At 39.4% G+C, this 72089-nt stretch overlaps 1 long non-coding RNA gene and 3 pseudogenes across 1 annotated transcript; 1 reads left to right on the top strand and 3 right to left on the bottom strand.

Annotated features, from left to right (window-relative positions):
• Positions 1-13113: 13113 nt before the first annotated feature.
• On the bottom strand, positions 13114-16071 carry LOC112674627 (uncharacterized). Its single transcript, XR_004803126.2, has 3 exons — positions 15942-16071; positions 14199-15823; positions 13114-13786 (listed from the first exon to the last, which is right to left on the bottom strand). It is a non-coding gene; the product is annotated as an uncharacterized LOC112674627 (long non-coding RNA).
• Positions 16072-30040: 13969 nt separating this feature from the next.
• On the bottom strand, positions 30041-30365 carry LOC112674628 (60S ribosomal protein L36a-like; annotated as a pseudogene).
• A 13494-nt stretch (positions 30366-43859) lies between these two features.
• On the bottom strand, positions 43860-49903 carry LOC112674629 (cytoskeleton-associated protein 2-like; annotated as a pseudogene).
• Positions 49904-68861: 18958 nt separating this feature from the next.
• Positions 68862-69719, top strand: LOC112674646 (40S ribosomal protein S2-like; annotated as a pseudogene).
• The last annotated feature ends 2370 nt before the right edge of the window (positions 69720-72089 follow it).

Genomic DNA, 72089 nt, shown 5'->3' with positions numbered 1-72089 from the left:
ACTGAGGGCTTGTAACCTGGGCTGAGTTCTGTGAGACCTGGGGCTGAGTAATGGAGAAGCTAGAACTGGCCCTTGATTACAGCAGTTTTGCAAAGAGAAATAGAAGTTTGGGTCACTTCAAGGAAAAAAGTAAGAATGACGTTTAACTATACATGGATCTTCAAAGGTGTGCAAAAATAATTAGGTAAAGCCGAAAGAGTGGATTTAGGACCTGGAGCCTGATGGTACTTCTTTTTTTTTTTTAATTTAATATTTTTTCTGATGGTACTTCTTAATACCACACACACACACACACACACACAAACAAACAGAGCAGAAGATTTTATATGGTACTTGCAAAAAATATATGGGTTGTGGTAAGCTGCTTCTAGGGTCAAGCCATTTACACACTTAAAGGTATGTTACATTCCTTTTATGCTTTTATTGTGTGTGATTAAAGACCTTGCCACTGACAAGTTTACTGGAAGATTCCTTCCGGTTCTTACAGGTCCACTCCTGCTAACAAATCAAAATGATCAAATGCCAATCTTGCAAAGAGCAAACGCATAGGACCAACAGTAGTACATCCTTGACAATAGTGTTCTCTCATGTTCCCTAAGAGATTTCCTCTTAGGGAAATCTTGCCTCAACTCAAGTCTGTAAGGGATTTGTAATACCTCCCGGTTCTTATATCCCAACCTGGGACACAGAGGCACATATCAAGATAAGATATGAGAAAAAATCCAGAGTATCCCGCTGGTATCCAAGATGAATATGCAAACCACCCTAATAATCTTCCGAGAATACTGTCTATAAAGCCGTGATTAAGATTCTTCTCTCTAGCCCACAGAGAAAAACAATACACGTTGTGTTTCTGACATAGAAAATGCCAAAATCCCAGATACTACCTTCTTGGAATAAGATGTTTCCCTGTTGGATTTTTTTTTAACATACCTCAAATTAGGGAAAAGGGATGTTTTTACAAGATCTTTACTTTGTGCTGTTCCGAGGGAAACTATATTCTTTGTTGGTCCCAAACAAAAGCAGCGTTTTGTCATTTTTTTATTCAACATTATACAAACAAATTTCTATTAAAGTCACAATTGTCCTTGATTTCAGGTACCATTTAAAAATCTCATGAACGCAGATGGTTTTTGTCATTGAGAAAAGCACTGCGTAAGATTCAAATCCTCTTCCTTTCAGTTGTGCTAAATATGAGCTAAGAATGTGACATAACTTCTAATTACCACCTGTAAGTATTAGGAATCCAAACTTGTTTTTAAGACTTGTTTTCTTTACTTGAGAGAGAGAGAGAGAGCGCGCGAGAGAGCGAGAGTGTAAGCAGTGGGGAGGGGCAGAAGGAGAGGGAGAGAGAGAATCCCAAGCAGGCTCCATGAAGCCTGATGCAGGGCTTGAGCTCATGATGCTGAGATCGCAACCAGACCTGAAATCAAGAGTCTGACACTTAACTGACTGAACCACCCAGGTGCCCCTAGGAAACAAAACTTTTAATTAAGCATGGAAAGTGAGAATATAAACAGAAAAGTGGTGTAGGCACCTATAGAATTCATCACATCCCCAGAACTATACTGTCCTGTTCTGAAAACCTGCCAGCGAAGGCAGTTTTAAGTTATTTTAATAACTGGAGATAAAATTTAACTTTCTGACATGCTGCAAAGTTCTTCCTTCTAACTAGCGTAAATCCCTCTTGCTGCAAGTCGAGCTCATCTCCTGCAGTTTGATCCTTCGTGAGCAGGGAAAACAGCTGGTCTCCATCATCCTTATAATAACCATCCATATTCCCAAAGTTATATCCCCCTTGGGTTTCCTCTTCTCTAGACTAAAAAGCCCAGTTCCTTTAACTTTTCCTCAGAGGTCCTATTTTTCAACCATTTCATCATTTTTGTTGATTGCCTCTGGACTCTCTCCAAACTCTGTATCTCCTGTCAGTTGTGCTTCTCTCAGACTAGAACAGGACTTGATTGAAGACCTCGCCACTGCCACATACACTGGAAGGATCACTTCCTGCACTTGCAGATGGGCTTCTGCTAACAGGATGACCAGGATCAGGAGCCAGACCCTCACTAAACCCTGAGCTGCCATCTTATTCCTAAAACTACCCCCACCCTCTGCTCTCCCACAGTATCAGTAGAGGTGGAAGGCACTTGCTGTAGGAAAATTATGAAATGGGGCAAGTCAGGCTTCCGAGACATATTAGGTTCGCACTCAGCATCCTTCCCTTCTCACACCTCCTGTGCTGTCTCTGACGCTGCTGGGTTAGCTCTCTTGCCAGCCTTTGAACGTTTACAAATCTACATCAATAGCCTTTGTGGCAGCTCCCTGCCTCATGGCACCCTAACCAAAGTTCTGAAAGCCCTCCAGATATCTCTCTTCATCCCCTCTGTCTTCCCTCACACTCTCACCATGCTATTAGGGCTCCTTTCCGTGCAAGTAAAAGAAATTCAGCTCAAATTATTGATAATAAGAGAGATGCCTACAGTGTTCAGTTTTGGAATTTTGTGAACTTTACATAAATGGTCTAATATATCTATTTTTCTGCAGTTTTCTTGCACTTCCAATCACAGTATACTCATGAATATTGTCAATATAGATGTGTATAACTAAGGTTCATTTATTTTTACTTCTGTTTACTGTTACAATGTGTAATTATTGCTTTTGTTGAATTTACTTGTCAATGAACAATTAAATTATTTCCAGATTTTCTGTTATTTTAAACCAAGTTGTTATGAAAATTTTGTACATATTTCTGCATACATATGTGCAAGATTAGGATATATCACCCTGAATGGAATTTCTCAGTCAGTCATTAAGTATGTGGCTTTTTTCCCTTTTTTAAAAAGATTTATTTATTTATTTGAGAGGAGAAAGCATGCCAGCATAAGGGGGGAAGGGCCAGATGTTGAGGGAAAGAGACTCTCAAGCAGACTCCATGCTGAGTGCAGAGCCTATCCAGGGCTCAATCTCATGACTCAGATCATGACCTGAGCTGAAAACAAGAGTTGAACACTCAACCAACTGAGCCACCCAACCTTAAGAGATGTCCAATAATTTTCCTAAGGGGTTGGAACCATTTACATTTCTACCAGAAGTGTATGAGTTCTTCTTATTGCTCTACTTCCTCGCCAACATTTTTTTATGCTCTGATTTTTTTAATTATGTAAATCTGATGTGTACTAAATCATATTCCATTGTATGTTCTTTTTTATCCAAATCCCAACATGGGGCTTGAACTCATGACCCTGAGATCAAGAGTAGGAGACTTAACCAACTGAGCCACCAGATGCTACCCATTGTGGTTTTAATTTGCATATGTCTGGTGACTAATATAGAGAATCTTTACATGTGTTCATTAGGAATTGTGTGTTTAATTATTCACCTATTTTTTTCTCTGCTTGTTTATCTTTTCGTGTTGATTTACAGAAAGGTTATTTATATGTATAATTAATATATAATAGTATTATATATACAAATAATATATAACAGCACTATATATTATATAATATTATATACAATATTATATATAAATTCTGTATAAGTATGTGGGCATGCACATTATAGACATTATCCAATATCTGTGTTGCAAAATATCAAATGGCTTATCTTCTAATTTTATCTGCTTACTTTGATTAGTAAAAGTTCCAAATGTGACAGATTTTTTTCGCTTATGCATTATGCTTTTGGAGTCTTATTTTAAAAATCCTTCTGTAGCTCAATATTATAAGGATATTCAAATATAAAAATATATTTTAAGTTTTAAAGTTTCTATTTCATGTTTACATTTTTAATATTTCTGGCATTGATTCGCGCATGTATGAAATAAGAATTCAGTCTATTTTTATATACGGCTAAAAATTTTCACTGTATCATTTATTAACCCATTTATCTTCAATGCCAGCCCTGTCATACAGTAAGATTCCATATAAGATCCACATCTTATTTTAGACTTCTAGTCTATTCATTGATAATTTGTCTATTCAAATACAATTCCTCATTATTCTAACTACCTCAGCAAGTTTTCCACATTATACTATTCTTCTTTCAAAATGTCCTGATTCTTCTTGGCCTTTGCTCTTCCACTAAACTTTAAATTCAATTTGTCAATCTACATACACACATACACACACAGAACCCTATGTTTTGTCTGGAAATGCATTACATCTATAAATCAGTTTGTGGACTGTTGATGCATCTTTAAAATGATGAATCGCTTGATCCATGAATATGGTATATATTTTCATTTATTGGTTTACTTCCATATCTTTCACTACATTTTTATGTTTTTCATAATGTTTAGCATATCTTTTATTGTATTTGTTCCTAGATACTTTTCTATTTTGTATGCATAATAAATGTTTTAAATAATATTGCATTTATTAATTATTAATTAATGCATTTATTAATGTATTGAAATACAATATATAATATATTAAATTAATGTATTAAAAATATAATTGAGTTTTCATCTTGAATTCATTAAATTTGCTAAGCTCTTAATAATCCTAGTTATCTCTACATTCCTTTTGATTTTCTATTTCAACAACCATACATACCATCTACCTATAAGTTTTAATTTATGTTTCCTGGAAATCTTATTTCTTCTTATTACATTATACTGGCTAGAATATCCAGGAAAAAACTGAAAATAAATGGTGGTGTTAGGAAGCATTACTTTCCTCTTACTGTATTAAAGTTTTATTATCAATTATATTTGCTGTAAAGCTTTCTATAGGTACTGTAATATTTTAACATTCCTAATGTTCTAAAAATATTAATGTCACGAATCAGCATTAAATTTTATTAAATACTGGGCAGCCTGGGTGGCTCAGTGGCTTAGCGCCGCCTTCAGCCCAGGGCCTGATCCTGGGGACTTGGGATCGAGTCCTGCATCAGGCTCCCTGCGTACAGCTGGCTTCTCCCTCTGCCTGTGTCTCTGCCTCTCTCTCTCTGTCGCTCATGAATAAATAAATAAAATCTAAAATCAATAAATAATTAAACAAATTGTATTAAATACTATTTTTGCATCTAAGATAATAAGGTTGCTTGATTTATTTATATAATTTGGTTAATTACATCTATAGTTTTGCTAACATTCAATAAATCAAGTATTCCTGAGGAGACCTATTTGGCCATGATGTATTACATTTTTCATGGATTGCTGAATTTGTTTTGCTAATATTTTTTAACATAATATAATCTATGTTCATAAATTATATTGGCTAATTTTTCTTTTATTTTTCTTGTCTGGTTTTTGTGTCAAAATTATATTAGACTTGTAATGTGAATTTTGGAGTGGTTTTACTTTTTCTATTCTCTGGAGGATGTTTTGTTAGATTTTTATATCTGTTTCTTGAGTATGTATAGCAACTCAGTTATAAATTGTCTGGGATTTTTTGTATTCTTTTGGGAAAAAAATTGACTGTTGATCACTGAAAGTTGTAGAATTTATTGTATAAGTTTGTTTAATTCGTTTTTTGGAGACTTTGCCCATTTTATCTAAACCTTAAAATTTATTTGCACAAAGCTGATCAAAACATTCTCTTGTTATATTTTAATGCATTTTTAAAATCAACCTTGATCAGTATTTAATAATTTTATATTTTTCCCAAAGAACTTACTTTGGACTATATTGAACTTCTCTATTTTGCTGTTCTACTATAGCCTATTATTAGTATGATTTTCTTCTTTTATTTCACTTGTTCTTTTTTAAGGTTTTCTTTTACTAATTTTAAAGTTAGTTACTTAACTGTTTGATTTTCATCTTTCTTTTGTCCTTAAATAAGAACTTAAATCAATACATGGCCCATTAATCTTCCTTAATGGTACAAAATAAGTGATATCAGGGTTATCTTATTCAATTCTAATTATTTTCTAATTTCCATTACAGTTTCTTTTTGATCCACAATTATTTGGAAATAAAAAATGTAAAATCTTCATTTAGTTCTTATATGTTGATTTTTCACTATTATCTACAACTTATTTGCCCTGTGGTCATGAAGTTTGAGTGATAATAGTGTTTTAAAATATATTAAGATTTGTTTTATGACAAAGATGGTCAGTTGCTATTAATATTCAGTATGGCTTGAAAAGTATGTGCATCTTCCAACTGTTGAAATTTAGTGTTCTACATAGATTGAGCTTATTTGCTATGCTATTTGAATTCTCATTATCCTTACTAATTTTTGACTACTGAATATATCAATGATGGAGAAAGGAGATTTAAACATTTGCATTATGTCACTTCTTTCTTGTAGTTTACCATTTATTTCCTGGATATAGTTTGAGACCGTTACTAAATTCATATGTTATCTCCTTCTACTGAGTTAAGGTGTTTATCATTATAAAGCAATGCTATTTGCCTCTAGTAATGTTTTCTGCCTTAAATTTGAATTTGCCTAATAAGAATACACCATTACTATGTTACATCATTTGTTAATATTTTTGTGGTGTATCTTTTTCTAGGTATTTCTATGAAAACTATATTCTTTATTTTTTTAAGATTTTATTTATTTATTCATGAGAGACACATACAGAGAGAGAAAGACAGAGAAACAGAGGCAGAGGGAGAAGCAAGCCCCATGCAGGGAGCCCAACGCGGGACTCGATCCTGGGTCTCCAGGATCACGCCCTGGGCTGAAGGCGGTGCCAAACCGCTGAGCCACCCTGGCTGCCCGAGAACTATATTCTTATTTTCAGTTTGTAACTTATAATAGCACATATATGCTTATTTTGATATGTATAATACTTTAATATTAATTTAATTATATATATATGATTAAATCCATCCTGATGATAATCTTTTCTCTTAGCTTAAAAAATAATTAAAAAATTATTTTGCAAGCGAATGTGTTTAGCTTTATTTCTGATATCTTTTTCTGCTTTCTACTTTTTTCTGTTTCTTTCCTTGCCATTTTTTCCCTCCTTTGTTTCTTTCATTGAATTTTTGCTTGATTCCATTTTATTTCAGGGTGGGTCTGGATCTGTGCATTTCTTTGGGCATATATGTATTAAGACTTTTTTAATTGGACCAGAAACAGTGGATAAAACTCCACCAAGTATGTGGTATTCATGACTGCTGTTCACCAAATATTTCCAGCTCCCTTTCTTTCAGTAGTGGGGTAAAACTGTACATTTTTTTTTTTAAAGTTTTTAATTTTATTTTTTTCATGATAGTCACAGAGAGAGAGAGAGAGAGAGAGAGAGGAGAGAGAGGCAGAGACACAGGCAGAGGGAGAAGCAGGCTCCATGCACCGGGAGCCCGATGTGGGATTCGATCCCGGGTCTCCAGGATCGTGCCCTGGGCCAAAGGCAGGCGCTAAACCGCTGCGCCACCCAGGGATCCCAAAACTGTACATTTTAAAAACTGTTTCTTTGAACTTTAGGCTTCTCCAAGTGACTTCTTTTGACAAATGAATTGAACAAGGGAGTGATGGGTATTATTCTCAAGCAGAACTTTTAAGAGCCAATGCACCAGGGATCCTGAGTGTCTCAGCGGTTGAGCTTCTGCCTTCAGCCGAGGGTGTGATCCTGGGGCCTGGGAACTTGTCCCACATCGGGCTCCCTGCATGGAGCCTGCTTCTCCCTCTGCGGTGTCTCTGCCTCTCTCTCTCTCTGTCTCCCATAAATAAATAATTTTTTTTTTTTTAAAGAGCCAATGCACTATTCACATGTTCTTTTCCTTTGCATGGTATTTGCTGAAGGATATCTTAAGGATGAAACTGTCTGTCAGTCATTGAGCTGAGTCTCCCTGTCTACTACCAGTTATAGACAAAAAACTAAGGTATATAGTGTGATTGAAAAGTAAATCATTATTGTGTTAAGCCATTAAAAATTTGAGGCTGGGACACCTGGGTGACTCAGTAGTTGAGCATCTGCCTTTGGCTCAGGATGTGATCCCATGGTCCTGGGATCGAGTCCTGCATTGGGATCCCTGCAGGGAGTCTGCTTCTCCCTCTGCCTGTGTCTCTGGCTTTATCTGTGTATCTCTTGTGAATAAAGAAATAAAATCTTTAAAAAAAATTTTTTTGGTGCTACTGGTAAAGAAGCATTACCTAACCTTTTTTGCTAGTACACCAACTCTTATCTTTCTTCTCAGAAAAATTACCTTGGCTGATTCTCCTAAGTAAGCAGATTTTGGAAGCTTCTATTTATAGTGTCTTTGCTGAAAGTCAATATGTGTATATGTATGTATAATATATATATATTCAAATTAACATTTAAGCAATCCCAATAATAAACCTGGAGAGAGGGGTGTGTAGTACTTTAAATGTAGTACTTTATAAAAAAAAATCCATGTGAGTCATTAATTTTGAGAAGTGATGATTATCTACTTGGACATCCCAGATGACCAGATTTGCATTTTAAAGTATTAAACCTTCTATCAGGATGACCTTAGGCATCCCAAAGGTTAATCATCAGAAGGCCATATTCAGAGGGCCTGATGGCTGTCATTAGGATAAGATACTGTAGGCCATCTAAAGAAAAAAAAAATTAACTTACAAACTGAAATAATATAAATTTGACCAAAATGGAGAACAAAAACTTCATCCCCAGAAAAAAGACCCTTGAGCAAAAGTAATTTAGAGTTGAGTGCTAATTCCTACACACTTTTGATGTGACCAGTGCCTTTTTTTTAAGAATAGTATATCAAATAGACATGTTATCACAAAATGAAAGTAGTTCTTAAATATTTATAATTCAATAGCATGAGATGACTTGAGAGAAAAAATCAATAAGCATTGTTTGGCAATCAGAAGGAAAAGAAGCCCAACAGAATAAGTCAGAATATTATGTTTGTCAATAGCATAGGCGCTGGTGGCAGACTGCCTACTTTTAAATTAGGTACTTCCACTTGTTAGCTTTGTGACCCTGGAAAAATTACTTAACTTCTCTGAGCCTCAGTGTCTTCATCTCTAAAACAGGGACAATAAGATCAGTATCCACTTGATAGTGTTGTTGTATAAGTTCAACAAAATAATGCATCTGAAGTGCTTGGACTGATGACTGGGACGCAGTCATACTATTGCATTTCAATAAAACCTAGTTATCATTATTATTCTTTTGAATCTAAGCCTTCTAATCTTTTCTGAATATATTTCTTAAATTTTATGAAATTCTTTACTGATTTTCCCAAATCTGCAACTTGTCCAATCCATTATATTGTATCCTCATGCTGATGTAACCGTATTCATAGATTCCTAAGATATTATCAAGTCATATATATCATCTATTTCAATCATCTCCTTATGTCAAATAGGGAAGTGAGGCACTCTCAAAATAAATTTATCCATCTACATTTGTTTTACAAAGTATTAGCATATTTGCATACCTCTATCATATATACACAATTGCCCAGTTAATAAATATTTGTTTTACAAATACATGGATCAAAAAAAAAATCCACACAAATACTTGGCTCAATCAAATATACCAATATTTTATGGACACAAAGAAGATGACTTTAACCAAAGAAGCCCAGCAGTCTTTATTTGGCTGATTTTTAATTTTGACAACCTCTTGCATGAGTATGGCCATCTGGCATATCCTTGGGTGGATTTTACTGTGAGTTCACTTGTTTTTTCACATATTGTTTGTAGATTTCCATATCTAGACTAAAATATGAGACAGTACTTTTTGAGGCAGCAGTTGAAGCTCAGAAATCCTTTTCTAAAATGCATTACTATGAAAAATATGAAAAAACACCACCCACACATTTTCAGAGAGAAGGTTAGTGACACAGAGTGAACTGGGATTCTGACACTAGAATCCAGTGCAGACACTACTGCAGAAAAAAAACAAAATTAAGTAATATTCACCTGCTGTATTTCAATTAGTAGGAAAGCCAAGGTCTTGCCTAAGCCACACAACTTCTATCATCCCCGTTATTGTTTTTAGCGCTTCCAAATATTATGTATGATATTCAGATTCCAGATGAGGGAGTAAGATCTAAGTAGTAGTTTAATTCAATAAGCATTGATAAAAGTCTACTGCATGTCAGGCACTGCACTGAGTGCTAAGGATAGAAAGGTGAGAACACATGTGTCTGCCTTTGAGGAACTTTTCATCTTGAGTTTGAGGTTTGACAGCTCCCTAAAAAATAATCTGATGCAGTAATGTGTTAAGTGTCAAGAACTTTGAGGGCACAGAGGATGGTGGATGACTCACCCTGAGGATCAGAGATGCCTTCTGGAGAAAACGCAGCCCACACTCCATCCTGAGGATCACTACACGTTAGGTAGGTTCAGAAGAGGGAAGAGCATGTCAGGCAAATTCATATTTGCATAAGCCCCGTCACTGGGTGGAGAGAGGGGTGCAGAAGAGCATTAGGGAGAGAACTGTGGGTAACAGGCGGCATCCTGTAGATAATGGGAGACACCGAGGTATTGTAAGCAAGGAGAAAAATGACTAAAATGTATCAGTCAGGGTTTAGTCATGTTTGTGTATAAACCGTAAAGAGGGGAGAGATGAGTTCGGCTCCCGTGTTTCTGGTTTGAAAATTGGTTGGATGATTTAATGACGATTGAATGAGAGAAAACCTCAAATGTAAAAACTAGCTAATGAGTTTGGAAAGAAACAGAAGTGACGATACAGTGATGTGTAGACTCTGAAGTAGCTCTGTGTCATCCTGGTGGATGTGTTCAGCCAACACAGAGGTGCGTGAACCAGAAACCTCAATGGGTTGTCAGGGCTAAAAATATAGAGATTTCAGTGTTGTCTGTACGGTAGCTACACTTATGAGAATAAATAAGATCATCTAAAGAAGTTGTGAAGCAATTATCTCATGAATTTAGGCTAAGCAAATAATCCAAACCTCCAAAATTAATTTCATTGTCTGAATTGCCCAATTTGGCAAAACACATTTTTAATTTAAACAACAAAAAACTTTCATTGAGGGGTGCCATCTTATAACTAGCAGTAAATTATTTTCCTTAGCTTCAAATGAAAACTAAAACAAAAACTTAATGGAATTTTTGTATTACTGTAGTGCTAGCATGGGTTTTTTTTTCTGCCTCTTCTTAGATTTGGGGTACTTTCTTTGCATATCCAGATACCTCATATTTGTTTCTGACTCTGATATTTTTCCATCTTTCTGTGGGTCTAGAATCCTGATTATATCAAAATTCAATGCCATACATTCAGTAAAAAAAAATAAAAATAAAAAATGTTAGCTTAGGTGTGAGCCAAAATATTGGAAGCAGTCTTCTTTTTACAGGTTATCACCAAAAAAAGATGAACATAAAGATTATTGATGACTAAGAATGTTTCTCTCAAGCATGCCAACCTTGCTAGTAAACCACAGAAAATATGACTATCTTCTTTGTTTTTTAGTTACTTTTTTATCTTCTTTTCTTTCTCCTCCTCCACTCCCACTAAAATGTGAGCTCAGAGAAGAAGGGAGCTTGCCTGTCTTTTTCACCATTGTGTCCCCAGCACTGAACCTGGCACAGCATAGGTTTTCGATCAGCATCTTTTGAGTCTATTGAATAAAAGGATAACACATCATAACAAAATAATCATTTTCTCTCCTATATTAGTATGAGAATCTGATCAGTCTTTGTTATAAAAAAGAAATGTTTAGGAGTATTTAATCCTTCCTTTTCTCATTCCCATCTTTCATTCATATGAAGATCCAATTCTTTGGCAAATTCTATTTTTTGTGCTCTCAAAACACATCCCAAATTTGACGACTTCCCCAAGCTGTACCCCCCTTGTCCTAGCCCCTACCCTGCTCCTTTCTCCCCTGGATTACTACAGTAGCTTCCTTACTGGTCTCACTGCTTCTACCCTGCCTGCCCATCCTCCCCCTCCCACCCACACCAGGCTACCCTTCCTGCCCACCTTCCCCTTCCCACCCACCCCAGGCTACCCTTCCTACCCACCCTCCTCTTCCCACCCATGCCAGGCTAATCTTCCTGCCCACCCTCCCCTTCCCATCCATGCCAGGCTACCCTTCCTGCCCACCCTCCCCTTTCCATCCATGCCAGACTACCCTGCCTGCCCACCCTGCCTACCTATCCTCCCCTTTCCATACACCCCAGGCTACCCTTCCTGCCCACCCTGCCTGCCCACCTCCCTTCTCATCCACCCCAGGCCAATTTCAATGCAGAGCTCAGAGTGATAGTCCAAAAATGTAAATCAGATCCTGTCATTCCTCTGCTCAGAGGTTTCTCATCTCACTCAAAATAAAGGTCAACATTTTTACAAAGAATGTAGGCCACTGGCCAGTTGCCACCTTTTTGACCTTCTCTCCCATTGCTGTCATCCTTGCCCCCTCCTCTCCAGTGAAACCAAGCTTCTGGCTTTTCTTTAAAGGTGACATGCATGGCTCCACCTCAGGACATTTGCACTTGCTGTTTCTCTATTTCGAGTGCTTTGTTTCCAAATATCCATAGGACTGGCTTCCTCATATTTTTCAGGTCTTTGCTCCAGTTCCTTTTCTCTGTGAGGCATTGCCTAACTGCCCCATATAAAATCTCAGTACCCTCCTCTGCAGCACCCCTGCCACTTCCTCTCCCTCTAACACTGCTTCTTTGTCCTCATAGCATTATCACCATCCAACATATTATAAATTTACCTGTGTCGTATTTATTATCTTTCTCCCTGTGATAGAACATAAGCTCCACCAAGACAGAGTTTTTGCCTGTTTTGTACATGATGTATCACCCCAAATAGTGTGTGACACAGAAGAGACATAAAATATATGGTTTTTTGAGTGAATAAACTGTAACTCTAAACACCTAAGCTTTAGAAAGCTAATCAGTATCTCAGAAGCCCCATGGAGACAGGGCTGTGGGAAGCTGGGAGGTAATTTTCAATTCTAAGATAATTTTCAGTTCAGAATTCAGGGCTACGACAGGACATCTCAGTTCACAAGATCTTCCGTCTACTTTTACCTGTGTTAAGTCTTGTAAGAGAACATTTTTGACCCTACAGCTGGCCCTAAATCCTAAAAGCCTGACTGGGGCCCAGGAAACACCTGAAGTTTGAAAATTATTAGTGTTAAACAGTGTTTTCTCTCACCACCTCAAATAAGAGTGTAGTGGAATAAAGAAGTCCAATGACATGACTTTTTTTCTTTTAAGATTTTATTTATTTATTCATAGACATACAGAGAGAGAGAGGCAGAGACACAGGCAGAGGGAGAAGCAGGCTCCATGCAGGGAGCCCAATGCAGGACTGGATCCCGGGTCTCGACATGATGACTTTTTTGCTGCTTTTGCTATTACCTTTTTTTTTTTTTTTTTTTTTTTTTTTTAGTGGTGGCTTCAGTGTAGAATTCAGTGTATACATTGCTTTTAATAAAATTATTTTAGTATTGTTGATGTGAGAAAAATCAAGAAGATGAGTGCTTCAGTTAAATAATGATAAATAGTCTTACAAGGAAAATTGTGTTAGGTTCTAACAATCTAACTTGTATTTCTTAAATATTTTAAATGTAATTTATACATTTTAACTTCACAAAAAACTGCAAAGTTTGAACGCTATATAGGCTTTGAAATATATTTTATCTTCATTACATTGATGTTCTTATATTTACAGCTAACCATGGCATTTTCTATAAAAATATAAAACATGAAGAGGACATTTTCACAATTTTCAGTATTAGCTGATACAAGCTGCATTTCGGTGGCTAAGACAAGCAAAGGAAATGAGTTCACCAGGGGTGCCTGGGTGGCTCAGTCAGTTGAATGTCTGCTTGGGCTCAGGACTATGGGATGGAGCCCCACATAGGCCTCGTCGCTCAGAGGGAGTCTGCTTCCCCTTCTCCCTCTGCTGGTGTTCTCTTTATCTTAAATAAATAAATAAAATCTTTTTTAAAAAAAGAAAAAGAAATGATTTTACCAAAGTTTATACAAGCCCAATGCCCAAAAAACAAGACCATTAAAATAATAAAATACAAACTCAGCCCCCCTGGAAGGCAAGAATGCGACGAAGTTTATACAGAAATTTAAAATGAATAGATGTACACACAGAACTGTGTTATTTCTCTTCTAAGATACCATCAGTTCAATCTCAAACTCAAACTGAAAGTATTTGCGGTTAAAGCCATTCATCGGATGTCTATCAGAGAGTGTGATCTATTGCATTGAGTAGAAGATAGTCAAGAACAGAACCGTATTTACTCCACTAGTAGCTAAATCAATAGGTAGGAGAGGCAATTCAATTTTCTGTTCCATGATAGTTATTTGTACGTTACTCACTTTTTATGCACAGTTGTAAGTGGTCTTGGTTGCAGACCCACACTCTAGAGAGAAAATGCTTGAGGACCCCATAGAGCTCCAAACCTCAGCTCTTAACGGAATTGCAGGACTAACTTGCCCACAGAGAGCTCAGTGCTGGGCTTGGTCCTGCACTCATTATTCAGTAACCAAAAACACTTGAACAAATACCAAAGACAGATAATACTTGCAAATAATTAAGCTAAGAATTGGACCAGGACTTTAATCCAGGACTTAACGTTTTATAAGATCATACAACAACTCACCACCTCCATGTTTGGCTTTTCCTCTTGCATAAAACAAAGATTAAGAAAAGAGGATACTGGGGTGCACATCCCCTCTCCGTGGTATTTTCCTAATCTTATTCCTTTGAAATGAAATAATAAACCTCAGGATAATATTCATAGCTATTTTTTAAATTATCCACATGCACATTTCAACCCTTCCAACAACCCTACAGGATTAGTTATTTTCATCGCCACTTTCACTGAGGATTTTGCTTCTCGTGAAACTTCCCAAACTTGTCATATCCTTGGTAGGCAACTAAAGAGAAGGTTCATCTGACAGGAAGGCCCTGGTTTCTAGCCACCACCTTGCCCCTTCAGGGTGCCTGGGGATCTCCTTCCCAACCCCCTGCAGCACAAAGCCGCACTGCTCACCCTTCCCCAGGACCTGTGGCACCCTGTGGCACCCTGTGGCACCCTGGCTAGTCGAAAGAGCTGTCACTTCCCTGCCTTGGAAGGGCCTGTTTGAAGAACTCTGCTCGTTCGTTGCTGATTGGAAGGGCCTTGGGAAAGCCGAATCTTAGGTGACCTTTAGGAAAATCCCAACCTTCGAGCCAAAAGGCCCTGAAGCAGCCGCCAACCTGCTAAGCCCGCCTCCCGGCTGTCCTGACCTGAAGTTTTACAAGCGGCCCCTTGGCCTTGATGCCCTCCCTGGGCACCTGCCGACCCGGCGCTCGGCGCGGACACCGACGGGCCAGGCCAAAGGCAAGCGCGCAGAGGGGCTGCGAAGTGCCCTGCTCCTGGCTGGAAAGTTTGTAAAGAAAGTACTGAACACAGACTTCCCATAGTATCAAAAGGAAAATTTATGCATCGCCTTTGAGTTCAACTTCTCCATTAAAGCTTTTTCCCTATAATCTAGGGAGTTCTTATCTTGGTGACTTATGATGTTATGGAGAGGCTCATGCATGGAAAATGTCAATAGAAATAGTAACTCTGGAAGGGAAGGGCCTCCTAATTAGTCCCCATTTAGATTTTATGATGGCTTTGAGATCTGCTCATCCTGACAGTGCGCACTGTGGTTACATATTGTTCTAGCCTGAGGGAACCATAGGAAAATCCAGATTTATTGTACCTATCATACCAGCATATTTCATTTGCCATTATGAGCAGCCATCTCGCAATGATGCAGGAGTATTTATTACAGATTAAATTGTAGGACCTGGATGGTTTAGTGAGGTTCTTGAGGTATCATTTATGTCATTAACTGGCTCATTATCAGATCTGCAAATCTCCATTCTTCTCGGAGCCTGCTGCTGGAGCCCGGAGGCCCCAGGGCTCGGCCGCTTCCCCTCGGCCTTCGTGGTGGCGGCGGGTGGCCGAGAGCTGGAAATACAGACAAAGCAAATCGCTGGCATCCCCCCGCCCCATGCACACCCCCACGCACACCCATGCACACACGCACACGCGCTCCCGGCGCCCTCCTGGGGGGGGGGGGGGTTACCCGATTTCCCGGAAGGCGGCGGCCGGTGGCCCGGGCGCCTTCTGCAGGCGGTGGAGGTCGGGCCCGGGGCGCGGGGGCGGGGCGGGGCGGGGGCGGGGTTCAGGGCCTTGGCTTGCGGGGCGGCGGCCGCTGATTAGGTTAGGAGAGCCCGGCTGCCTCCGGAAGCCGCAGCCTCCAATTTTTCTTCTCTGATAAATAACCCCACGTCTGAAAACCAGGAAGGGAGAAGAGAGTGTGTGAAATTTAATTGTGGTTATTTAAGAAGTTAGCTGCTCTTCTGGGCTGATTATGTTCGGCGACAGGGTTCAGTGTTCATGTCCCGGTGCCTCTGGGACTGCGTTGTAATTCTGCCTGGGAAGCTGAGCGAGGAGGATTCACTGACGACGATTAGGATTTTTTTTTTTTTTTTTAAGGGAGCAGAATATTCTTGCCTCAAACTAGCCGGTGAGCATTTTCAGGAAGGAATACTGAGAGCCCCGGGGTTCACCCCCTAAGTCTCCCCTCTGCTGCGGTTCTTCTATTTGCATTTATTGTTTGACTCAAAGTAGGGGTTCTTTGTTGTTGATATTTGCCCTATTTCCTTTCCTATATTGCTTTTTCATAAAACCCAGGGAATGGCATTTAAGTTGCCGGTGTTCTTTGGTATTGAAATACTCGCCAGAGAGGCACAAAAGTACCCATAGAAATGCTGAACTCAAATTCATAGATTATCTGGGAGACAAATGCCTTGTGATTTAATTGTTGAGTATAATTAATTCCCTGCATAGACAATACTTGCTGGTAACGGCACATTTCCACAAAGGAAAATCACAGGTAGAAGCTATTAGGTGTTCTTTAAAGAGGACTGATGTGTCATGGGACTGAATTTGAGACCGTGGACTCGGTTGACCATTAATATTTGCACAGATTAATGGTTGTAAAATATTGCTTCCCTTTCTTATTTCTACAGCCACACAATACAATTTTATTATTGACTGATAATTCGGGACAAGGCATACAAACTGTTTTACAGCCACTGCTATCCCTCTAGATCAAAAAAAGGGACACGATGCAAATGCCCTGGTTGAACGGAGATGAATATTAGTGAATGCATAGCAAGCGTTTCTCGCCACACACTGAATTTACCCTCATTTAGCACGTGAGCCGTAGCCAGAGTCTCCTGAGCAGATGCTGAGCAGCTACTTTTAATCAGTTATATCAGAGGCGGCTGCAGAAAGCTTCTCGTTTTTACTTGTTGCTTGCAAGTTAGACTTAATGAAGCAATGTAGAAAGGTCAGAAGGAATCATTTCTACTTTTTGCCACTAAGCAGGATAATTTAGAGGCATGATAACGATGCTATTGCCTCTATGTTGTTAGAGCCAGAATGAACGGCTCGGCTCTGAGAAGAACCTGTCACTTGTACTATGCGAGATTTGATAATAAGGATTATACAATTTCTGGTTTTTGCCCCTCTTTATATTCTGTGTTTCCCCCACGTACTGTTTTGAGATGTAATGGATCTTTTAGGACACATAATGTGCACTAATTATGAGCCACCCATCCACAATGTGCAAAATAAAGTTAGTTTGACTCTAAGAGTTTGGGGTCTCTGGTTGGTTGTGTTTTGTTTTCAGTTAATCTGATTTTTTTCCCTGAAGTTTAAATTATTTTTGATTATTTTAAATTTATCTCTTGTGGGTATTATACTACAATTGTATGATTTTTTTTTTTTCAAAGAAGCAGATTTAGGCTGTAGTTCCTTACAACTGCCTCCTCCACCTAAATCTTTAAGGACTGTCCACCCTGTAAGCAGAATTCAGGAGAATACGCAGAATTTTGATTGACTGTTCCTGGTACCATTAACAGTGCTCTTGTTATTTATTTCCAAGTCACCTCTTTAGTACGAGTTGTGTAACGGAACTGGAATAAGAAGCTGATCAGAGAATTAGCCTCAAAATAACAGAAATGTCTAGATTTCAGAATCGTTTTTCACTAAACATTTCGTGACCTCATCTTCTATCAAGGCTAATTTTCAAGACTCCCTAATTTTAAACAAGTGCCGCATTAAAGGGAAATAACCAGAAGCACAATTGCTTATAATATTGTTTATCGAGTCCGCTGATAAGTGTGCTAAGCAGATTATAATTATATACATGCATGTGTATGTGTCTGTACATGTGTTACATCTACCTGAGCGGTTAGCCAATTAAGCAGAACTTAGCACTAAATGAGTCATCTCTACTCCCTGTATACCGTAGGCACTCGAATAAATAAAATCTGCGCTGCTGCTATAAATAGGCTCCTTGAAGTAAGAGATTCTTATTTGAGGCTTCTTTGTAATGCTCCTCTCACCAATCTTACCGCTTGGTCTTTTGCATTATAGTCTTAATATTGAGCTTGCTCATTAATCTCCATCTTTTTTTAGGTTAGTCTAGGCTGTTCTCGGAGCCGCACTACTCGCGGGGTTGCCGTAGGAACAAGAGATCCGAGTAAATATGCTTATGGAGAAGAAATGACTACTAATTAAATGTGAATAGCGTTTATAAATTGCCGAGTTCTCACAAAATGCAGAACATAATGTGCTTTGATGTACTTCATTAGCAAGAGGCACCTATATTTTTTGAATATATACTAGTTGAGAAAACCAAATTTTAATGCAAAAATGATCTTTCCGCGGTTTCGTCTTTCTGCCGACTATAAATCCTGTAATTTAATGCGGATATCCTTTTACTGCATTTACATGGCCGAGGAAGACATTTGGTTGGCCTGTGAAAGTGCTGGAAACCTTTACTAGTCCCTCACCAGAGTGTAATTCCTTTTTTATTGTTGGAGGTATTGCTTTTCTATTACACTCTAGGCAAAAAGAGCCTGGCCGCCGAGGCGCGCTCCGCGGCGGGGAAGGCAGTGCTCCCGGGGGAGCGCCGGGCCGCGCAGGGGGAGGCCGCGGGGAGGCCGCGGGGAGGGCATGGGGAGGCCGTGGGGAGGCCGTGGGGAGGGCACGGGGAGGCCGTGGGGAGGGCATGGGGAGGCCGTGGGTAGGCCGTGGGGAGGGCATGGGGAGGCCGTGGGGAGGCCGTGGGGAGGGCATGGGGAGGCCGTGGGGAGGCCGCAGGGAGGGCGCGGGGAGGCCTCGGGGAGGGCCGCGGGGAGGGCGCGGGGAGGCCGCGGGGAGGCCGAGGGGAGGGCACGGGGAGGCCGTGGGGAGGCCGCAGGGAGGGCGCGGGGAGGCCTCGGGGCGGGCCGCGGGGAGGGCACAGGGAGGGCGCGGGGGGCTGCGGGGAGGCCGTGGGGAAGCTGTGGGTAGGCCGTGGGGAGGGCATGGGGAGGCTGTGGGGAGGGCGTGGGGAGGCCGCGGGGAGGCCTCGGGGCGGGCCGCGGGGAGGGCACAGGGAGGGCGCGGGGGGCTGCGGGGAGGCCGTGGGGAAGCTGTGGGTAGGCCGTGGGGAGGGCATGGGGAGGCTGTGGGGAGGGCGTGGGGAGGCCGCGGGGAGGCCTCGGGGCGGGCCGCGGGGAGGGCACAGGGAGGGCGCGGGGGGCTGCGGGGAGGCCGTGGGGAAGCTGTGGGGAGGCCGTGGGGAGGGCATGGGGAGGCTGTGGGTAGGGCGTGGGGAGGCCGCGGGGGGGCACGGGGAGGGCGCAGGGAGGGCGCGGGGGGCTGCGGGGAGGCCGTGGGGAAGCTGTGGGTAGGCCGTGGGGAGGGCATGGGGAGGCTGTGGGGAGGCCGCGGGGAGGGCGCGGGGAGGCCTCGGGGCGGGCCGCGGGGAGGGCCGCGGGGAGGGTGCAGGGAGGGCGCGGGGAGGGCTGCGGGGAGGCCGTGGGGAGGTCGTGGGGAGGCCTCGGGGAGGGCACGAGGGCAGGGCGAGCTGCAGCCCGCGGCTTGGCGCTGTGCTTTGTCTGCGGCCGCAGGCGCCTGTCCCCGCCGCCCGCACCGCGTCAGGCCGCGGGTTCGTTATCCCCCCCAAGGCCCCGTCTTCCCGTCTAACGTTGGTCTTTCCACCTGGGGAGCTGAGACTTTGGGGTCCACAAGTGGCCGGAGGGCAGGACTCCGCCCGAGATGGCCGCTGCCAGCCCTGCCCCCAGCGGCCCCAGCTCCAGGCCCACGCGAGGGCGGGGGATGGGGAGGCCGGCAGCCCTCCAAGGGCCCCCGCAGCCCCCCCTGCCCGCAGTCGCCCCCGCGGACCACCCCCAGCAGTCGCCCCCGCCTACCGGCTGCAGAGCATCACACACCCATGTGTTTCGGGGTCCGTCTTCGAGTGTCTGCCGTGACCTACTCCGCACCCCCTGTTTGCTGCCCCCCGCACAGACGGGTGTGAGCAGAGCACGCGGCGCTCACGGCCTGGTCAGCGACAGGTGCGGGGCAGGGCGACAGGTGCGGTGCGTGGACGGGGCCCCTGGTCCGGCAGCTCCCGGGTCGAGCAGCAGCAGGGGACGCGGCCGAGGGCTCGCTCGGTGCCTTTGGAGCCACTTGGCCTTTTCATCTTCTCAGCAGTTTTGCAACGTGCGTGCCCCCCCCCCCCCCCCGCCGGGTGACAGGCTGGGGGTAGCCCCCGACAGGTGTCCTTGACTTTCCAGGCTGGCCTTACCTCCTGAAGCAGCTCCCCCTTATCCGTTCCAGGGAGGAGAGTAAAGAAAATGAGGCCGAGCCATGTGACTAACACTCTGGCTCCGCCGGTCCTGAGGAATGCTGCTTGCGGGTGGGCCTTACCGGGACTTAATTTAAAGCATCATGAATTTAATACTGTCTGATGAATAAATTATCGGTATTTTTGTAGATCTTCAATAAGTAAATTTTTAAAGCCATCGGTTCCTTGGAGTAAAATTTGAATCTCCATTTTTTGGATCAAATTTTCACTTATAAGTGTTATAGGAAAAACCCTTCTTAATCTTAAAATCACGTGATTAGGTTTTAACGAATTGGTAGGATTGTCTGAAAGGTAATTCTGCTCACTCGGTGAACCATAGATTTATTTGGTGGCTATTGTTGGTCTTGTGTTGTTTGGTGTGTTTTTAACTCAAAAGGAAGGCCATTGCGTAAGTGAACCCGGCAGGTTCTTAATTTTAGTTGCAACCCACCTATTTGGGGAATAATTGTTCTGGTTCTGATGTTGAAAATCTTTGCAATTCTATGTGTGACCGTGTTTCAATAATAATAGATAATTTTCGTTGAGCATTTGTTATGTACCAGGAACTATGCAAAACACTTCAGATGTATTATCTTTTTCTAATCCTCATAAAATCCCATGAGAGAGCCCAATTACTGCCTCATTTTTAGATGAAGAAGATGAAGTCCAGAAAGATTAAGTAATTTCCTCAAGCTGTAAGTGGTAGAGTCAGAATTCCAACCCTAGACAGCCAAATGACAGAGACTCGATGATTAACCCTTTTACCAGACTTACTACTTCATCTTCTCTTTCTTCCCTGAGGTTTTTCCTGCAGTAACCCATTCTTTGCAATATCATATGTTCTTTTTGTCTATTTTATACTTCTGTATTTAGCTATTTTCTATAAACAATGTGCCTAATTCTTTTTCTGTTCTCTGCTATGAATATAGACGGTAGAAAATGGTAGCCCTTTGCAAACGCTTGCCAAGTATCACATAATTATCTAGCCTGCTTCTACCTTTTAACCAGTTTTCCATTTGCATGTCTGAGGCGAACTTCCGCCTTGTGTTTTTAGTCACTTTGCCATCCGCCTAGAATTCACATCGTCTTTTAAAGATTATAAAGATATCTTCTTGACAGCATTTCAGGAGATAAAAATATTCATGTAAAGGTTGTGGTCGTCCCAAAGATTGATTTTTATATTAAAAATAAAATAAAACATTGATTCTTAAACCTATATGGGGATTAAATTATTGATTTGGATTAAGAACAAACATCAACACTTCCATAATTTTATTGCATCTGAGGTTCCATTTCTCACTTAGAAAATCAAGTTAATCTCTTAGAAATGCCTTATGCAGGGTCCCTTCGCATTTACAGAAGTCAAAGCTTATGATACTTTGGGAGTTGTAGTGACTCTTATCTCTAAGCACCACAAAGTGCCATAAGTAGATTGTGCTGTTGCTCACCTTCATTGCCTGATTATCCCGGCCTCTCTTCAGAAGAATAACATTTCAAGATTGGATTGTAGCCAACTCAACTGTAGCCAACTCAAGACACTGAACTGGAGAATTAATTTGAGAGAACATTTATGTTCCAAAATAGTTCAGATATTTTGTGTACTGAATACGATAACCTGTGATTTTTAAACTTCTCATGTAAAAAAACATAAAAAATAAATAAAATATTTAAGTCAGGAAGCCAACTGCATTTATTGGATTCCTCTTTAAGGAAAGGAGATGCTGGTGGATAGAGGACCCACCGAAGGGACAAAGACTAGGTCATAACCCCAGCTCCCTCTCACTCCAACCATGTGACATTAGATTCAGTCACATCCTCTCCAAGTGCCAGTTTCCTCCACATTTAGAGATAAATTTTAATCCTATTCTGATGACTATGCAATGTCTTTATGAGGATCACGTGTTATAACTTGTGAAAGTTTTCGGAGACTTGTTGGAGCAATGTTAGTAAATATGAGATCCAATTTATTGGCTGGTTTTTGTATCTTCCCCACACAAGCCAGAGTCTGCTAGCCCTTTTCCAATTCTCAGAGCGAGTCCCTGTTGTTGAAGGATAAGTTTTACCAGAGCATAATATTATTGTGTGGAAGCATGACCATGCCGTTGCATTTTACACAGCTTCAATTTTTCACCTCTTAGTCTATATGTGTTTGATAAACCCCTAACAAATATTCAAGGACAAGCTAATAAATTACTGCCCATAACAAGCGGTAACAACTTAGCATTATATAAACTGTGTCTGTGGTAATTATAAAGTAATAATAATTAGTAGAAAGCATTTGTTGAAGGCTCACTGTGTATTACGCATTGTGTTATGTGATGAATATATATTGTTTAATCCTCACAACAACCTTATGACTATTATCATTTCCTACAGTTCTCAGATTTGAACTCACATCTGACTTCAAAGGCTATGTTCTTTTTTTCTTTTTTAAGATTTTATTTATTTATTTGAGAAAGACAGCAAAAGCATGAGCTGAGGGAGGGAGAAGGAAAGCAGACTCCCTGCTGAGCAGGGACCTCTGTGTGGGACTCAATCCCAGGACCCTGGGACCGTGACCTGAGCCAAAGACAGATGCTTAACTGCTTAGCAGACTGAGCTGAGCGCTGCCCAGGGGCCCCCAAAGTCTTTGTTCTTAATGGTAATTCATATTACCTCAGTTTCAGGGAATGAGGCCTTTAAAACAACAACAACAACAACAACAAAACAACAACAACATAAGAATAATACATGTATTACTTGCCCTCAGTTGCAAAAATTTTTGCAGGATATATGCTTATCTAAATTATATTCAAATCCTTGAAATTCCACGTTATGCTGGAAAGTTAAGCCTGCTGAGACATTTTCTAAAATATGTCATTGCTAGAAAGTCTAATTGCATTCTCAGTTTAACTCTATCTGCAAACCATAGTATGCATTTTATGCATTAAATTTGAATAAGAGTAATTTTTCACTGGTTCCAAAAACCAAAAATACATGAAAAATTAAAGATTGTTTATTCTAAAGCATATTCAAATTTCATATTCTATTCTCTAAAGAAAATTACGAAAATGTCTTGATATACTCTGAGAGCTCTGAGTATCATTATAATATACCTTTTATGATGCAAGACGACAATCTTGGAGGGGGAAAAAATTACCCTAACTTTTAAGTTTCAGGAAGTTGGTTCAAAATGTCAACAAACAAAATGTATTGGCTTTTATTTCAATGCTTTTGTTTCATAAATGGGGACATGGAGGCCCAGAGGATAGATTGACTATCCCCCTTATTACTCAAATTCTATTTCCCTGGTGTTTGACCTCATTATGCTTTTTGCTACTTGTGTCTTGTATTACCCACCAAAACGACAGATAACTGACAATTCAGAATGGAGATTATATATTATACTCAATCGAAATACATGGTATTTCCCAGACTATCTAGATATTCCTTACTGAAACGGTGCATATACTACTCAATTATTTGTTTTGGAGTATAACCCTTTTTGCTTGACCTATAAGCAGCTAGATGTTCAACAACTTCAAAAAATGTGGTAATCGTAGAAATAATTCCCCCTGTAGCATTTCCCTCAACAAAAGAGCTTCCTGATATATGAGATTTCTGTAATAAACATTTAATGTAACAGCAAAATTCGAAAACGATGTGTTTCCTTCTAAAAAAAACGAATCAAATGAATGTGTGTCTACATTGATTTATGCCAAACAAGTAATTTGAAATTACAACCCTTGATGTTTAAAAACATCTTTTCTTCAATGTAGTGTTTCCAGTTATATTTGAGAACCTTGAGATTCCATTTATTGTACATATTTATGTCTAAAGTCCTTATTACGCAAAGCTAAACGAAGCTTTTTCATCATCCTTAGTGAGCTCACACTACAAATAAGATGCAGCCAGTACTAATACTGTGCGTAGGGAAGGGGAAGGGCCACAGAGGCGAGGTATTCCAGTCCCATGCCACAGGGAGCTAAGGGAGGGAAAGTGCTTGGTGAGTCTTGGAAGAAGGCAAGTGCAGAACTGGCGGAGGCCAGAGTCTGGGGTGCAGGGGGGGCGGTGAAGGGAGGGCGATTTGAATACCAGTGGTGGAGTTTGCAGAACCCCTTCACTAAAAAGTTTAGACTTTATGCTATAAGCAGTGAGCCGTCACGAAAAGGTTCTAATCAAGGAAAACTCTGATCGTATTTTTGTTTCAGAAGAATCCTGGTCCCTGCAATATAGAGAATGGACATAAAACAATGGGTTGAAAAATACACACAGAGTTATTAGAGAATTAAATTTAATCTTCAGCTCCCAAAACCTTTCCCATAGGTCAGGGTACTGTGCCAACCACCGAACCTGGTTTTAGCTTTGTCTCTTCAGCCTGTTCTCCCAGTTTAAATTCCACCTCCAGGGCAGCCCAGGTGGCTCAGCAGTTTATTTATTTTTTTAAAAAAATTTTATTTATTTATTTATTCATTAGAGACACACACACACACACACACACACAGAGGCAGAGACACAGGCTCCCTGCATGGAGCCTGCTTCTCCCTCTGCCTGTGTCTCTGCCTCTCTCTCTCTCCCTCTCTGTGTCTCTTATGAATAAATAAAAAATAAAATCTTTAAAATATATATATATAATAAAAAATAAATAAATTCCACCTCCAGAGTGGTCTCCCTCCTTTCCCTTAGGAGATTTTTATGCAAACATGGGAAGGCACCCACCGGGGGACAGAACTTCACCTGCTTATCCTCCCACCTCTCCCTTCAGGTCCCTGTGACGGAAGTACGGTGTTGCTTTCGCAGGGTGCATTTCTCCTTTTCCCATGGCCAAGAAACTTGACTTCCACCAAGGTATCCTGTGCTTCACTCCGTCTCCAGATCTAATATGGAGACCTGGCCAGGACACAGCAAGTCAGGCTGTTCTCTTCCTCTGCCAAGGCCCTGGTTTAGCGGTGAGCGTGGCTTCTAGGTTGGTTGAATGAGACTGAATTTCAGAATGTGCTGGAAATACTGGGGCAAAAGCATTTTATTTTTCTTTGCTAAAGTAAATCAAGAAAGCACCTAGATCTTAAAGCTGGTGGCCACCAACTTCAATGACCAGGAGGGGGCTTGCTGAGGATGCAGCCTACGGTGGAAAAGAATGGAAAGAAAGCAACCAAGTCCTGAGTAAATGGCTTGAGCCATTGTACAGAGACTTACCTAAAGCCAGACTATCTCTAGATTTTCAAGTCACTTAAGACAATAAAATTTTCTTTACTGTTAAATTTCTTTCTGCATATTGTTAAATTAAATCTTCTATTGCTAAAAACATCATAGTATTAAATGTCCGTGCTCCTTGGATTGCATTTACATGTTCCATTTCTTTCTAGGTGTATTCTTGAACTTCAGATTCTGTATATCACCAGAAGAAAATATTTTATGTACTTAATAACGCGCATATCAGGGTATTTTAACCATTTTCATATCCCCTTATGATTAATAGTGGATAAACAAAAACAAATACATAATTTAAATTTAATATCAACCTTATTTAATTCCACTCAAATAAGATGAAATTGTATTTTTGAATGAAGAAAAAGACAATTTGACTATAAATACATTGAGAGGCACGTACAACTATGTTTCTTCAAATTTTTGTAAAGATGTTATTTATTGATAAGAGACACACACAGAGAGGCAGAGACGTAGGCAGAGGGAGAATCAGATGTCCTGCGGGGAGCTCGATTCCGGACTCGATCCCAGGACCCCGGGATCAAGCCCTGAGCTGAACACAGAGGCTCAACCACTGAACTACCCAGGTGTCCCTTTTTAATTTTTTTTATAAGGTTTAGTCTAAGTCCAGATGCATAGTTACTTGATTTCCAAGCAATTGGTTTTTAATGATATGTAGACAACCATGTCTGTTTCTGGTAATTTAGAAAATCTTTTTCAAAATGATGCTTAAGGAAACCTGAAGGAAACAGACAATCTTTTGGTGCTTCCAAAAGCATCCTCCTGCCCCCCCTTTATTAACCACATGGAAAATAGCAATCCTCAGTTTCATTGAACAGATTTTTCATTGACTAGTTCCTACATTAACTAGTTCCTACATTAACCAGATACTACATCATAACTATGTGTCGTAAACAGAATCTTCGAAAGTTTTTCAGGAGAGCTGCTACCCACTTATGTTACCCTAGGTTTAACCCATTATTGGTGAAATTCAAAGCATCTTGGGGTTTTCATCTCCAGAAGCTTGCTACTCAAAGACCGGTGTCTGCATGGCCTTTGATATGCATATGAATGTGGCTCTTATTAAAATGCAAACTGATTCACCTGGGGCTGAGGCCTGACAAAGTCTGCATTTCTAACAAGTTTCCATATGATGGGGAGTCTATGGATCCTGCTCAACCCATCTTGAGAAGCAAATATACACCAATCCTCACAAATTCAGGAAAACCTCTTTAATTGTTATGTTATTTTTAAAATCCTGTTTTTACTAACATGGGATTTTAGGCTGGGACGAATCTGAAAATTTCACAATAACTCCTTTCTTCTATGTGAGAAAGCCAAGGTCTTTGAGGAGGAACCTCTGACTGGTTTCTTCATCTCCTTACTAGCCAGCTTTTCAGGGAAGAAGAATTGTTAATCTGGTTGTTCAGAGCACAGGACATTAACCAGGAGACTCATAACTTGGACACCAATGTCAGCGAAAGGCCAGCACCCTTGCCATGACCTCTCTTCTTCCTGTCAGGCCTGCTCACATTCCCACTTCCTCCATTTGTGCCGCCAAGTGGGCCAGGTAGCGGGGAGCTCTGGCCTGCAGCCCAGCACTCTCCCTCTGCTAGCGGGGCAGTGCTAGGCTTGGCTTCACACCTCACACAAGAGAGGAGGCCAATAGCCAGCTCCAGGCTCCAGGAAGCAGCCCTCTATTCCAGTCTGTCCCAGGGACCAGACAGCATTGTGAGTGTGGTGCTGCAGTGTGGTTTAGACAGCTAATATTCCTTGACACGTGAAATGAGACTAAATTTAATAGGAACTCTGGTTACTAACGCTCTGACAGTTTGTATTCTTTGTCCTAGCGAAGTGCCTGGAACATAGTAGATCCCCCAATAAAAGTGTTAATCAAGTAAATGGTTGCTCCACTTGTATGCAAGTTGAGTAGTGTTATATGCAGCGCATTTGATACATAAAAACACTAATTTTGCCCAAGTTTTAAAATTACTGCAAAATGATATTGCTTTCTCTCAGAAGAACCTAAAATGCTTACCAAATAATTATTGTTTCCTTTCAGTCACTAAACGTTACTTATATTCATCCTGAAAACTATCTTGTGCTTAAGTAAAGAAAGCAGTATGAAAAGACGGTATAAAGCCTCACAAACAGCATCAGCCTGGAATCTGTTTTCCTGTGAGGGTACTTTGCAACCGAGCCAAGTGGCCTCTGTCCCCAGAGACCCTGGGGATGTGTTTCCATCACACACCTTCCTTACAACATGGCTCAAGAGGTAGATCCAATGGTACATGTCAGGCTGCCTTTTCATTGAGGAACTCCAAAACCCAGCGTGCATCTGGGGTACCTTTCAATTATGGCAGTTCCTCTTTGGGTTTTCTCATTTCCTTACATGGTGACATAGGTAAAAGCAGCAGCAATGCAGAAAATCAAATTATGCAGAACACCAACCACTGAAAACGTGATATTTCATTTCAAATTGCTTACAGAAAACTGTAAACCTTCAGCTTGTCTTTATACCGTGGTCTTATGTGGGGGACTCTCTTTTTGTCTTTATTCTGAAGGTGAAAACATTCCCCAGGTTCTTAGCAGCCAATCATTCTGATCCTTATGTCCTGGATAGAAAGGAAAGTTTGCTGAGTAAGTTTGGAATTGCCTTTGTCCTTTTTTTTTTTTTAAATTTTTTTAAAAAAGATTTTATTAACTTATCTGAGAGAAAGAGAGAGAGAGAGAGAGATAGGGAGGGAGAACAGGAGCAGGGGTGGGAGTGGTGGGAGAGGGAGGCGCAGGCTCCCCACTGAGCCAGAGTCCCATGTGGGGCTCCATCCCAGGACCCTGCAGTCATGACCTGAGCCAAAGCAGATGCTTAACGGACTGAGCCAGCCAGGCGCCCGGAGTTGCCTTTGTTCGGATACGACATCAGGTGAAATGCTCCTCTAGGGCAGGACTGCAAGGGCTTGCGGAAGCGCTAAGTCCCAGGGTTGATCTTCAGTCTGCACTTGACATAGATCCACAGTATTTGACAAGAATGTTTACACCTTCATCCTGAAAACAGTTGCTTTGCTTAATTTCACGACACCTCGTTCCCTTGATTGTACTCACATTTCACTAGTCATTACTTTTCAATTTCTTTGACTGGTTTTTCCTCATTTTCCACCCAGTCCTTATGTGTTGGAAGCCCCACAGGTCAGCCCTTAGACCTATCGCCTTTTGATTTATACTCACTCCAAGGGAGAAACTCACTCCATCTCTTGGTTTTATCTTTTTTTTATATATATATTTTATTTATTTAGTCATGAGAGAGAGAGAGAGAGAGAGGCAGAGACACAGGCAGAGGGAGAAGCAGGCTCCTCGCTGGGAGCCCGATGTGGGACTCGATCCCGGGACTCCAGGATCAGGCCCTGGGCTGAAGGGCGCGCTAAACCGCCGAGCCACCCAGACTGCCCATCTCTTGGTTTTAATTGTGGTTGCGGGCTCACTGCTTCCCAGTGTACCATCTAGTCCACAGTGCTCCCTCCTGACTCCCAGATTCATAGAGCTACCCAGCTACTTAACATCTCAAGACACCTGAAACTGAAATATAGTCAAATCCGATTTACTTTTCTCTCCAATTATGCTTCTCTTACCATCTCCCCATCTCCGCCCCCCTCCCCGCGCCCCGTAAGAAAACAGTGACCCTGACAGTTGCTCAGAATCCCAACATTAAAGTCAACTTTGGCTCTTTTCTTTCTCTTGTACCCCACATACAACTGGTCAGGACATGCTTCCGGCTCTCCCTCCCTCCCTCCCTCCCTCCCTTCCTTCCTTCCTTTCTTCTTCCTTCCTTCCTTCCTTCCTTCCTTCCTTCCTTCCTTCCTTCCTTTTTTCTTTCTTTCTTTCTTTCTTTCTTTTCTTCTTTCTTTCTTTCTTTCTTTCTTTCTTTCTTTCTTTCTCTTTCTTCTTTCTTTTCTTTCTTTCTTTTTCTTTCTTCTTTCTTTTTTTCCTTTTTTTGTCATCTCTCTCTCCCTCTCTCTCAAATAAAAAAAAAATTAAAATAAAAAAACAAAACAACCCCAAATAAACAAATAAAATATTTTTTTATAAAGAGGGGGTGGTGCCCTGGGCGGCTCAGTGGCTGAGCATCTGCCTTTGACTCAGGGCATGATCCCAGGGTCCTGGGATCGAGTCCCACATCGGGCTCCCAGCAAGGAGCCTGCTTCTCTCTCTGCCTGTGTCTCTGCCTCTCTCTCTGGGTCTCTCATGAATAAATAAATAAAATCTTTTTAAAAGAAAAGAAAGAGAGAACAAAGGCAATTCCAAACTTGCTCAACTTAGAGCTGGATCACTTGGCCCTTTCTCTTCTTATTCCCTCCTAGTTCAAATGCTTGCATCTCCTAATGGCCAGCATTCTCTTAGAGCTGCAGTTGGGCTCAACACATTGAAGCTTCAGTACAATCTTCTTTGTAGTTTTAGGGTTTTTCCGGGAAATCGGTTTAGTCTGCCCACCGTAGCCACTCTGCTTCCTGTCAGAGCGCCGCTTCCCCTGGGCCTACAGAGACTAGAGTCCCTGCCTTTCTTGTACTGTGTCACTTTGTGGGGTTGGTGCTTGCCACACTTCTTGCAAAAACTCCATCAGTTTTGAGGAATGTTCACCATGTTTGCGAGAGTACTATTGGCACGGAAAAAGCTCTATTTTTGAAGTAGATCATTATCCAACCACTTCTTTCTCCTTTTACTACTACCATCAAACCACCACAGCCTTCTGGTTAGGATTGTAAATAGTGTCCTGAAAGATGACCCTGCTTCTGCCCTTGTCTCTTTGTCACTTCTCTGCTCACAGCCTCTAATTCATCTCCCTGTAAACTCGAAAACCCAAAACAATCCAACCAAACAAAAGGGACCAACAGTGCACCTCGCAACGGTCTACAATGTGCTATACAAGCTCCTCTGATCACCCAAACCACATTTCTCTTACTTTTCCCCTACTCACTCTCCGCCAGGCAGGCAGGTGTGCTGGCTTCCTGTTCTTCCTTGAACATGCCCCTCAGCTGGAATTCTCTTGCTTCCCCATAAGGACTGCTCTCCACCTCCCTCAAGTATTTACACTGTGTCACCTTCCTAACGAGGCTTTCCCTGACATTCCCGTTTATAAATGCATTGCCCTTCTAGAGCATTCCCTAACCTACTTTCCTCCCTTAAGTTTCTCCACGGTGAATTACCATCCTACTTACTACATATTTATCATACTTGTTTATTTGTCTGTCTCCTCCCACTAAGATGTAAACTCATGTGTGTCTGTTTTATTCACTATGTGAATTCTATTTTTCATGAATGAATAAATGAATAAAACCATACGTAAATAATTAACAAAATGAATCATTTTGTTGTGTAAATGCATATACACTTATTTAATTAAGATGATTCTATCTCAGTCTGCCCCTTCCACTTACAAAGCTTACACGGAGTACCGCAGGATCAGCAAACAGGTGCTTCCCTGTCGTGTGTCATCTTCTCAATTGCAGAGTTTAGGTACATGGCATGAGTATGCTGATGAGTCGTCTTTTCTTCACCTTAAATTTCATGGCACTTAGATTTCTGAATAATGTATTGATACTGTTAATCATAAATACATTATCTGTGGCTCTACATCTTATTTTGAAATATCTTAGACTAAGGGAATGAAGCACAATAGAATGTTGTATTTTCACTTGTTTCTGGTCTTATAATTAACTGTTTCACTTTGATTTTCTCATTATGGTAAAATAAAAATATAAAAAATAAATATACACATAGAAACATAAAAAATATACACACATATATAATATTTATGTAAAACATATGAAACAAAAATATGTTCATCTAAAAATCTCATCAAATGCATCTGATGTCTTATTAAGTCTATGTGTTATTAAGTCTATGTTCCAGGTAGAAACCTAAATTATTGATTACCAGAAGTAGTAAGGGGTAGGGATATGTTGCTTGCTACTGACCTGGCAGTTTTAAAAAGGATTGCATTGTCCTTACTAGATATGTTGTGGATCACCATAAAACAGATAAGGGTTGATTTGACCTTTGATTAAATAATCATATATAAATTTATGCAGACAGTGGCTATAGTCTCACCCCACTCTGTATTACTTAAGTGCACAATTAATAGGTATGTACAATTAAAAGAATGAAAACAGTGATAATGAGCTGAATACACCCTGTAATACCTACCAGCACCCTGACCTACTGCTTATCGGGGCAAAGATCCTATATTTACATTCTCATTATTTACTTAAGAGTTTGTGTAATTCACTGGTTAATAACTTAGAAATATGTCTTCAAAATCGTTCTCTCTGCAAATAGATCATGAAAGGAAAGTATTGCATTTGTAGGGCTAATTAATTGTCAGATCAAAATAAAATATTTATTAAAATTACATATTATCGATTTAATAGCAAATAATTAGTGTATAATTTTTTTTTCTTGGGATGAAGAAAAAAACTCAGTTTCCTAACTCTCTTCTAAGGTCATTACTGAAACATGGGATCAGTATTTGTAATTACAATATCATGAATACTTAAATTTCTCTCATGCTGGGAAAAGCCATGATAAGATTACAACTAGCACACTGATTTTGTTAACGACCTTTCAACTGGAAAACTCAAACTATCTTGCCTTAGAATGATGTGTTACTTTCTACTCTTCCTGAGAAACAGAAAAATCAGAGAAATCCCTGAGATCCAAGAATTTGCCATTTGCACAAAAGTCACAAGGGTAGTTGAAGCTTGTAAGTAATACATTCATGATCCAGTAAGCAAAACTACTGTTTCTGGTATGGACTCCATATACTCGCTCTCTTTTTTCATTTTTCTAGTTCATGGTTCTCTAAGTTTTCTCAACTGTAGGTACAATCTATAAAAAGAGAATGTAGACAAACTTTGTGTATGACAATGGGTATTGTAATTCCAGTGAAATTCAATTTCCTTCCATTCAGAGGGTTGCATAAACTCAGTTCTTCATGATCATGTAGAATGAAACCTGTGTCTTTGTGGATAATGCCATTCTGATTCACATCCCGTTTGCCTAACATAAATGCATATTGCCAATTATGTGTCCTTTAAAATATAAGAAAATGGAATCAGAAATGGATATGGAGCATCTTTGTGTATACCATCCTATTATTTAATTGTCTGTACACCATACATTTGAGACCTGATGATATACTGTATTTAATTTGTCTCACTGCACGCCCCACCATAGCAACTAGACTAAAGCATATGGGAAGAGGAACCTTAATGTCACTTGCAAGCACTTTCTCCAACCTGTCAGATCATCCAGTGCACTCTTTGGTTTGTTTCTTTTCTTACTCTGTGGTCCTTCTGTGGAGTAGAGTGACTATTAAATTACTTAACGATGGACACTAATGGCAAGGGCACTGACCAATCGGAACAGATAGAGCCACAGCGCGGTAGCAGGGGCCTGGAGCCTTATGCTGGATAGATGTTAACTTTCTCATTGCTATTATGCAGCAGTGGTCCTAGGGACCGCTACAAAGGGGACAAGACAGCTAGGGTGCATTGAGGAGCTTGAGGCACTTACAATTACCATCCAATGCAGAAATAACTCAGTATTTTAATAATCACCATGATCATGTCGATGTGGTCTGTTGGCTAGCTCGTGACAATCTTACCCATTTCTAGGACTTTAACTAACATACTCCTCAGGTGACCAGCCAATCCCCAGATCTAGCTAGTTTGCGACTTCTTTTCAACGTAGACTTATATTTCCAACAATCTACCGGATAGAGTAAAAATGATATCTTGTTAAATCTTCCCACTCGATAAATCCAAAATTCAGTGGACTCTCTGCCTCTGTAATTCTCCAGTTGTCTTCTCTTTCCCTGCAAGAGCATCGCTATCCAGTCTAGCTTCTAGCCTAGGAACTTGAAGTCATCTCTAACTTGACCCTCTCCCTCATCTTCAGTGTCCTAATTGCCATCCTATTCCACCAGTTCTGCATCAGAAATAGCTCTGTCGGGATCCCTGGGTGGCGCAGCGGTTTAGCGCCTGCCTTTGGCCCAGGGCGCGATCCTGGGGACCCGGACGTCGGGCTCCCGGTGCATGGAGCCTGCTTCTCCTTCTGCCTATGTCTCTGCCTCTCTCTCTCTCTCTGTGACTATTATAAAGAAATTAAAAAAAAAGAAATAGCTCTGTCATTTATGGTCCTCCTCATTCCTACCCCCACAGTAGTGCAGGCACCCATACCTCTTGTTTATGTCATTGCAATAGTCCCAACTTCCCTCCCTACTGGCAGACTCCCACTTCCTATCCAGGGTTGAATGCACATGCAACTAGGATTTCTTCCCTGCCCAACAAATTTGAAGGTTCTGAATTGATCATTAACTCACTTCAAATTTCTACCCCTCAAATTTATCAACTGACCTTTGAAGCCTCCTTTTGTGCCCATATCCACAATACCCGAACATCTTGATCATCCATTCCATCAATTTCTACTTCCTGAGCTAAATTAATATTTTGTTGCCTTTATACCTTTGCTCCTGTAATCTCTTCTTCCTGGAAAGTCCCTCTTTTCTCTCCCTCCCCTGTCAAAATCTGTATTCCTTAAGCCTCACCTCGCCCAAGAATTCTTTCCCAATCTGATCAAAAATCAGTCACTTCCTAGTAAGTGTCCCACAAGGATCCTTTTAGTCTGCATTTGGCAGTGGTCTTATTATGCCTATTTTACTATTATTTTGGTTCACAAACTAAAAGCTTCTTGATATTTGGAACTATATCTAAAGGCTGGTAGTACCTAACATAGTATCTTATATCTTGTATGTACTTAATAAATACTTGTGGAGTGATTTGCAGCCCTCCCATCAAGACACAGTGATTCACTGTTTAGTATTTCCAAGCTGGGGCACCACGAAGCCTCTCATCCGAGTTTTATCTGTACAGTGAATCGGGGTCAGATACTAGCAAACTCCTTAATCAGCTGAGAAGGCATATAATTCAATTATTGCCAAATACCTCAGAGCAACACATATATTACATAAAAGTGGTTTGTTTTATGGATAAAAATATCTACCCCAAAGAAAATTTGTAGTCTATGCGATTAGATTAAAAAAAATACAAAACCAAGAAATATTACTTCCGCAATTCTGTTTTGTCTGTAGATATCCCATTTACAATCCTTTTGGCCCACACTCATCTTATAATTTGAACTGAAATCCTGCCTGGTCGAGGTCTGACTTCCTAACATGCAAGGTTTATCAGTGGAATTAAGTCGTTTCTATAAAGTATAGCAGCAGTTCAAGAAGCCCCTTGAATTCCATTTTGCATCCGTTTACTGAGCAGATGCAATGGTGCTGGCATCAAGGGAAGGAAAAAGGTGAAGGATGTGTGACAACTGTCCTATGATCTCTTAGACAAGAACAGTTTGAGGCCAGAACACAGGAGAAACCCCTTTCTGAAAGATAATCTGAGATCTTACATTTGAATGGAGCCTCACATGGAAAGCCTTGCAGGGAGGAAATTGAGTCTTTTCCTATTTGCTGGGGAAACTCGTGTAGTATCTAAACCTTTCTCTAAGTGCTCACCATGTGCCAGATCCCGTTCTTGGTGCTGAGGGCAAACGTAACAAATACAATCACTGCTCAGAAGGAATTTGCTGTATCTCTGCTTATTTTCAAATTTTACTTCATAAAAGTAAATTTAACAATGATTTATTTGCAGCTGCAGTCCCTAGAGAAGTGAAAATAACTCACAAAGTACCACCCGTGGACTTTAGGTCTGATCTGAGTGTCTAATCGAGATTTATTGATGTCCGGCGTATAAATTCTGTGATGTATCCTATTCAAAAAAGAAAAGAACAACAACAGCAAAAACACACAAACAAACAAAAAACCAAAAATCAAAATTCTATGTGTTTTACACAAAGGCAATTTTACACAATGCCTCCTCCCTCCCCATTTAGCTAACATAATGGAGACTTACACCTGAGTTCTCCAAATCATTTTTCCCATCAATAATGCAATATTCACCTTAAAAAATTATTTTCCACCTCAAGGAACATATTTTCTTTTATTGTTGTGCACATGGTAATCAACAGTTAGCGAAAGTAGCAAACTGTCACCATATCATACATCATGACCATGTTTGGCTTATTTAAGGATCAATGGTCTTTGATTAACAATTTCCTCCCGAATTTCCAATCCGGATGACTTCATGCATATTTGAAACGTATGGTAAATATTTCACTATAAAATAAAGAATGATATCAAATTGCATTTGTTTAATTAAATTCCTTGCTGTCTGTTTTATTCAGATGTGTACACAATGCCATTTGTATGGAACGCTAAGTAAAAAGTAACAGTTAATATTGGGGGCTATTGCTATAAAAGTATGTTATCTTTTATATATATCACAGCATTACTTATTATCAGCTTCACACATAGCACTTTGCCTTTGATTTACGCAAACAACTGTAAATGTTTTATATATTTGTGAGGAAGTGAATGATATTAGACCATCAATCCATGGGGACTGCAAATCAGGAAAAAAAAAAAGAAAGGCTATTACATTTCAGAAGCTGTTAAATCAGTTGTGCCCCCTGGCTGATTTTGTCAGCTATATTTGCTGTGGGTAAAACCGTTGATGCCGGGAATGCTGGAGCGGCCCTGAGAGTGTTGGAGAGTAAATAGCAGCAGAGTTGTAAACTACACCACACATCTCACACTTACCGCATAAGCCCGGCTTACACTTTCCTCTGAATAAATCCAGCAGCTTTAAAAAGAGCAAGACAGAGAAATAAAGAAAAGGGGAGGGGACAAGCAGGCAAAACTGGGCCCATGCCTTCTGTCACTGCCTCCAGCTCTGGCCCCTCAGCAGCCTGCCAACAGGACACTGCTCTGCCAGTTGTAAATTTTAATTGGCCATCTGGGGAAAGCACAAACCACTGACTAGAGATTAATCAGCAAATTAACCTAGGCATAATACACATTTCCCCACGGACCCGCAGCAGCTCCAGGCTGGGCCGGAGCAGCCGGGGATGCGGGACGACTTGTGTAGAATGCTGTTGCTGCTCCCTGCCTTGCAGGGGAACATCTTCTCCGAGTCCTGAAATTCCCTTCCGTGTGACCTTTGTCAGTGCCCTGATTTGTATGGCAGTCGCAAAGAGCTTTTTTTCTTCGTCGTCTTCTTCTTCTTCCTTTTTTTTTTTTTTTTTTTTTTTTGTAAAGTGCTAAACACAGATGGCGCAGGTACTGTGATTGCTGGAAAAAGTGTTGATGAATCAGTGCAAGTGACAACTTTTCTCTAGTGGGCTATTCACTTGGCTTGCTAAGGTACCTCCAGGAAGAAACAGTGGTGTCCCTGGATTGTTACCAGCTTGGTGAATCACCCGGGGCATCACGTTTATTTAGGCAGTTTCTCGAGTGACGCTGTCTTTTCATGGCCTCTGCACTGTAAAAGCAGATCTGGAAATAATACAGCCTCCGTCTTCAAGTCTAGGTCATAAAGAATTAATTTAAAAGCCAAATGTACATGTATATAGGATGGTATGGCCTCAGCTTTTTCAATGAACCGCCTTCTCATTAGCTCATGGCCATGCCCCAAGCTGAGCCAGGGAAAGAGGTGGCCACTAGAGGACAGATGTATATAGGGGACGGACACCAGGAGGGCAACGTGAGGGAAGGAAGGGAAATTTGGGGGGTTTTGATACAGAGTGGAAGTGAAAAGATGTGCCAAAAAAAAAAAAGTAGTCTTTACACAGCTTTTGGAACAATGGAAGGGCTTTGTGCGTAATAAGGAAGCATCTTGAAGAGCCAGAGTGTCACGAAGACTCAGAGGTGATACCACAAAGCCCAAATAAAGGATACATTGAATAACCTTGTCTGAAGGGGACTGAGGGATATTGGAGGATGACATGGCTGGGGCAGACTGGGGAAGAACAGATTTTCCATCTTGTTATCAGCTGCATCTCTAGAAGCTAGCATAGTGCTTAGACATCGTGGTCTTTTGCAGGCACTCAGTATTTTTCAGGGAAAGACATCTCCAGCTTTAATATAATTAGAAGCCCTTGTGATAGCAGACATGCCTACTATTGCCTTTCCTGTCTGTAGTCCAAGCTGGATGAGAAGCAGGCTGTATGATGAGCGTCTCTATTCAAACCACCTCTTGAGACACCAATTCATAGAGACCTAGGATATCACTTGGTGCAAAGATCCTGATCAAAACATGGGTGAGCTGGTCAAGTCAAATTCTCTTCCTGGGAACTTGGAAATTAGACACCAAAAGACTCAGTTAGTTAGCAATGGGCTATAACAAAAAGACTGTGATAACAGGACAAAAGACAAAGTGGGCGAGGCAGTGCTTTGGGGTCATGTGTGAGCAGAGGAAGGCAATGTGTTAAAGAAAAGAATGGAACCAAATCGCCAGAAGAAGCAGCCTGTCTCGGTTCCGTATTTTCTGAAACCCACCTCTACTTCATCTCCTAGCCTCTGATTTTATGTGATTTGAGTGAGATTACATGGCATTCTGATCATTGCAACCAAAAGAAGCTTGATCAGAACAACCATAAATAGTAATAGCACCATCATAAGCCAATGGTCTGAAAAGACAAATAAAACTAGTAACTGTCCCCCACCACTTCCAGTAAGTGAACAGAATTCAGGAACTCTGAAGCATGCTGGTCATTTTCAGAAATACAAGTCATGGTGGGTTATTTTATACGGCTCTGCTCTGACCCACCACTAAATCACACAGACCCATTTCACCTGCCTCTGGCAAAATAGATAGATTCTTTCCTTTCACAACCAGGTATGGATTTCTTTCTGTTTTATTACATTATTGCAAGCAATGCTGCCTGCCAAACCGCATGCCCTTAAACTGAAATGGCTTCTGGCCAAGCGCTGGATTATCTGTGACAGTAAATCAGTCAATATGCACGGCCTAGAGACCATAGCAGTTAAATAGATGTCTTTGGCTTCGGGTGGGGAAACCTTCCCTCAAATACCCAACTCCGCTCCTTTTAAGGCCTTTGAAGAAGGCCTTTTATTTAAATAGTATTTTGAGTCACCCCGCAGTTTATCCTGAGGTTTGAGATGGAATATAAAGGCAAAGGAAAAGAGAAAAGAGAGTAGGCAACAGTTCTGGATTAAGCACTGAATGTGCTAACTGATAAAAGGGAAAAATGTTAGAGTCATTTGGAATTTGTAATATCAAAAAAAAAAATGCTTTTAAAAGTGTTGAAAGGTCTGGTGTCTCCCCACCGCATCGGACTTAAATGTTCTGGCTGTATAGACTACCTACTGGAAATAGAACTCAACAGTCATTGGAGAGTATAGTCAGTATTTTCAGTGTGCACTGGCGGACGGATTTCTTTATCTCCTCTGGGAGGGATATGATCCAAAGGTTAGAACAGGCTCAAATAAATTCTGTTCAGTTTGTGTGGTCTCCTCTGAATTATTCCAAAGCCTTCCTGTCTAGCATCAACTCTGTTCCTCGACTTCATGTTATCTCAATTATATAAATGAAAAATTGGAGGAAATTATATTTACTCATTTGTAAAGGCTTGAGAGATGCTTGACAAGAAGATCACTGGAATACAAAAGTACAGAATAGTGTCTGATAATAACGATACTATCGATCACCTATTGTTATGCTTGCACATAGCTTTCCACACAGCATATATTTTAACAAAATAAAGAGGAAAGAGAGTCATGGTAATATTTCTAGTTGCTGTATTTCACTTGTCTAAATATCTTAAAATAACTTGCAATCTTATATTATTTTATCATTACATCTAAAACTAAAATAGTTTCCTGGGGAAGATCTCATACAATGTTGCTAAGATGTACCAATGGAGTCAAGGAAGTGAAGTACACAAGAGTCAGGTAAGTAATGGAAGATTAATTCACAACAGTGCCTACTACACAAAGTTTGATGTATATTTATATATATGATGTGCTTACAAGAGTGACTTACAAAGTCCTTCAGAGGAGGCTTCTTCCTCTTTCCTCATTTCCTACCACGTTCTATGTATCTCATCCCCCAGCCACCTGGAAATTTTCTGCTTCTGCAACACATCATGGCTTTCTAGGACTAAATATCTTGCACATGCTCTACTGCCTAACAGGCCCCTGACTTCTTTCATTTCTCCTTACCTAGAAAACTCCCACTCATCATCTTCAAGATCTTGGTGGCATGTTGCTTTGTCACCTTCATGGAGAGTTAGTTGTTTTACCCTATAGACTCCAACAGCACCTTGGCCATACTGCCGTACCATTGCTTTAATTTTTATAACATTTTACATTGAGATTTGTCTGTTCACATATGTCCTCTCAACTAGGGTGTGAACTCTTTGTGGACGAAGCTCAACACCCAGCACAGTATTCCATATAAAGTAGACACTCCACGAAATGTTTGGTAAAGGAGAACACTAATGAACTACTTGCAGCAATGGTAGCATTAGGGACACAGGCAAAGATCCTCCATTTTCTGAATGGAGCTCAGGACCAATCTTGTTTACCTTGATATTTCAAGTATAATTAAAGATGGCCTTGGCTTTCATAGCTTCTGTGATTTTATCAACGTTTTTTGGAAATAATGTCAGATGGTTAAATGTATAATTAAAGTTGGCTTTGTTTTTCAAAGCTTAGAGGTGTTTTCTTTTCTTTCTTTTCTTTTCTTTTTTTTTACAAACTGTGTTGAGAATAATACATATCTAATGAAATATTCTGAATTTAAGTTCACAATTCATTGAGCTTTGCTAGGTGTATATACCCTACAACTAGTGTAACTCACACCCCCATCACAATATAGAACATTTCTGTCACCCCAAAAAGTTTCCTTCTACTCTTTTGCATTCAGTCTGCTCCAGGCCACTACCCCAAGCAACCACTACTCTTAATTCTATAACTAGAACCCAATGTAAATGGCATCATAAGTGTATGCATTTTCCTGTCTTACCTTTTTGCTCAAGTGGTTGTGCGTATCATTGCGTTATTCATTTTTATTGCTGAGTAATATTGTATTATATGAGTAACATTTTTCTTATCCATTCTCCAAACAACATTTGAGTTATTACTAGGTTTTAGCCATTATGAAGAAAGCTGCTATGAATATTTGTGTATAAGTCTTTCTGTTATTATTACTTTTTAATTTCTTACCTAGAAGTGGAACTGCTAAGTCATGTGAAAACGTATATTTAGCTTTATAAGAAATTGTCAACATGTTTTCTTCAGTATTTGTACCATTTTATACTCCCACCAGAAATTTTTGAGAGTTCCAGTGGCCTTCAGCCTAATCAAATCACTACTGACGATTATTTGTTTGTTTGTTTGTTTGTTTGTTTGTTTGAGAGAGGATAGAAGGAGAAGGAGAGAAGCAGACTCTTCACTGATCAGGGAGCCTGACTTGGGCTTGATCCCACAACCCTGAGGTCATGCATGACCCTACCCAAGGACAGATGCCCAACAAACTGAGCCCCCCAGGCGCCCTTTGACTATCTTTTTTAATTCCAGCCAATCTATTAAGTGTGAAAAGATACCTCATTGTGGTTCCACTCTGAATTGCCCTGCTGACTAATAATATTGAAGATTGTTTCATGTGCCTGTAGGCCATTTGAATATCTTTTTCAAATTCTTCCCATTTAAAACACTTGTCCATTTCAGGAAAGTAGAAGAGGTAGTAGGGATCTCCCTATCACTAAGTTGTGTAGGTTCTCTCTGTGGTCTACATGTAAGTATGTTGTCAGATACACATGTATTGAAAAATTGTCTCTCAATCTGAGGCAAGCCTTTTCAATTTACTGATGTTGTCTTTTGATCTATTGTCTTTTCTGGATTAATATTAATGCATATTCATGAAATGAGATAGAAGCCATTTGAATATGCAATTGTTCCCACACCATTTATTGAAAACTCTGTAATTTCACCTGTTGAATTAGGTTGGCACCTTGTTGAAAATGACTTGACCAAAGATGTGTGGGTGAATTTTTAGAATTTCTAGTTACCTGTATATCTACCTTCCTACCAATGCCACACTATCATGATTACCATCGCTTTTTTGCTGTTTTTCTGTTTTCTATTGTTTCACTGATTCTAGTCATTAAAGCCTTGCAAATAGGCTTTAAAAGTCCTCCAAAGTTATTCTTTTTTTTAACTATTGTTCTCTATGGTTCTCAATATTGCTATATATTTTCATTTCAAACTTATAGTAAGTTCTTAGTTTCTTTTTTTTTTAAGTTCTTAGTTTCTACAAACTGCTTACTGAGATTATGATTAAGCTTGTGCTGAATCCATAGGCTATTTTGAGAAGAATGGACATGTTAACAGCATTGAATCTTCCTACACATTTTCAGCTAAAATTATTCCTACGTATCCTATTTTTTTTTTTTTGTATCCTATGTTTTTGATGCACTTTTCCAGATTTCATTTTCCAATTATTTGCTGTTAGATGCATACAACTGAATTTTATTTATTGATGCTACATTTTGTGATCTTGATAAATTCATTGATTCTTTCTAATACTTATTTGTAGATTATTTAGGACTTCCTACATAGATAATCATGCCATCTACAAATAGAGACGTATTTTGCCTTTCTAAGGCTTAAGTTTCTTTTTCTTTTCTTTTCTTTTCTTTTCTTTTCTTTTTTTTTTTTTTTTTTTACCATTATTGTGCTGGGTCTCCAGTACATATTGAATAGAAATAGTAAAAGTTGCATTCTTGCTTTGTTACTGACCTTAGGAGTAAAGTATTTCATCTTTCAACATTAAATATGATATTTTATTTGTAGGTTTTAAAAGGTGCCCTTTCTTGGGTTGAGAAAGTTGTTTTCTATATTGCAGTTCCTAAGAGTTTTTATTTTATTAGGACACTGTTAAATACTTTTTATGCATCTAGTGAGACGATTTTATTGTTTTGAATGATTATGAAATACTACACCAATTTTGAATTTATGGGATAAACTTATATGGTCATAGTGTATTCTTTTCTTTTATATATTGCTGAATTGATTTGCTAATATTTTGTTGGGGGATTTTGTGTCTATATGTCTGAGGAATACTTGTAATTAATTATCTGATATTGTCTTCTAGGTTTTGGTGTTAGGTTTATGCTGGTTTCATAAAATAAAGGAAGCATTCATTTTTTTCTCTATTTTCTGAAAGAGTTTGTAAGATCATTAAAATTCCTTCTTTAAAATTTAGATAGAATTTACCTGTAAAGTCATCTTGCTCCAGAGTTTCTTTATGGAGGAGTTGTTTTATTTTTTTAATCCAGATTTTTCAGTAGATGTATAGTTATTCTGATTTTCTATTTCCACTGTGTCAATTAGGGAAATTAGTGCTTTTTAAGAAATTTCTCATTGTAGTTATTTAATTTGACATAAAGATATTCAAAATATTATCTTTTTTATTTTAATGTCTGTAGGATCTGTAGTAATATTCTCTTTTTTCATTCCTGACATTGTTGGTTTTATCATAGTTAGTTTTATCTAAGTATAACCAACTTTAGTAATTTTTTCAGAGAATCAACTTTGAGTTTGGTTAGTTTTCTATACTCTTTTCCTTTTTCCTACTGTGTTGTTTTTCCCATTATCTTAATTTATTTTTTATTTCATGCAATTTGGGTTAAATTTAGTCTTTACTCACATTTATGAAGTATGAACACCAAAATATGGAAGTCTTCATTTTGCAATATATACAAATATGAAAACATTAGTGGTAATAGTTCTTCATATATTCTACATACAAGACCTTATAATATATATGATGGACAAATATCCTCCCCCATTTTGTGGGTTATCTACTTTCTTGATAGTCTTTCAAAGCACAAAAGAGTTTTATTTTGATGAAATCCAATTTACCCTAGTTTTTCTTTCATTGCTTGTGCTTTTTGTGTGATAACTAAGAAACTAATGCCTATTTCAATATCATGAAGGTTTGCACCCACGTTTTCTTTATTATTTTATTATTAATTTTAAATTATTTTTTAGACAGGAAGAGAGAGAATCTTAAGCAGGCTCCATATCCAGTGCAGAGGTTGATTTTACAACCCTGAGGTCATGGTCTGAGCCAAAATCAAGAGCCAGACACTTAAATGACTAAGCCACCCAGGTGCCCCACACCTACATCTTATTTTAAAAAATGTATAGGTGCTTTAACTTACAGGTTCTCTTAAATCTAGGTCTTTAATTAGTTTTGAGTTAATTTTATTTTTGGTGTGTGGTCCAACTCCATTCTTTTTCACATGGCTACCGAGTTTTCCCAATACTATTTGTTGAGAAGGTGAGAGGTTCAATACATGCATGGCATATCCAATTTTTGGTTTTGGTATCTGGTTATTAAGTATGACCAATATTTCTTCTTTTGGGCTCCCCTCATCAATCAAGTTTAGGCATTCAGAAGTTTGTTTACTTTTTCAGTAAATAATCTTTGCTCATCTTCTCCTACCATGGTAGTCCAAAAGGACTCAACTGAGTATTCATTTAGCCGGTCAGGCTCAGGCTGGGTACTACTGAGCTAGAAGGCCTTTTCAGCACTTTTCTTTTGCCAGCTTTCCACTCACTCAAAGGAGCTTTTTCTTTTCTTTCTTCTACTGTTTCATTGGGCTGAGCTGATTTATCAATAGTTGCTTTTGCTACAGTGTGTCTTCAAGGGTCAATCCTTTTTGACTTCTGTATCATTTTAGTGTTAGAAGATGAAGCAGGCCTGGCTACAATTTCAGATGTCAGGCTTCTTGACAGTACCTTCTTTCTCCATGCATCCTGAGAACTGGTTTTGGCACTAGGTAAAACCATGTTTGATTGTAGTAATTCTTTCTCCTGAGGCCTTTTCCGGAATGTAACATTGGCAGTGGTTCTCCTGATGCCTTATTTTGCAGCATTCGGAGCACTGTTGTGGTGACTTCTGATAGGACCCACAGCCCCTGTCAGTCCTGAGAGGTAGCGCTCACAAGTGGTGGTCATCATGTTTGGGGCTCTGTCACTTCTCACTGTCACACTGTGGGTGTCTGTGGGCAGAGGCTCTGGGGCTTTGGAGACAGGAGCTGAAATGTCTTCATTGTTGCAGAACTCTCATCTCTGACTTTCTAAATGAATTAATCTTAAACTAAACAATTTAGCCACGGTAAGACCCAAGCGCAAGCTTCTTGGACATGTTAGCATCTTGCTTTGGTTTTTCTGTAGATATTTGTCTCTTTTTATTGTTGTTTTTAAGATGAAATACTTGGCTTAATGTCATGTGTTGATTTTGAGGGTCATCTTTAATTGGCACCAACTGTCCCATTTATCCTCAAAATTATGGGGGTCAATTGTTACTGTTGAATTGCTTAATTCATTATAAAGTCTTAAAGGAATACCATTTCCCCCATTGTTATATTATTTTTGTTCCCAGGAGGTCTACTGACATTTTCTTTACCAGATATTTTTGTTTTAAATTTCAAAACTTTTGTCTCTTCCTGGACCTGACCTTCAGAGTTCATCACTCTCTGGTCTCTACTACTGGATGTGTGATTTTCCTATTTGTAGGCAAAAAAAGGTTTTTCAATATATGTTCCTTGAGTTTTTGTCTTCTTTGTTCTCTGAATGCGGGCTAGGGGCAGCTGCAACTCCTAGGGCTGGAGTGCTCATGGTTTACTTGAGGGGGATTCCTCTTGGCTCTGATAGTCTGGGACCATGCAAACCAAGGCCTATCTTTGTATTTTTTTAGGTCCCTTTTAATTTCTTTCAATGATGTTTTGTAGTTTTTGGTATGTTCAACTCATGTACTTTTGTTGTTGTTCTTGTTGTTGTTAAATATATTCCTGAGGATTTATTTTTGATGGTATTGCAAATAGAATGATTTCATTTTCAGATTGTTCAGTGCCAGTGTATAGAAATACTATTGATTTTATATCCTGCCAGGTTGCTGAACTCATGTATTAGGTATAATAGCTTTCCTGTGGATTCTTTAGGATTTTCTATATGAGTTCATGTCATCTGCAAATAGAGATAGTTTCATTTCCTCTCCAATTTGGATGCATTTTATTTATTTTTCTTGCTCAATTGCACTGGCTAGAACTTCTAGCACAAAAATGAATACAAGTGGAGATATTGGACATCCTTGTCTTATTCCTGATCTTAGAAAACTTCAGTCTTTCAACATTAAATATAATGTTAGCTATTGGTTTTCTGTAAATACTCTTTATGGAGTCGAGGAAGTTTTCTTCAATTTCTACAAAAATAAATGTATTTTTATTATGTAAGAGTGTAGGATTTTGTCAAATGCATTTTCTGAAACTGTTGAAATTATATGAACTTTGTCCTCTACTCTAATTTGATAGTACTCAGCCTCCAAATTCTTTCTCCCCTGAAGGCCTTGTGACTACTTGGTTTTAATCTTTGTAGAGTGAAAATGAGGTGGGAGGGTTCTAAACTCCAAGATGAAGCCTTTTGGCTGTCTTAGATGGATAACCAGGATTTTCAAGAAACATTAAAAGACATCTCATCCCTCTTGCTCAGCTGGACTTCCAACATAGGAATTATCTCACCCAAATTAGTTTTCACAATCCTCTGATGCTGCCTCAATCCAGAACAATGGATTAAAATTGACCAATTGGAGTTAAGAAGAACCAATATTAAATCCATTGTGTACATTGTTTTAAATGTTCACAGTGAATGAGAGCTGACTTTCTTGTAAATGCTTACATATACAAGATCCAGTTTTTACGAACAAGAATTTCAGTAATAACCAATAATGTGATTAGCTTGTATGACAAAAAGAGAAGGGAAAAAAATCTTGAACTTGTAGGCTATGTGGCTATGTTAGTATCTAATATCCGTATCAAGGCAGGTAACAATCCTCTCACACATAACATCAGTCAGGTGGTCATGCCTGAAGGTACGTGTACTCTCCTGGACTTTACAATAGATGAATAACATAAAGAATTACCAAATGTTCAGAATAAACTAAATAAGATGGTTTATGTTCTAGTAAATTGTGTCAAAGAAAAAATGGCTGAAAGAGCTGTGTATTTTAGCCTATAGAAATGAAAAACTAGAGTAGTGACTAGTGAATATATGATTTTAAGGATTCAACCTTTCAAAAGATTGTTGTGTGAAAAAGAAAATAGTCCATGTTATCCTGACTGCCTCAAAGGTTAGAACTAGTACTAATCAATGGACAGAGACAAGCAGTCATTCACTATATGGAAGAACTCTGTAATTATACTTGTATACCAACAGTAAAGTAGTTTTCAAAAATGACTTGAAAGAGGGTAGTAAGTGAATGAAAGCTATACTAAGGTTTTATCAAGCCATGATAAAATGAAAGGCAGTTTGTGTGCCGGTGAGAATTTAGGAGAGTGTTGGAAGTGGGAGGAATATAGAAATAGAATCACTCTGATGCTCCCACGAGTATGTTGCTCAATGAAGTGGTCATCTATTCGGTTCACAAAGTCACCTAGCTGACCTTATGTGAAACCAAATACACGCATACAGAGTTAAATTCACACAAACAGATTATGCCATGATCACAAATCACAGATTGTCAATGGATGACTTAGAAAGGACAACTGCAAGAGCAGCAAAATGGGCATTTGGAGTCTCAGGCACCCTCAAAGAAGCATGGACCCTGCAGCATGTGTACTGATTCCTTTTTCTTTCCTCTGAAGTTTAACCCTCAAGAATAAAAAAAATACAGCTCTGTAACTTTTGTGTTGAAGACAGAGACTTTATAATAACATTCCTTTAAATACAATTGAATTCAGACCTTCCAAAATGGCTAGAGAATCTCACATTGGAAAGAGCATCAGCCCTGACTGTTCCATCTCTGGTTCATCAAGGTTGATCTTCTCCTTAGGGATCTCACACTAATCCCTCTGCCACTATTACACAGGCTCAGGAGGTGCAGCTTCTTTGAGTCTGCTCATGCCAATAATGGACACATGAATTTGCTCTTAATCCAACAATAATGCACTTAAGAACAGTCTGCTAGAATAAGTCAATATTTTCTGAAAGCTATGTTCATAGGATTGAAAAGTACATGGCATCTAGCTATAATTTTCTTTTTAGGTATCTGTTACCTGAAGGATATTTTAGGAAGATGGAGTGATATCATTTATTTAATTTGTTGACACTTATAGAGTGTATTTTTGAATATTTCTCTGAATCATTTTTTTATTGGAGCCACACACCTAACGTTCAAATCCTAGCGCTGCCTCTTAGAAGCTGTAAGCTATTTCAATTATACAACCTTGGTTAAATTACTTAATGTTGTAATCCCAATACCCTCAATCTGTAAAGTTATAAGGATAAGAACACCTGTTTTGAAGGGTTATTGTGTGAATTTATTAAGTTGATATGTGCAGGGTACTTAGAACAGTGCCTAGAGAATTATACATGCTCAATAAATGTAATACATATCAAAAACATTCATTGAGTACCTATATCTATAACACAGAGGTTGATTGGAGTCACACTTTCTTTTTAATATCTCTCAATGAATTCCAGGTGTTCTTACATTCTCCTCACTCATCTCTTACTTAGGTGTTCAGCTATGGCTGTTCTTCCTTTATTTCTCACAAATCCTTTAAAAAAGAAAAAATAACATATTTCTTCTTCCAGATTTCCATAGTTTCCTTCTCCAAAGTATCATGCCTTTGTATGTGTATCAAGTTTTCCACACTGTTTTGGGGAGATGGAGGAAATTTACATATAGAAATGCAAAAAAAAAAAAAAAAAAAAAAAAAGATTAAAAAGTGGATATCCTGTCTTTTAAAAGCCATTCATTGGCTTTTCTGATATGGTGCCCAGCCACTCCCAATCTCCACACTCTCCTCTCCCTTTTCAGGCCAATAACCATGACAGCAAAAGCAAGCAATTAAAAAATATTCCTCTCATATTTGAATACCAGAGAAATTCAATCTCTCCAGCCCAAATACCCACAAACTCAGCTCCAGGGCAACACAGACAAGGTGAAGTTGAAATGATTATTTATACAGTCTGATGGATCTCTTTATTAGTGACTTTTTCTTCTCCCAGGCTTCATCTGAAGAGAGAAGGGCTTTTAGTCCTCTTGTTACATACATAATGGAATTTCTCTAGATCTTCTAAGAGAAATCATGATAAAAGAAATGATTTCTAATTGCATCTGAACCTTTACACAAACTGACAAAGTTTTCCTTCCATATATATATATATATATATATACATATATATATATACATATATATATATCATTGTATTGATATTGTATCAATACAAGTGTGCCTATTGTGTCATTCAATCTCATATTAAAATTTGGTGCTTTTTAGACTCGAGGCTGGGGTAAAATTAGACACAGTCAAGGGACTCGGCAATTCTTCATTGCTGGCAGTAGCATTCAGATCATGGTTATGAACATGTTGGAGTAAGTTCAGATCTAGCCATATAAAGTATCAGGAATCAGCAGAGCTGGGTTGGGTCAGTTCTTCTACTATCTCAGAAGCCTTATAAAGTCTCTGAGCTCCACTGGGGCCTGTATTGTAGCCTCTGTACTGTATCAGTTTCACATTTCCAATTCCCTATATTTTCCCAAACACAAAGGGAATCATACTAAAGGGAAGCAGCTTGTATAGCAGAAAGTGCATGAGTCTTAGAGTCAAATTGAGTTATAATCCAATGTCTATCTTTGGACATTTATAATCAATAATTATTCTCTTGCCACATTTTTGTGAGGATTAATGGAAATAATACACATGAAGATTTTGGCACAAAATGTCAAGTTTTTTAAGTTATAGAATTAGGAATGATAGATTGTTTAGGTGTTTGTTTGATCTTTGAGATAGGGACTTGAATCTAACCAAATTCCGAGGAAATCTGAATCTCCAAAACAAAACCATTTTAAAGGAAACATCATTTATAAAACTTGCTGGTCATATGAAAATATGTTAAAATTTTAATCACATTGCCTGCAATACAAACTAAAATTATATCCTTAAAAAAAAAAAACAAAAAAAATAATGTCCTTTTTTTATATTACTTCTTTATGATATAGCAAAATACATCATTAGCAGTCAGAGTGAATGCAATTAGTCTACATTGCACTTGAGATTAATACATTCTTTCATTGAAGGGGCTCTGCTACGATTTGTCCAAAAGGTGAAATGATTATCCACAGTGTGCAGCTGGGAATGCTGCTGTACAGAGGTGCAGTGCTTTTCAGTTCTACCAAGGCATGCGTCATCGTATTATAGGAGCCTAAACCACCAACTTCACTGTCTAAACTTGAGTTGAGATGTTCAATTAAAACCACCGCTCTTTTTGGGCTCCTTGGTATTTTGGGGATGGAGAGAGTCAAATAGATATTCTCATGAGAGAATACTACACACTTGTGTGGAATGGGAATATGGCCTATTTTTTAAAATTCCCCTCAGACTGCCATGCAATGAAGCATGATGAATTTAGACACAATGAATTTAGAACAAAACTCCATACTGAGCAGCCTCCTTGGACGCAGTCCCTACCCTCAGGACTCACTGGGTGGGCTGACCTCATGGGAACATGTCTTCATTACCACTGACCATCTGGTGCCCCTAACCCAGGACCACCAAACACAAACGACCAAGAATTTCTAAAGCTTATCCTCCAAACTTAAGAGCCTCATCCTTCCTCTGCTGTAAATGGACTCACCAGGATGTAGATTTCCAGAAAATAATTTTATTTGTAACCTAGTTGAAAGTTCTCCCACATGGGTCCACTGAGGACTCTCCAACTGTCTCCCTCAACAGTGGCTATGCTAGTTCTATTCTACGCCCACGGGCAAGTCGTCCTCTGTCCCCTCGAGTTTCTCTCTTAGCCCCTGCCTCCTCTCTAATGCAGCTATCTTGAGTAATGCCATATAGTTCTTTATTTTCACCCATCGCTGAATAGGCCAGAGGTTTTCAGGGAGACAGAAACTGCATCAGTTATCTTAGCAGAAGAAAATGAGACAGAACTGCCAACTGGCTATTAGAAAATGAAAAAGGCAAGAGGAGGAGGACACTTTGTGTGTTAAACCAAGGTTAGGGGAGCAAAGGGGGTCAATGAAGCTCAGAGGCCCGGAGGAGAGCCTGCAGAGCGGGGACTCGGACTTCTGAGGCTGAAGCGCGGTCTGGCTGATTCTGAGTTTTCTGAAAGGAATGTACTGAGGCTGGTTTTAAATAGCACAGAAAAATTGCAGGCTGCAGTGAACGGCTACTTGTGGGATCAGTTGTCATTGCCAGGATAAAGAGCTATCACCTGACTGGATTTGGGTGCAAACAGGAAAGCCCAAGTCCTTTTGAATTCATTCAGCCTTCGGGATTCTCTCTAGGGCCTCTTCTTACAAAATATCATGGAGACCAACTGGCAAAATATACACGAGTTCAACCTCAGTGTCAAAAAAGCACAATACAGATGTATGAGTTTAAAGCTAAAAGACAGTAGTGTAATAATCATTATGGCCAAACATGGCTACTCATTATCTATGCACACTCTTCTATCCAAATTTGACTTCAGTATAATGACAGAAACCACATTATTCTTTGACTCAACAAAATTCTTCGTTGTTCAAAGACACTCCCAACCTTTTTCAAACAGGTAGATGCAATGTCCCAAAAGTCATTGGGTTCATTTCTAACCTTTTTTTTTTTTTTTTTTTTTTATGATAGTCACAGAGAGAGAGAGAGAGGCAGAGACACAGGCAGAGGGAGAAGCAGGCTCCATGCACCGGGAGCCTGATGTGGGATTCGATCCCGGGTCTCCAGGATCGCGCCCTGGGCCAAAGGCAGGCACTAAACCGCTGCGCCACCCAGGGATCCCTCATTTCTAAAATATAGCCATGGCATCCCCATTAGTTGAGAATGAGCTAGGAGCTCTCCATAGCCTAATTCCCACGGTCCAGCAATCATCATGTGATCACAAAAATCCCTGAAGATTCTTAATGCAGCATTTTGTCTGTCACTGATATGCACCCCAAGATCACAAAGTGCAATTGCTACTGAGAGATGGTTCTAGTATCTGGAACAAAGTAAACTAATTACTTGACAGACTATTATGCCACATTTAAAAATATGCCCTCCAAAATCAAAACAAAACATGTAAACAAAATTTTGTAAATGCTTCAGGAAGTTAACAAGAGAACATTATATGTAGAGATGTAAAAGAAGAGGAAAAGAGGGAAAATCGGTGGCTGGGAAGAAGGAAAAAGAAGAAAACAGGAGAGTGAAAAAGAATGAAGAAGAAAGAAGAAAGCATCTTCCAAAATGGTAACAGTAGTTACTAATTTTATACTCAGAAAAAATTGCATATAAGAGAAGAAAAAATTGCATATAAGTGCTCTACTTGGTTGAGGCAATTTCCTTTGGGCAGGAAGACTCTCTAAACTCCTGGGAAACAAGACGTTCCTCTAAAAGGGAGTCAAGTCCTGTGTTCTCAGCCTAACTTCTGTAAAGCCCTTAGAACAGCACCACACTCAAACTCAACTAAACACAACAAATAGATAGGATTGGACTTACTGTTTCTTTTTATAAAATTCTAGTGTCAAGAATTTTGAAAGGTTTGTAAATATTCGTTAGTATCAGCAGTAATTTATATTGTATATCACTTTGTATCTTTGTCATAGATTTTCCTGGAACCTAAATAACAACAAAAAAAGAAACCTCATAATGTTGTCTGTAGAATTTTGGTAACCTCATTTATTGATGTTGAAATGTTAAGGCTGAATTATTGTTGAATGAACCCCTGTAGAACAGAATGTCCATGTTCTAGCCACCTGGGGTTTTACCATTTGTTCCACATTTGGTTTTACATTTGTTACCTCACCTTCATGTGAACACAGAGAACTGCAAGTTGAGGAGAAAAAAGCAATTTTCTGCAGAAGTTAATTCCCATAGCTTCTTGACCAGGAGTTCTGTGGGTAGATATGAAATCTTATGTGTATTTAAGTGGAAGCCATTTTGGGTGCCTAAGTGGTTCGGTCAGATAAGTGTCTGCCTTCACCTCAGGAAAGATCCTGGGGTCCTGGGATTGAGCCCTGCATCGGACTTCCTGCTTAGTGAGAAGTCTGCTTCTCCCTCTGCGTCTGCTGCTCCCCCTGCTTGTGTTTTCTCACTTACTCACTCATTCTCTTTCAAATAAATAAGATCCTTAAAAGTAAAAAATAAAAAAAAATAAGTAGAAGATATTTTGTTAGTTTTTGGTTTAGTACAAAGGGTTAATATATTGGTTGGCTTGAGCTGTCATTCTGGTTTTCAATTTTAAGTAAAATAATTTACAAGGGGAAAAAGCAATGTGAACTGTCACTGAATTTCCCTTCAAGTTTGGAAGATTGTGATAGGCTTCTCCTTGTTACATAAGGATAAGGAGATGGCATTGTCATAGCTTTAAATGTTCCAATCAGCTGTATAAGTAGCATATTTATACCCCTGTTCATATAGAAAACAATTAGTGATTACATCCAACACTAATCCTTTGCCATAGGAATGTCTTATTCTCAAGTGATTAAATTTTAATAACTAAATAAAATTATGGTACATTCTTGTCTTGCTCTAAGAATGCTAACTAGAACTCAAGCTTGTTGACCTCTGTGAGTTTTTTCTACTGATTGTTAGATTTTGCATGCCTTGGGAGATTTAGGTACTTATGGTTAGAGTCCAAATTAATGTATATAGGTGGTATATGGTGTTTAAGTTAAACTAGTACATTTCAGACTAGCAAATTTTGCTACTTGCATGGAGGGAAGATATAAATTCCATGATTTTGTCATTGTGGCGACTCATGGATATGCCATTGTGTACCACCTTGCTGCTAAAGAAACTCACAATTTAATATGTGCCTTTAAAAACATGTAAATATAATTTCTCCCGGCTATTTCATTGTTAAGTGATCTGATAAATAATTTAGTTGAGATTGTCGCCCTATTTTGAAAAGAACCTTAAATTTTGGCACAAAAATTACTTAAGAACCAAACATATTTTATTTGAATTATGTTATTTATTTATTTTTCCTTTAATTAAATTACAAAGTAATAATAAGCCAAAATAAACTGCAAAATGTTTGTGCACTTAAACATATTCAACGAACTTGCAGGATTGTTGAATTAAAGAATGGTTCAGGAGGACTTTCTTTGAACAACAGAAACAGAGAGACAAAGTCATATGCTTACCTATCAGAGTTAAGCACTCCGATCCATCAAATTCATCCTTGTTAAAATAATGAAGGAACAATATTATCTAAAGCAATAAACTTTAATATATAAATTTCCATAGAAAAAAAGGCTATAATTGAGAAATGTTAGAAAGGGATAAATATCTTATTCCTTTTTTTTTTTTCATTTTATATTAAAAAAAAAACACTTCTGGAGCATGTGGGTGGCTCAGTCTTAAGTGTCTGTCTTTTGGTTTCAAGTCAGTCATGATCTCATGAGTTGTGGGATAGAGCCCTGAGTTGGGCTCCACACTCAATGGGAAGGAAATCTCCTTGAAGATTCTCTCCTTCTGCTCCTCTCCTCCCTACCTCAAATGGGTAAATAAATCTTTTTAAAAATTAAAAATAAAATAAAACACTCCTTTAAGTGAGAATTGCTTTTTAAAAACCACTAACATCAAACATCTGCTTTATCAGCTGATTTGCAGCTAAGTAATATAGAATACAGAAAAAAGAACCCATCAAGTTTGCACAGTGATGCCAGTAAAAACAACAAGAATGACAACAAAACCTTAATCTCTATTAAAGCTTCCTGTGAATACACTGGAAAATTAAGCATATGAAAATATTCCCAATCATAAGAAGTGAAAAAAAGAAAGAATTAAGAAGATAAGGGATCCCTCGGTGGCGCATGCAGCGATTTGGCCCCTGCCTTTGGCCCAGGGCGTGATCATGGAGACCCTGGACTGAATCCCACGTCGGGCTCCCGGTGCATGGAGCCTGCTTCTCCCTCTGCCTATGTTTCTGCCTCTCTCTCTCTCTCTCTGTGACTATCATAAATAAATAAAAATTAAAAACAAAAAAGAAGATAAAATACCAAGAGCAATCTGGCCAATTGAAATGAGTGGAGAAGAATAAAATTGCAAATCGAAAACTAAAACTGCAAAATTTGTTGTACCAACTAAGCAAATGGAACCCAACTATTCATGTGGGAGCACTTGAGACCAAGTAGATGACTAGAGGACTTGCTCAAATTACAATACAATGTATGTTCCTAATCAAAAAATTCTAAACCCAACTTGAGCTGAGCTAATACTTCATTCTATTTATACTTCCACTTAATTTGTCGAAGAAAATTGTTAATCAACCCACACAACTAGTTATTTGAAATCACCTAAATAAAACAGTTGATTGAGATGTCTGGGTGGCTCAGACACTGAGCACCTGCCTTTGGCTCAGGGTATGATCCTGAGGTCTTGGTATCGAGTCCTACATCGGGCTCCCCTCAGGAAGCCAGCTTCTCCCTCTGCCTGTGTCTCTGTGTCTCATGAATAAATAAATAAACAAAATCTTAAAAAAAATAAAACAGTTGATTGAGAGTAGGGGTTTTTCACTTTTCAACCAGCTGTTTTGTCATTTAAGAGATGCTGTGCTAAATGGAGTAGTTTCTAAGGAAAGTTCTATTGATCTTACCCATTTTAGCCCTTGTTAAGAGTAAATGCAATAGACCACCAGGAAAGGGATCAGAAGACTGCTTTAGTAAAGATGACATTTAAGTCTGTGCCAGTATAAAGCTGGCTTTAAAAAGCTCCCATCAACAAGCCTAAAGCCAGACAATCAGCCATTATTATTCTATAGAAATGGAGGATGTTAATCAAACTGCTTATGTCACTAGGGAAAAGGGGTGGACCTTCTAAGTCACCACAGTCAGGTTGGTCCTGTTTATGGGGCCATTGCCCCTAGGAATCTCCACTCTTCTGTCTGCAGATAGCTATGGAGCAGATGTCTTAGAGGTGATACTATTCTTTCTGTAACTCTCTAAAATATCAGTCAACATTTTCTATTCCTAATGATGATATATTTTTTAATTGCTTCATAATAAAATGAATGGTTTGAGTTTAAGAACACAAGTAACTTCAGGCATCCTCTGCTATTTGGCAGTTCGTGTTACACCACTTTGCTTTTAAGAAAGATCTACATTAATATCTAGTTTTGCTAACCAAAAGAAACCCAAAGAGGATTCTTACTTTAAGAAAATAAAGGCAAAAAGTGAAAATAGAGATACTGCTTTAGAGAGACAATACACACCGTGAGCAGTGACAATGGCCCTGCCAAGCTCCTTCCCAGGACTGCACTCAGCGTCTCAGCTGCAAGCCACCGTAGCTTTAAACTGTGTCTGGGGGCATCTGTGCTTTATCTCAATTTGTTTTGTGCATCTGTGAGTGAGATGTATCTGAAGGTATCAGAAAAACCTAAGAGAAGTTATTTTTTGGGTCTGGGAATGCTCAAAATTTTTCCATATAAATTAACAATAATTGCTTCTTCCCTTCACACCGTTCAGCTTACGAAGGTTTAATAGGCACGCTCTACATTGGAACAGTGGGAGCAACCTATATAAGAAAGGAAATTTTACTTTCTTTGCCTCATTATCTCTGTTGTACAGAAGCGAAAGTAAATATTGCTAGTCATACTAAGCAGGGATATTTTAAGGATCATGGGCGCGAGTTATAGAGCTCTCAAAGAATGGTGCTATGGAAATATATCCCATTGCTACATTTTAAACAAATGGGATTTCAGGCCCTTCAGAGAGTTGGATAATCCCTTCAAATCCTTAAAGATTTGAATAATAGCTATAAGTAATACTGGTATTTAGTAAATATAATTTGATAACTGTATAAAGATATAATCCTATGTAACTACACTTTCACAAAGGACAGTGAAGGAAACAAAAAGTTATAATACTCTGATTTCATCAAGTCATGTGATAAAATGAAGAGGCAGCTTTAATGCTAAAGAGATTTCCGGGAATTGTTGGGGACGGGAAGGAATATAAAAATAGTCCAGTAGAGGGGGTCATGTGGGGCACAGACATAGGGGCAGTGTTGACACAAAGCAAAGGATCAAGAGGCATCAACACCCTGAGCCCCGTATTTGTGACAGCAGGCATTAGCGGTATTGGTAGATGCTTAGGGACATATTTGTCAAAGTACATATCGGCCCTGATGTTTGGCCACAACACATGTGTTTCTGTGGTGCTTTGCCGTCATGATGCAGTCGTTGGGGGTGGTCTCTGGTGTCTGACTTTCAAGATTCAAATCTCAGCCTAGACATATATTGACCATGTGATATAGAAATGTCACCCACTTCCCCTCTATCTTCATAGCTCCTTTTGAAAAATGAAGTAAATTTTTCAAAAATGAGTGATAAAATTGAAATAATATTACTGTCTACTTCTGAAGGCTTTCATGTAAATATATGTTGAGGACTTAAAACAGTGGGACAGGTGTGTGTGTGGGAATATTAGACATTTAGAGACAGAAACACTAACATTTCTGTACACCATTGTATCACTAATTAATGAGCCAACTAATTAATCCACAAGTATTACTGAGGACCCACAATGTGTTCAAGGTCTATAGAGATTTCAAGGTGTGCAAAGGACCACCTACAAATCTGAAATTGGTCTTTTTGGCAAGCTAGTGCAACAAACACCAACTGAAAAAACTCTAGTATTGATATAATATGAAAATTAAAGAGGCTCTTCCAAAAAAACCCCAAAACCTATTCCAATCACTTAAAGATCATGCTTTATGAGGGTAAACTAGTTCCCATTGATTCTAACATGACAAATGTTGAGCTGTAATCATAATATTCAGATGCAGAGACCCACGCTAGCCTCCTGTGTAGCCACGGTAACCACTTTTTCTTTTCTAAGGAAAACATAGGGGACACCTGGCTAGCTCAGTGGTTGAGCACCAGTCTTCGACTCAGGGCGTGATCGTGGAGCCCCCGGGATCGAGTCCCACGTTTGGGCTCCCTGCATGGAGCCTGCTTTTCCCTCTGCCTGTGTCTCTGCCTCTCTCTGTGTGTCTCTCATAAATAAATAAATAACATCTTTAAAAAAAACAATAAAAAAAGAAAACATAGATTTGGGTTTGTAATGCTCCATTTGAGGCTCTGTTGCCGCTTCCATTATAAACTTTATGGTATTCCAGATTATAACTTGTCACCTTTAATTTGCATCTAGATAAAACGTTAGCATATGTTTGTCAGCTTTAATGTAAACTATTATTTTATTTATTAATTTTAAAGATTTTATTTATTTATTCATGAGAGACACACACAGAGAGAGGCAGAGACATAGGCAGAGGGAGAAGCAGGCTCTATGCAGGGAGCCTGACATGGGACTCGATCCTGGGACCCTTGGACCATGCCCTGAGCCCCTAGGCATCCCTAAACTATTATTGTAGGGAAAAAAAGTCTGAATGAGTAAAATAAGGAGTTTGTAGTCTTGAACAGCCTTTGAAGAGTTACAAATAAAATAACCACTCCTCTTTTCTGACCTTCAGTTTGACAATGTGGTAGATGCATTCAACTGTCTACAAATCTTTAATATGAGCATAAGCCATTTTAATATGGATTCTCAAATGTCTAAATTTGAAGCATTGTAAGAGCCTGGTGGATAAGAAAATTAATTTTCTTTGGAAATATATATTTAAATACATATAATGATAATTTAAAATTCTTCGAACACATACTCTTTGTCTTGGATTGCACGGGAATATATTTTTTGTATGCTTACTTAACCCTTGCAATAATCCTGTAAGGGAATTCTTATCCTCATTTCTCAGATAAGGAAATTGAAGTACAGGGAAGTTAACTAATTTGCTAAGGTCACATTGCTAAGGAGAGGAAGGACCAGGGTATGAACCTTGTTCCACTTAACTCCAAAATCCTATTTTAATCGTGATGAAATGCTGACTATTTAGAGACACACCATCCTCACAGATACCTACGGGGTGGCAATATGGTGTCAAGATTCAGCATATTGAGGCTCTGGGCTCAGTCTGCCTGAGACAAAACTCTCACCTCTGCCACTTACTAGCTGTATGGTATCAGGTAAGTACTCAGGATGTATCTAGTAGGTGCTAGATAAATATTAGATCTTATTGTTTTCAGAATACGTAGCATTGGAGCAGGAGGTCACTGCAAGGAGGGAGTCATAGGAGTCATGTCAGAGAAATTGGGAGACAAGTATACAAATCCTGTAGGATTTTGAAGGCCATTGTAAGGACTTTGGCCTTTACTTTGGATGTAATAAAAAGACACGAGAGAATTCTAACAAGAGAAGTGTCAGGATCTAACTAGGTTTTCTTGACTGCTCTGGCTGCTGGATGGAAATACACTGCAGGAGGGCAAAAGTAAAAGCAGGGAGACCAGTTAGTATCTCTTGCAGAAATCCAAGAGAGAAATACCAGTGGTTTAGACCAGAATGATAACAACAAAGTCAAGAAAAAAGTGGTTAGATTATGCAATCATAGGATTTATTGATATATTGGATATGAAGAATGACAGAAGAAAGAATATTTAAAAATGACTAACGTTCTAGCTTGAGCACCTGAAAGATCAAGATTAATGACTTCAATAATTAATAACTAATAATATTAATAATTAATGCCTTTGATAATTTCATTTCTTATAGCTAAAATTAATTCTACTCCTGGATTTTCTCTATACTGGTAAATGTGCTAAGGATTAAATAAAGACCACCAACTGACTCTTCTAGACAAAGGATATGAGACAAATCTTTTAATAAATTGTCTGGCTTTCTGATTCCACAATCTCATTGTTCTGTTAATAAAAGAACCAATGACTTGACGAGTTACAGAGGGATAGGTGTCTAGAACACAAGGAGAGGCCATCATGAGGCGTACCTTGATCTATTATGTGAGTAAAAGATCTGTTAAACTCCGAGGTAGAAGTATGAAATATTGTTGAATCTCTCTTCACATTAGTTAAGCAGTCTGGAAAGATCCCATTGTTTCCTTGTCCTTTTCATGTATTCAAGGTCCAATCTTGACCAGTAGAGAATTCTCGTCTTCTATCTAAGCCAAAGCTTTCATATCTCACATCACCAGCTGGCTCCACCCAAGTGTGTGGAAGTGTGTGCACCTGCCATCAGCATATCACCCCACAATCTTAGGTAAACTCCCTCATGGCCTGGACACTACCAGGGCAGCTGAAGCCTGGCTCCTTCAAAGCATCCCTTAGCCCAAAAAGAAGCTTCTACATTCTTACCACACCTCAGTGGTAAGATTTTTCTGTGTGTGCCACCACCTTCTCCCCGGTTTTCTTTGCTTTTGTTCAGGCTCAGAGTGGATCAGCAAGTTCACTGACCAAGCAGATGTCAGAAGAAGGGAAATGCAGCCTAGCAGGGATCTTCGATCTGTATGGTGATGATTCCCTTGGATAGTCTTTCTCTGGCTTAGACTTGTGGGGATCACAACATTCCTGATGACCCGGATCTCCCTGAATCTTCCTCTGCTTTTTTTTTTCCTACCTTTTATTTTTTAATAGTCTGGTATGGAATTTGGGTACTAACAGTTGGATGGAGATATCAAAATTAGCCCATAGGCCAGTAAATATTAAACTCTGAGGGAGAGTGGGCTAGCCTCTACTATTGCCAGCTCTCTTCAGAACAGGGGACACATAGAATTTCTTTGTCTGTAGCTTTAGGTCCAAGTTAGTAGTTTAAAGGCTATAATAATAATAATAATAATAATTTTAAAAATCCCACTCATATCCAACTACATATATTTAAAATTCTGAAAACTTCCCAAATGGTGTTACTGAAAACAGATACTCCCAAGAGTGAGTAGGCAAATAGCTGTATTACTTAGACCCACTACAAGAGGTGATTTGTGGAGAGTAATTTGAAAAACCAGTGTTCAGTAGTCCTTTGATCACACACTCACACACACAAAAAAAATACACACACATGGCATCACCACTCTCATGTTCAAGGATATAGCAGAATGAACATATCCGTTCCTTGCAAAATGGGTATGCCATGGTCCCAAAATGGAAGACGTGAAAACATTTGCAAACTACTGAAATCTGGACACAGCCTGTTGGGTGAGACTTGGTCATTAATGATCAGAATTTTACAGTTGCCCCCACCCTCCAGCTGACCCCTGGATTGGTAGGCAGCCAGGATCACAGCTACAGGGAGTACAATCAGATGTGTATTTAAGATCTGGTTCTAGTGATTCCTCACCTTCTTCTTCTTTTTTTTTTTTTTTAAAGTTTCTATGTATTTATTCATGAGAGACACAGAGAGAGGCAGAGACACAAGCAGAGGGAGAAGCAGGCTCCATGCAGGGAGCCCGACGTAGGACTGGATCCCAGGACCCTGGGATCACGCCTTCGGCTGAAGGCAGATGCTCAACCACTGAGCCACCCAGGTGTCTCCTCCCCTTCTCTTTCTACAGAGGGAAGCCCATTTGGCTCAAAAAGTGGTTCCCTATTGGGATTCTTTCTAATTGTTGTTTTACTCTGATTGGCTACTCTCATTATCTGTCCTTTATCTGTCCTTGTTTTGTCACCAAATTGTATGTAAGTGAAGCATCCTTGTAAGTTGATTTGAGTCCTTGTTTAGGAAATAAGAGTTCCAAATACTGAGACAGAGTTGCTGGTCTTCCCCTGTACTCCACAGGAGCTAACTGTAGGCTCAGCCCCAGTAAGCAAGAAAGGAGGCCTTTTTTCTCGCTTTGTTTACTTTGAATAAGTAGTTCCTGATCTGTGCTTCTTTGAGTGTAGTTCTTGGTAGCAATGCTTCCTAGAAATGCTGGACCCCCTGAGTAAGCATTGTTTAACATGACACATTCGCACTGACAAACAATCAACGTGCCAAATACTTCTTTCCTGCAATATGCATCTCCAGAAAAGTCTGATCGTGTATCTAAAATAATTAGATTTTGTTCAGTAATCAAACTCAATCAAATGAATTCTGTGTGAACTACTTTTATTCCCACGATGAGAAATGTGTGTCATATCCTCTGTAAATTTGCATATTTTTCCATAAACCTAAAACCAATCAATTTTGAAGAGTTATGATAATATAAAGAATCCGAGGCAATTACATGTCTTTTAAACAGGGATTCTAAATGCATTTCACTGCTGGTATTCATGTAGTAAAGTAGTCAAAACTTCTTTAACCCTTTTCATGACATCTCAATTAAGCTGTAATGATTGAGGCTCAAGACATTTCTTAGGATTAATGACCGGCTGGGAAAGTGGATGGCCTGAGGTGAAGCCAAGGACCATTAATTCCCTCTGGTCATTAATCCCCCAGGAAATGCCTTAGGCCTGGCTTGATATTAGCATTACAGGCTGCAAATATACTGCTGAATTTCCTGATTGGTTTTAAAATAATTTATTAAGATGTCATATTTTAATTTCTGCCCTGTATACTCAACATTTCCAAATTTTCATTCCTGGGTTTTCATCCTACCATGTCAATTGCAGGGACATAATAGAAATGGTTTCATTGGTCATATTGTACATTTTCTTTGAAACAGTCAAAACATGTTAAGGTTATTTTTGAAACTGAAGTTCCAAATGGACATTTGTCCTTGTGATGCTGTTTGCTAGTGAAAATCTGGGCCACGACAGTAAATGGTATTTATTCAAGTATGTGTGGGGAATGTTCTATCTGCTATCACCTAAGTTTATGAAAGGTGTTGAACCCTTCCTCTATCTTTGCTTGATGTCAATTGCATATAAATCCGCCTTTAATTACAAACAGAATATCCAAACTTCAGTCTTTTGTTAGAAAATAATAGAAACTTGGTCATAGGTCATAGAAATAATATTTATGGGAATTGTCTAAAACATGTGCGTTCATCCATTCGTCCAGACACTTAAGTTTCTTTTTTTTTTTAATTTTTTTAAAATTTTTATTTATTTATGATAGTCACAGAGAGAGAGAGAGAGAGGCAGAGACATAGGCAGAGGGAGAAGCAGGCTCCATGCACCGGGAGTCCGATGTGGGATTCGATCCTGGGTCTCCAGGATCACGCCCTGGGCCAAAGGCAGGCGCCAAACCGCTGCACCACCCAGGGATCCCTCTTAAGTTTCTTTCTAAATAATGAGACATTGAAGTTTGGAGTAGAATTGCTTTTCCTGAACTGTACTGTAGGGTTATCCCTCTATTAAATTTGAGAATGTTTATTTTTTAGAAAATCTAACAAAACTGGTTTTTACCACCGGCATGCTGTCAGACATTGCTTATTACATTGCGGGGTCCTCTTATGAGGACCAGGAGAAAATTTTGAGACTTCGTATCAGAAACACCTGGAATTAACCCAAGCAGTCAGTGTCTTTTTACCTGTTGGAAACCAAGAAACTTGCAGCTGATCTTGTTTCTCTGGTCTGGCTGCTAGAAGGCATGAAGTGAAAATTGCAAGATGGAGCTGACAAAATTCTTAGAGCAATCTTGGGCACAATCTTTACTTTGGACTTTGTTTTACCCTCTCTTCCCCTAGTTCATCTTCTTCTCTTATTTACCCTCAAGTCCGATGGTGATGTATCTTTGTCAGCTCCTGCTAATTCTGTTCAGACTAAGATGGGATATAAGGAACTAGTTAATTAATTAATTAGTTAGTTAAGTAATTATTAACTGCACCGAGCAACGAGCCTTTCCCTCCTCCCCAGTGCAATGCCCACTTGCACTCACTCCTGACCTGCCGTCTCGTCTTCCTGTGACGTGCCTTCAGCCAGCCCATCCGCCTCACGATGCCTGGCAGGGCAAACCTGGAGGGAGTCCCCAGGCAGCCTCACGGTACCTGAAGGTAGAAGTCCCCGGGCTCTCTCCCATCTGGTCACCAATTCAGCGAAATAAGTACCCTGGTTCCCCACTGCTCAAAATTACTGTTAATCGTTGAAAGATACTTTTTTTTTTTGAAAGATACTTTTTATAACAAATCATTGCTTCTATCTTTTCAAATAAATCTCTGTTAACTAAAGTTTTCTACGGTAGAGTATCTACTTAAAATTGTACATTTCTAAGAACCATAATCCACCTGGTAACACAAATGTCAAGTATAAATAGTTGCTTATTAAGTTCTACTTATATTAAAACATTAGTAAAGAGTGTTTCTTAATGGGGGGGGAGGAGGAGTACTAAAAATAAATTAGATAAAGGACAACTAGATTCCACCGCCCACTCCAGAAAAGAGCAATGACCCCTTCAGGGGCAATCTGGAGACTCTGATTTGGCCAAGGGACATTATCATGCAAAGGACAAGGACTGTCTGTCCATCTCTCCAGCTACCTACTTCTCTTTCTCCATCCATATATTTGATCATTGCCATGACATCCTTGAGTAAATTGAAGGTCAACTCAGGAAATGCAACTTGGACTTACTGATCCGAGCCGCGAAATGACAACACGAGGTCGGAAGTCTGTCCTCAGATCAATGCCGCATGTGTGTGTGTTCCTGAAGCACATGGTATACGCTGGGTCTGTCTGGCAGAAACATTTGTGCTTAAAATACAGCCTGACAGTTCCCCGCCATCTTGCAAAACAGTGTGGCTTATTTAGAACAAATCTGTTATGACTGACCAAGAAAGATGCATGTGTGTTTCTGAGCCTCTTCCTATGAATAGGCAAAAGGACCATCTGGGCACGTGGCATTTACACATCTTTGAGCAAAGTTAGCATTTCTGCCTCTCAGTGAAATCCATCTCCCAGGGACTCTGTGGGTTTGTGATGCTTCCTGTAGAATGGAGGAGGAAAACAAATGCACTTCAGTAAAACAGAAGTATCTTTTTTTTTTCATCTGTCATAGCCACAGTTTGATAGTATCTGTATTTCATTTTCACTTCGGAATATCACAAGAGGGAGAAATGGCAGGAAGCAAGTTGCTTCCACATGGTTGTGAAAGAGAGTTGTTATATTTGGTTGCTCTCTGTGGCACATCTCCGTGAAAAAAAAAAAAAAAAATCTAGCTACCATCCTGGTGGTGGGGGGAAAAAGAAGTAAGTCTTTATCTTCTACTGAGAAAAATTATTGCTAAAATAATATGGGTGATCATGGTGACATTTCCTCTTTGTGCATCTATATTAAAAATCAATCTGACATACGATCCAGACAAATACTTATGTTTATCATAAAACACCTATTTTATTTGGCAATGCAGAATACTCAGAGAAAATATGGATTAGACTCAATTATTTTGTAATTAAAAGTTATTAAGGTCCAGGGACGCCTGAGTGGCTCAGTGGTTGTTTGTCTGTCTTTGGCTTCTAGTGTGACCCCGGGGTCCCGGGATCGAGTCCCACATCGGGCTCCCCGCAGGGAGCCTGCTTCTCCCTCTGCCTGGGTCTCTGCCTCTCTCTCTGTCTCTCATGAATAAATAAATAAAATCTTAGAAAAAAATTAATAAGGTCCAAAAACTTTCTAATATTTCTAATATTAAGGAATTCAAGGCACTTTGCTTGGTCATAGAACAGCGTGATTTTTAAGGAAAATCTGCCAAAATTTATACAGCCAAACAAATTATTGGCCATTGCTAGGAATATTTATTTTACTCAGAATATTTTGTATTTTCTCTTTAAAAATGACTTTCTAACATATGGTTGATTATTTTCACTGTCCTTGAGAGAAACATTTCTTTCATCCTAGGATAATGAATTAATTTAGAAGAGAGCCAAACTTAAACAAGTATACTAAAAAGAAGGGTGGTTAACTGGGAATTTACATTCTTGGTTAAAGGAAGTGTGTGAATATAAAACAATGAGGCTGATCTCAAATGTCCTTTCAATTCTAAAATTTGACATGACATCCCCTCTCTGAGATAATCTCTTGCAACTTGCAAATTCAGAGAGCAATTCTAAAAGAGGAGTGCCAAAATGTTTTAGTGCAATGGCAACACTGTTAAATTTCATGGAGAGCTTCCTGAGGGTGCCATTTTGAAAGACAATCACATGTTGTCACACACGATTGTTGAGAAAAATTGTCAGTCCCATTGCTTTCTAGTCACATATTTTACTTAAGCTTTACTTGTTTTCCTTCTATGAACTGAAATCCTGAATGGACTAAATTGTTGCCAAATCTAACATCTTTTAATTCAAAACAACTTCCCCTTAGTCCTTCTTTTCCTCTTTGTTTCTGTAGTCCCTCCCATGGTCTAGGTCAGGGGTCAGCCATTTGAGGGGGGTCAGATATTAAATACATTCGACTTTCTGGGCCAACAGGCAAGATCAAGAATATAATGCAGGTACTTATATAACTAGAGAATAAAGTCTTGACCTGTTCTCCCAGTTTGTCTGGAATGTGTGTTGCAAGTAGTAGGGATGCTCTGTGACTGGTTTCTATCTAAAGAAGACTTTCTCAGGATGATGAAAGACTAAACTAATGGGGAGGAGCCCAGCAGGTAGTACAGTAGGTGGCTGCCATGGTCATTTTTACTGTCTGTCCCAGTGAAATCCAGATCTAGTGCAGCCTTCTCAACTTGGGCTGTTGCCCAGGGAACAGGTCACTCACTAGACTGAGTTTGCCATTTTGTGCTTACCATTTGCCAATAGCAGAGTGTCACCTTCAATGTGAAGGTGACAATTGGCACAGACCTTGAGTGGTAGCAAGGTGTGACTGGGGAGACAGTTGTTGGGTATGGAAAAGGAATGGGGAAGGATTTCCCCTATGCCTTCCACCTGAACCTTGGTCTCCATGACTCTTAGTGCTAGCTTGCTGGGATATGCCCAGAGATAGTACAAAAGCAGGCAGCAGGCCAGATTTAGCCCACTCACAATTTGTCAACCCATGGTTTACAGACTCGCTTGTCTCCAATCCTGGTTTTACTAATTCCCAAGAAGGGTTCCTCTCTCTGAGAAATAGTCTTTTCTACAGAAAATAGATAATAGGCATAAAAAAAAAATTTACAATCATCCTCAACAATTTGGGGGAGGATGTAGCTGCTATTTCATCCAATGAATTATCTATATGTTTATCCCACATCCTTCCTTTAGCAGTTCCTCATAAGGTCCCAATTCTCTTCATGAATAATGGGGTCTAGGCAGACTCTTAGGTGGTTCTCCATTCCTTTCCTAGTGACTTCTGTGGTTTATAATGGGGGCCAGCAAACTACAGCCTGTGGGACAAAACCAGTCACCCCCTCCCCATTTTTGTATGGCCCACGGCTAAGAAAGATTTTTTTACATTTTTATGTGGTTGGAAAGAAATCAAAAGAAAAATACTATTTGTGACACATGAGAATTTATGAAATTCAAATTTCAATGTCCATAAATAAAGTTTTATTGGAACATAGCCATGCTTACTCATTTACATATTATCTATGGCTGCTTTGCACTAAACGACAGAGTTGAGTAGTTGCGACAGAGACCGTATGGCCTGCAAAGCCTAAAATATTTACTATCTGGCCCTTTACAGAAAAAAAAAATTGCCAACTACTTGCTTAGCGTATGGCTCTGAAATCAGACTGTGTTCAAATCCCTTCTCACCATTTTTAGTACTGGGTCCTCCTGGACAGTTTACCTAACCTCTCCTTACATCAGTTCCTCCATCTACGAAACAGGGACATAGCAACACTTAGTTCATAAATCGATGTGAAGAAGAGCTGCATTTATCTCTGGAAGCAACTTAGACCAGAGACATTCAATAAATGTTAGCTTTTTAAAAAAAATATTATTTATTCATGCATGAAAGACACACAGAGAGAGGAGAGACATAGGCAGAGGGAGAAGTAGGCTCCCTGCGAGCTGGATGCAGGACTGGATCCCAGAACCCCGGGATCTCGCCCTGAGCCAAAGGCAGCCACTCAAGCACTGGGCCACCCAGGTGCCTAATGTCATCTTCTTTATTGTGCTTCTCTGAAATTGGATCTTATTTATATAAATACACATAATAATGAAACAAGTATGGTTTTCCACCTATAAACAGCAATCAGATCCCAAAACGTTGAAGTTTTCACATGGAGTGCAGTGGTATTTTATACATTAATAAGAAACACTTAGTTGCCACTATATATTTGTATAGGGCCGTGAAAGGCAACATGACTCCTTCTAGAAGCTGTCAGTATACTGAGGGAGCAAAGTTCCAACGTGTGAAACAGACATACCTTTAAAAGATGACTTTATCAACAATTTTAGAAAATATACATTTTTCCTACTACTTTATTTTCTTTAAAGATTCTATTTATTTATTTGACCGAGCATAGCACGAGCAGGCTTCCCACTGAGCAGAGAGCCCTGCATGGGGCTTGATCCCAGGACCCTGGGATCATGACCTGAGCCAAAGGCAGACACTGAGGCACCCAGTCATCCCTCCCTACTACTTTAATAGCAGCTCTGTATATTAAATTATCATGAAATATTCTATTATTGAACTTAATAATAAACAAAATCAACAAACAGAAATCAGTTGCATTTCTATACGTTAACAACAAACTGTCTGATAGAGAAATTAAGAAAGCAAACAATCCCATTTACAGTTGCATCAAAAAAAAAATATCCCACTCAGGAATGAATCTAACCAAAGGGAAAGACCTGTACACTGAAAGCTGTAAGACATTGATGAAGGAGATTGAAGATACATGTAAATGGAAAGACATTCTGTGTTCTTGGATTAGAAGAGTTAATTGTGAAATGTCCATACTATACAAAGCCATCTACAGATTCAATGCAATCTATCAAAATGTCAGTGGCTTTTTCCATGGCAGTAGAAGAAACTATCCTAAAATTTGTATGGAGCCACAAAAGACCATGATTATCCAAAGCTATCCAAAGAAAGAACAGAGTTGTGGTCATCACACTTCCTAATTTCAAGCTATATTACAAAGCCGTAATTACAAAGTTACAAACTAATCAAAGCACTATGGCACTGACAAAAGCACGGGTGCACTGACCAGTGGAACAGAATATAAACCCATACATAAGCCCCCATGTATACAGTCAACTAATTTTTGATAAGGGAGCCCAGAACACACAATGGAGAAAGAATATCCTCTTTAATAATGCTGTTGGGAAAACTGGATAGCAACATGTACAAGAATGAAACTGGACCCCTACCTGACATCACTCCCCAAAATTAACTTGAGCTGGATCAAAGACTTAAATATAATACCTGAATCCATTTAAAACTCCTAGAAGAGAACAGAAAAATGTATCCTTGACATTAATCTTGGCCATAATTTCTCAGATAAGACAGCAAAAACAGCTTCTTCTCCGAGAGAACACCACATGGCAGATGACGCCGGTGCTGCTGGGGGCCCCGGGGGCCCGGGAATGGGAGGCCGGCCGCGGGGGTCGGGGTCGGGGCGGGGCGGGGCCGGGCCGGGGACAAGGAGTGGATCCCCGTCCCCGGCTGGCCGCCGAGTCAAGGACATGAAGATCAAGTCCCTGGAGGAGATCTCTCTCTTTTCTCTACCCATCAAGGAATCTGAGGTCATTGCCTTCTTCTTGGGGGCATCATCCCTTAAGGATGAGGTCTTGAAAATCATGCCCGTGCCAAAGCAGACCCGAGCCGGCCCGCGGACCAGGTTCGAGGCATTTGCTGCCATCGGAGATGACAACGGACACGTGGGTCTGGGCGTCAAGGGCTCCAAGGAGGTAGCCACCGCCATCCGTGGGGCCGTCATCCTGGCCAAGCTTTCCATCGTCCCGAGCGACGAGGCTACTGGGGGAACAAGATCCGCAAGCCCCACACTGTCCCAGGCAAGGTGACTGGTCGCTGTGGTTCTGTGCTGGTGCGTCTCATCCCTGCCCCCAGAGGCCCTGGCATTGTCTCTGCCCCTGTGCCCAAGAAGCTACTGATGATGGCTGGTATTGACGACTGCTACACTTCCCCCAGGGGCTGCACTGCCACCCTGGGGAACTTTGCCAAGGCTACTTTTGATGCATCTCCAAGACCTACAGCTATCTCACCCCTGATCTCTGGGAAGAAACTGTGTTCACCAAGTCTCCCTATCAGGAATTCACTGACCATCTTGTAAAGACCCACACCAGAGTCTCCGTGCGGAGGACCCAGGCTCCAGCTGTGGCTACCACATAGTTTTATACAAGAAAAATAAAAGTGAATTAAAGCTTGTTAAAAAAAAAAAAAAAAGACAGCAAAAACATAAGCAACTAAATCTAAAATAAACAAGTGGGACAACATCAAACTAAACAGCCTCAGCACAGCAAAGGAAACAAGAAATTGAAATGGCAACTTTTAGGGGCAACTGGGTGGCTCAGTCAGTTAAGCATCTACTGTCGGCTCAGGTCATGATCTCAGGGTCCTGGTATGGAGCCCCGAGTTGGGCTCCCTGCTCTGTAGGAATTCTGCTTCTCCCTCTTCCTCTGCCCCTCCCCCTCACTCATGCTCTCTCCCTCACTCTAGCTTGCTCTCTCTCTCAAATAAATAAAATCTTAAAAAAAAATAAAAGGCAACCTTCAGAAAATTTTTACAAATTATATATCTGAGAAAGGATTACTATCCAAAATAAGCAAGGAACTCATACAACTCAATAGCATAAAAGCAAATAATCCAATTAAAAATGGACAAAGGACCAAAATAGACATTTTTCCAGAAAAGACCATACAAATGACCAATAGGTATATGAAGAGGAGCTCAACATCACTAATCACCAAGGAAATGCAAGTCAAAATCACAATAAAATATTACCTCATACCTGCTAGAATGACTATCATCAAGACAAGAAATAGCAAGTGTTGGCAAGGATGTGGAGACATAAGAACCCTTGCACAGGGTTGGTGGGAATGCAAATTGGTACAGCCATGACAGAAAATAGTTTGGCAGTTTCTCAAAAAATTAAAAATTGAACTATAGTGTGATCTAGCAATCTCATTCCTGGGCATACATCCAAAGGAGTTGAAATCAGTATCTCAAAAAGATATCTGCACCCACATTCATTGTAGCATTATTCACAATAGCCAAGGTGAAAACAACCTAAATGTCTTTGACAGATGAATGGATAAAAAAGATATGATATATATGTATACAAAATAAATATACACATAATATATATGGATATATAGAAAATATATGGGGATATGTGTGTGCACATAATACACACATATATATGCACATAGTAGTATATATGTACACATACAATGGAATATTATCCAGCCCTATAAAAGAAGGAAATCTTGTCATTTGCAATAACACAGATGAAACTGGAGGCCATTAGGCCAATAAATAAGTCAGACAGAAAAAGAAGTGTATTGTATGGTATTACATGTGTGGAACCTAAAAATAAAAGGAAATTTCATAGAAACTTTATAGAATGGTAGTTGCCAAAGGCCGGGGGAAGGAGGAATGAGTGATTTAAATCAAAGGGTACAAAACTTTAGTTATAAGAAGAAGTTTTGGGATGGGATGTATAGCATAGTAACTATAGTTAATATGTGCACTGTATCCTTGAAAGTTGCTGAGAGTAGATCTTAAGCCTTCTCACCACACAAACACACAACACACACACAAACACACAAATATATTTGTCAATTATTCCTTAACAAAGTTAAAAAAAAAAGATAACTTTCTCTACCCCAAAAAAAGAAAGCACCCAATTTTTCCTTCTATTTTAGTGGCAACTCAGAATACTGAATTATCTTCAAAGATTCTATTTATTGAGCCTAATGATAGTGCTGAACCACAAGTCATCTTTAGAACCTGCTATTCTTTCCCTTATCAACATTCTTGCTGCCTATAACCTAATGTTCATTAGTCCCACCCATGGGCTGAATGATGCATTGTAAATTAGCCTTTTTTTTCCCTCTCACTGACATCAGAGATTATAAATAGACATGAAATTTCCCAAGGCATTCTAAATGGAAAATATTGTTAATACATAAATTGTAAAACTCTTAATCAAGAAGTCTTGTTTTGAACTCAAAGGTGATCAGAACAGACTTTCCCAATAAGAGAGACCTGACCATCTACTATTTCCACAACCATTTATTGCATAGGACATAGAACCTGAAGCTGAGAAGAAGGCAGATCGCCAATGTACCTGTGCAACTTGTGCCCTTGTGGCTCTGGAATGGTAATAAATAGTTCTGACTTTCTTCTCTCAACTTCCCTTCCATTCCTTCCTGCCAAAAAAATGCAGACTAATCTCCTCAATACCCTGTTTTCAGCAATACATTCTCCTCTTCAAAAAGCTTTGCTTCTCGTTGTGCAAGTGTAAATTCCTTAGCAGGGGGCATTTGAGCTTTTTATGATCCAACCCAAGACTGTGTTACATTTTCTCTTGTTCCTGCATTTCTACCCTTTCACTTTTAAATTCTATGCTTCAGACAAGCCTACCTATTTAGCATCCCACAATCACATCTTTTCTGTCTGCACTTTTAAGTCATTAATAATAAAGACTAAAAGGAAATGAAAATTAGCCAGTATCCAGGGAAAAACTTTTTAAATTTTGACTCTATGGATAAAGCATAAATGGGTTTTTTTTCCGTCTCTTAGAT

The sequence above is a fragment of the Canis lupus genome, chromosome 36 (assembly GCF_003254725.2).
Source record: "Canis lupus dingo isolate Sandy chromosome 36, ASM325472v2, whole genome shotgun sequence".
NCBI classification, from domain to species: domain Eukaryota; kingdom Metazoa; phylum Chordata; class Mammalia; order Carnivora; family Canidae; genus Canis; species Canis lupus.
This window is presented reverse-complemented; position numbering and strand designations above follow the sequence as displayed.